The following is a 58,975-nucleotide window of genomic DNA, read 5'->3' on the forward strand; positions in this document are numbered from 1 at the left end:
CCTGAGACATAAGTTGACAATTCCCATGTGCCTGTAATTTCACCAGCACCCTTCGCAACCGGAACACGGTAATGCTCACATTATTGCTTGGCGACAGAAATAGGTAAGGTGGCAGTACTTCCCTTGACGAACCCTTTTACAAGAAGCTCTACTGCTATTGAATAGTCTTACTGTAGTTACACTCCGTTCTGAAACATATGATTAGGATTTAAGAGAGCAACACTGGAACATGCCTAATATTCTAATATGGCATAAAAGAAACTAACTATGCATTGAAAATTGTTAAAGTAACTATCAGTTAAAATAGGTACTGGCAAGACTACACAGACGCTTGTGATGTTTCAGACAATATGCTTTGTTAAACGCTTTAAACGGGCTCCAGTAACTTAAGGTTTTTTTTTTAAATTCCATCGCGATGATATCACGCGTTTATAGATAGACTACTCCGAACTCCGTCTAGTTTAAACGATACCACAGTTATGATCTCTAGTAATTTGTTGAAAAATTATAAGAAATTACTACAATCGTTAAATAATACAGCCTCGGTGGCCAAACGGTTACCACGCTGGTCTGACACGCAGGTTCGATTCCCTAATGTTTCTATGAGTGTGTGAGTCATTAAAAATATACAAATATTAAAGTAACAATGAACTAAAATTAAAATGGTTTTAAGTACTGTATCAGGAACATAACAAATTTGACACGTAAAATTTAAATTCAACTATATGTCGTTTACGATAAGAACGATACCAAGTCCAAAGCGTCAAGCTTGTTATGCCGTTCACATTACTGTAGCCTAGGGGGTAGCTCAGGTTGCGTAGCGAGAGGTACTTTATAAATATAAACTGGGATTAACTTCAAAATTAGATATTTATTGTGTTTTTCACATATTTACCTCTTGAGGCTACTTCTAGATCTGCCAAGATGTTTTAATCGACTTCAAAAAAAGGAGGAGGTTCTCAATTCGACTGTATGTTCTCTTTTCTTTTTTTTGTATGTATGTTACGCCATAACCCCGGTATTTGTGAACCGATTTTCATGATTCTTTTTTTGTTGGAAATCCACTCATCATCATCCACTTCTGGAGGTAACTGATCACGCGTGAACATTCATTTTTATAAATAGCGCCTAAATTTTACTTAAGGAGCAATTATTTTAATGGTTGGTTTGCTATTCTCCAATTCAATATACTTTGAGTAGTGAGAACCGATTTTTACTATCTCCAGTGTCAAGTCCTGTATAGTGGCGAACTAGGGGATATTTCAATAAAACTTAGCAAATAGACGTAATGCCACGTACTTTTGAGGTCGGTTTTTTTAGTACTCTGTACTCAGATTATTTACAGATATAAATTGCGTTTATTTTCAAACAAACCAACGTTTCGGGCCTTTTTCAATTACAGGTCCCGTAGTCACAGCTGACTGAAATGGCAAAATTTACAAACCAATTTTTTCACTGTTCCAAAGTTATTCATTTAAATACCACATTTTTTATTTACCAAGAACATTCCAATATACGTTACATACGTTTTGCAAAATATTTAATTTTAACAATATTATGAATTTTTACTAAAGTTTATTCATTAATTCAAAAGAAAATTGTACTGTACAAATAAATTAATAATAAATTTAACTTAATAAAAATTCATATTTCAAATATTTATTGAAATGACATTCAATTATTTTTGAGAAATTACTCCACTAGTTTATATATGTTATAATTATTAATACAAAGATCGAACACTCAGAAAAAATTCCTTCGATCCGGGCGGATTCGAACCGACGTCTTCTAGCATACCGTGCCAGACGCTATATCAACTAAGCCACGGGACGAAACCAGCGGACCTCACGAATTTTTCTATGTGCTTGTTGTTATGTCTTTGTACTTGGTTTTTCAACGACTTTTTAATCGTAGCGCCATCTATGAGAAATCTTTTAAAAAAGTTTTATCACCCAGTTAGATACCTTTACAGCTAGCAGCCCTGTCGCTATTCACTGCATTAAAATTTTTTATTTAATTTATATTCAATTATTTTTGTGAAGTTACTCCACTAGTTTGTTATAATTATTAATACAAAGATCGAACATTCAGAAAAATTTTTTCGATCGGATTCAATTTTTTTTTCAAAATTCATATTGTTACAATAAAATAATTGGTAAAACACTGTAGCGTAAATTGGAATGTTTCTTTATAAAATTAAAAATAAGGTAGTTTTGTAGCTATAGTGAAAAAATACGGTGGTTTGCATTAATATTAGACATAACTGGTTGATGACTGTACCACCTCAGTCAACCGTGACCATGGGACCTTTAAAGGGCCCGTAACGTTGGTTTCTTTGAAAAAACAAACATACGCGATTTAAATCCGGAAAAATAGTTTCATTTTCTATGTGTAAAATCGCGAAAACCTAAGAATTCGATATGTACTGCAGTGTAAACCGAAATCCGACTGGACTCCTATACAATCTAACTCGTACGAGCACACTCGATCCGAGAGCACTCGTATAGTGACAACCCGACTTAGTAACCTGCACGTCCAGGAAGGTCAACAACCCTTGACTGATGAACTTGAAGAACTTGTCGGACTATTGTCGGACCCTCTCCTTAGAGAATCTTCAGCAAAACAACTACGTTCATCTTTTCTATTATTGTGCGATCTCATGTCTTAATGCATTATTTGCATCTTTGGTAAAAACAATGCTATTCAAACTTGCACTTGGTTCGTGCCTTTGTTTTTCCAAGTTCTTTGTTCACGAGGTACTGTTTTCCAGAAAATTACGATAGATTTCACTGATGTTCTTTATTGGATAGACAATTTTACCTTACTGATTTTAAATACAGCTGATTTTAGAATCAATAATCAGATGTTTATTGTGCTTATAGGCTGTTTGCTTGAATTAATGAAACTCATTGTACAGTCAAGGCTGGTCGACTATATATCACTTTGTGTCAGAACGACTTGATCAGACTTTTTTTATTAAAGGCGATCGCAAACTTGTCCGCGCCAAAAGAATCAATTGAGCCAAAATAATTTAATTGCCTCCGTGGCGTGATGACACAGAGGTCCCGGATTCGATTCCTGGGCCGAGAGAAATATGCGTATGGTCCACATTTATTTCTCTCCTGGGTTTGGGTGTAATTTGAAGTTATCTATATGTGTGTCCATGGCACCGCGATACAGGGTCGCCCTAGCAGGGCTATGAGGGTGCGCGTTAAACAAAACTATGTTTCTAAAATAATTTGGTTTCACTTAAGATCACTAAGCAACCGATTTTGATATTGAATTCTTTTTTTTATAATCGATCGCGACGAAAAAATTGCCATCGATATATCTTAACATTGAGATGGAACTTGATGAGGTTTTTATTGTCATTTCTTTATTGATGGAATATGAAAAAGAGAGAATATATTAGGATTAATATGAAAAAAATATACCGAATCCACTATTTTATATACTCATTTATAGTAAGAATATATCTATAAATATAAATACATATAAAAAATGAAAAATTTTTTCGGACCAGATTCGCGTGTATTTTGTTTTTAAAAACATAAACGTTGATATGTTTTATAGGTCACGGCTGAATTTCTTTAAAGAAGCCTTTGACCCTCTGCTTATAGTTCCAATGACTGAAACACAATAAAAATATAATACTACATTTTTTGTACGATATAGGTAATCTAGACGTTTTATATACGCCGATAGTTCTTTTCTGTAGAGTTTTTTTTATACCAAGTACCATGACGTACGCCTGGTATTAGGCGAAACTCATATCTATAGCAGTTGCAGTGTTACTTAGACTTTTAGACTTTAAATCGCAAATATGTATTATACAATAAAATACCACTTGAGATTAAACTATTATACTTAAGTTTATTTAAAAGAAGCTACGCAAGTAAAGGAAATATTTGACAGGAAATAAGATGTAACATTTTCTCTTGGATGACCAAGAGAAATCATCAATATCATTCTTGCCAAAATTAATTTATATCTTGACATGTTTGCGACATTTTTATTAAAGTAGTATTGTAATTGACATTATGTAATTAGAATTATTTTCTCTTGTTAAGAAACAAACACTTATTATATCGATCAGAAAAAGCATTTCATGTTACATGGACATAAAAATATGAGCGAAAAAGTAATAAGCCTCGACACAAACCGGCAACGAATCTGCTTTCGAATATCCGATCGCGTGCGTACGCAGCTGAAGACGGCTGATCGTGGCTTAAACTGAAATCCAATACTGAATGACGTCCGAACAGCAACGTCGGCGGCGCCTGAACGGCCGCGCCTACGGCCAAACATCGCGATCACCTCAAGCCGATTCCACGTCGACAAGTGTTGTGGCTCCTTGAAAATTACAGACAGTGTTTGCTAACTATTAATTTTTTTTTACCCACTATATCTGCTTGCGACCTGTAAAAAATACATATCACTGAACGGTTTTACAGTATAAGCTAATATGTCCTTTTAAGCTGTAATATAAAGAACCATTTACTTAGTTTAGGCATCGCAATTACGCAGTAGGTTCTAATAATAAAATGTTTAGCTTTACTATGAAGAATGTATAATTGAGATTCCCTTTTGAATGCTTATTTTAATACTATGATAGATTTATTTACATTTGTTTTACTTGTATTGTATTAGATTATGTTACATTAATATAAATTTATCTTAACTTTAATATACAACAACAAATTTTTTACAAGTAACCTGCAAAATTCTAGGCCACCATTTCTTTCAAATTTCTTTTGGTTTGTAAATCAATTTAATTGAAGTACTAAGCTTTAAATTAATTAAAAAATAATATAATTTTATGCCAAATATCTAGAGGACGTCACAAATTTTGTTTTAGTTTTGTAAGAAAATATATTATTAATACAAAAATATCAATGTCTTCTACTTAGAATAATAACGCATAGAATGATAGTTTCATATCAAACGAACTGTCACAAGTGAGGCAAAAATCAAATTCATGTAGGCTAGTTTTAGTAGTAGGTTCATTTTCGGTTTTAGTGAATATTTGTATAAAAATTCAAGTTGAAACGCGTTACTTCCGTGGAATGTGATGTTATTATCTATTTTACGTTTGTCTGACGTATTTTTACACTCATTTACCGCACATTTCGTCATTTTTAGCTAAAATTCTGGAGCTGTTCGCGGTGCAAGTTGACCTTGAGCACTGAAGGCCCGCCCGCTCGTAGGCCCTTTGGGAGCGCTTCAATTTGCCTCACTTAGCGTGTGCGGGCTAGGTTTCTATGCGTTATTATTCTAAGGGTCGTAATTGATGCCAAGATCGACAGAAAGGAAATTAATTGAAAACATTTTATTCAAATTCTTCATAGTAGGTGCTAACAGTAGAGCTCCTTGTGAATGAGTTCGTCCAGGGAATTACTGCCACCTTACTTATTTCTGTCACCAAGCAGTAATTAGAGCATTACTGCGTTCTAGTTTTGAAGAGATAAGAGTGCTGGTGAAATCACAAGCACATGGGTCTTATCAACTTGTGTCTCAGGGTGTCGGGCGCAGTGGCAGTGTCTCTCAGATCTTTATGATTTATAGCTCTGACCGCCATTGCAACTGTCATGGATAGGCCGTAGAACCAGGTGCCACAACCAACTCGTTCGTCCCGTCACTTTGTTGGAAAAACTAGAATAACTCGTTTACAACGTACAACTGTACTTCTAAAATAAAGTAACTACTATCGCGGAACACTTACAACAGTGAAACACGGATTCGAAATAGAGTGGCGCCAGAGTCCAATACAGTAGTTATTTCAAGATTTCCGCCACGGTTTCTGTGTCACAATTAGTTATATATAAAACTGTGATATAAATTCTTTGAATTAAAGTATCATAATTTCAAACGGGCTTTACGTTATTTTGGGACATGACGAAGTTTTAGAATCTCTGAAACAATGCGGATGTACGATGTTATTTTAGATATGAATCATCTTTTCCTTCCTTCCCGATAACAGTGCAAAGATGTGAGTTCGTGTGAGTGCGTGTACGTGTGCGACACTCACGTGCGCGCGTGGCCATGGGTGTGCGAGCATTTTTTTTTATGATAAAGTGACGGGACGAACAAGGCATGCGTCTGGTGTTAAGCGACAAGCTGTCCATAGCAGTTACATCCCACTCGGAGATTTAAATCTGAGAGACACTGCCACTGCGCCTGTCATTCTGAGACAAAAGTTGAAAAGTCTCATGTACCTGCAATTTTACCAACAGCTTTATCCTTCGAAACCGAAATATAGTGATACTCACGTTATTGAGACTGGTGATGGTTTATTGTGAGAGTGGTTGGTACTCAATTAATAGGTCGAAAGTTGGAATCCGCGTCGATATACCTATCTTTCATTACAGGCTTTCATTTCTAAATTCTTCTCTTTCTAAAATCTTCAAAAATACAACTTTTCAGGAGGGAGGCTTAAAGATTCGACGAACCAAATAGGTCGATAGCTTTATCATGTTTAAATATGAGAGTTACACAATTTCACATTTCGCACAACGACTTTAACAGTGTCATAAGTCACAAATCATAATTTTTTAGGCAGAAAGTTCTCAGCTTTTCGGTATAAAAATTGAGAAGTTATGGCAATATTATAGAAGACTCCCGCGGTTGAATAGTTTACACAGCGGTTTTCATGGTCTATTCCAGCACTTTAATCTGTTGTTAATTTTATAAACCATATATTTTCATAAAGGCGTTCCTTTTAGTTCTGAATCAAAATCCTATTGTCTGTGGTAATATATAATGAGTATTATATTACTGTATACCGAACTATAATGAGTTTCAAATAAATAAATAATAAAGCACGTCGTATTTTTGCTAATTGAATAATAATAAAATCTTTATAATAAAAGAGTAGTAATATGTTGCGGTACTTTGCCAATTCTATTCTATCTCTATGGTTTTTTGTTTTGTAGCGTTTGTTAGGCTGTATGGTGGAATCTTTGCCTACTAGGGTAGGCAAAATGGGTTAATTAAAAAAAAAATGTGTTTATTATCATGGATTGTTTACAAAATACACATTAAATATTGGTTTTGTTCCATTATTTTATTTACTCATAGAAAAAATATTGCATGCAATTATTACATAATTATTATTGAGTTACATTTATTACATTTTCGCCACCTGCTACAGTTCAAATTTAAGAAAGATACATTAAAAAATATATCACAAACCTATCATTTAAACAGTGTCCACTTAACTTTTACAACAATCACGTAAACATTGCATTGAAAATAAAAATTACTAGTGAAACAGAACGGAAATGAGAGCGCTCCACTTCCCGTTGCAATCAACGCGGTCGCTTTGATGCGTACCATTTTAGCTTTGTTGAGTTTATTAACGCCCGTTTAGATTCCTGCAGAACTCTAAACAATAGACCGTGTATGAGTACAACATCGAACGAAACATTCGCGTTGTGTTAATTTATGACCACTTTGTTTTGATTACTATTTCCAGGAATAATTACAAATTAGTAATAATGTAGTTACAGATAAATAAAAAGCATTATTATTATTATCAACTCACTTATGTATCCCTAGTACCAAATGACGGGACAAACAAGCCGTGCACCTGGTGGTAAGCGACATGCCTGTCCATAATAGTTGCAGTGCAACTCAGAGCTTTAAATCGCAAAGATTTTAGAATCAGTGCCATTGCGCCCGTCACCCTGAGACATAAGTTGACAAGTCCCATTTGCCCGTAATTTAACCAGCACCCTTACCCTTCCAAACCGGAACGAAATAGGTAAAGTGGCAGTTACTTCCCTGGACGAATTCTTTCACAAGAAGCTCTACTGCTGTTTAAATTTATTTTAAATTTATTATGTGTGCTGTTCGCCTCTCAGGCGAAGGTTTAGGCCATACTGACCCAATGTGAGTTGGGACACGTTTTCCGAGGGATGTGAACCTACTTCGACGTTTTTTTTACCAAAAAGCTCATAGTGAAGTTCAAATTAAATTTCCCACATAAAAACTCAAAGGTGCGAGCCCCGGAGTCGAACGGGTCCCACATGCGGTAGATCTACCATTAGTCTGCCACGGTACATAACTTTTTTCATCACGTTTCTTGTATTGCTCGATATATACATGCAGCCGTAGACGCATACCACACCTAGAGGTGCCGGTGATGATTTTATACCGATTTATCGGATATCGAAGTTATAACAGGTAAAAGAATTAATATTTATTGCTATTTCGGTAACTACTCTAGCAAACCATAAAGTTTTTAATGCCTGGGTCTGTCATTTAAAAAAAATAAACAACTTCATAAATACGTCACGACAATCGTGTGTGTTATTGTTTGGGCTGGTGATTTCGGTGTTTATTTATTGAAAACATACCGTAAGTAGCGTTTTTTAAGTTTACCCTGAATATAAATGTTTATAAACTATACTTTAATTTCATGTCAAAAAAATAAACAACTTCAAAAATACGTCACGGCAATCGTGTGTGTTATTGTTTGGGCTGGTGATTTCGATGTTTATAATTATTAAGTTTACCCTGAATATAAATGTTTATAAACTATACTTTAAGGAGTAATTTCATGGTAAACGTTAGAACCTCTCAAACGGAATATCATCATATTTATCCAAGTACACCAAAAATTTCATTAGTGCTTTTTAAGTGCAGGATTTGCGGTGTATTACTGCATTTTATTTGAGATGTTTTTGTTGGTAGTACGGAGGGTATTTATTTATCAATGCAGAATAATACTTTGTATTTATAAAAACATGTATTTCAACTGAATGCTTTTCTAATTTGCGAAACCAAATAGGTAACCGCCATTTTGCGGTAGGAGGAGCGCATCGCGTGAGCGGTTATTACAAAGGCTATTTTTCAAGATGATGTCAAGGAACTCAGATTTTACATTGATCATTAGTATTTATCTATTAGTATTTATAGCAGCCACCGGACGTGCCAAAACGTCAAACCCTCTACCGACGTTCAGGCACGTTTTAGAGATAGCAAAAGTAACGACCATACACATTGACTTACAAATAAATGGACGACGGGTCTAATACAAAAACCACGAAAAAAATGTCCCAAGTCAACCTATTCGAAATTTAAATTGTAATGTCATCGCAGTATCGCGCTGTCCGTAGAACAAATGAAGACTAAAGCGGAGTGTCGCGCTCTGTATACGATTTTAGCGCCTTACAAGTGCGGACACTTTTTAGCGCGGACCCGACGTCCATATAATTGTAAGTCAATGACCATACATTATAAATCAGCATAAAAACGCAAATAAGTATAAATAAGTTTCTTAATCGAAATATAATCAGTCATCTACCAAGCAACGACTTAGTTATTTCTATCTTATGTCACCATGGCGCAGCGGTGACTAACAAACACCCTTTCACCTGCGTTATGGTACAGTATTATACTGCTTCTGGAATATCCCTATGTCTCCGTAGTTTCTAACCAATTTATAAATACGAGGAGGTTCTCAATTCATATGCATTTTCTTTTTTTTTTACATTTGTCGCACAGGAAAAACCACAGAATGCATTTAATAAAAGGAAAACACGAACACAAGGTACTGCTTATAGAAATTTCTTCCTGCAGACCTAAATACAGGACAACAAAGTAATTGTAATAACGGGCTTACGCACAAAATTCAAACTTATGTAATACAATATTTAACTAAAATATAAATATTTAACTAAATTTTAAAAAACTAATACAAAATAACTGCCTCCTTGGCCGAACAGTGCCGGACTGCCACGCAGAGGTCTCAAATTCAATTCCCGGGTCGGGAGAAATATTTTTAGGGCTTACATTTATTTCTCTCGTGAGTTTGGGTGTAATTTGTGGTTGTCTATGTGTGTGTCCGCGACACAGGGTTTCTCTAGAGTGGGACTATGTTGAGTGTGTGCGTTAACATTAAACTATTATAAACTAGATAAATACATATTTTAAAATATAACACCTATAAACTGGATGGAACAGTAGATAAATAATGCTCCTTAACTCTCAATTTAAAACTAGCTAATGATGTACTTTCGTGAACAGAAGTGGGAAGTACGTTCCAAAGTCTGACTGCATGAACAGTGAAGGAGTGAACATAAAAGCCGGAATTGAAGAAAGGAAAAGATAACTGGATAATAACGAGACAGCGCCGCGACAGGACTTATCCTGGGACCTGAGACAGCTGAAACGCACTTTCAGATACTCGGGAGACGAAGGGTTGCGAAGAATATTGTAAAGAACATAGACAATATGCAAATTACTGCGAAGACGAATGGGAAGGCACTTGAGTTGATTGCGATAGCGTGAGATTCGGTCAAATTTACGAAGGCCAGAGATAAATCTGATACATAGATATTGCAACAAATAGCAGGAATCAACATAGTCTAAGAAGCATAAAATAAGAGATTGGGCTAAATAGATCTTAGATTTAAAAGGTAAAAAGTTTTGGAGACGCTTAAGCGAGTGCAAGGAGAAACGGACTTTTCGACTGACTTCATTAATATGAGGTGACCAAGCCAAATTACAATCTAAAAGTAGACCAAGATTAGTTGATGTCACATTTGTGAACCGATTTCCATGGTTACTTTTTGTTGGAAAGGAAGTACCTCACCTCACCTCTAAATGGGAGATGGAACCGGTTTATTGAATTTCACCCACTTTACGTTAACCGAATTAAAAAAAATTTGGCAAGTAGATGTAATTAATTCCAATGAAAATAAAACTCAGTTAAAACGGACAAACAAACTTTGAGGTCGTTTTTTTATAAAAGCTTGTAATTATTCTTTTAAACAAATGATTGCAGTAGTACTTTGCTTCAGTCTAATATAGGCCTGAATTTGTCACAAGGTGGCAATTAAGAACATTTGAAATTAATTAAATTGAGCGCCATCTATCCCGTTACTCGATTACTTAGTAGTGTTCTGAAATTCCTTTAAGTTACCCTAAAGTGCAACGCTGCTTACTTCGAGTCGTCGTAGTTCGTAAATTCTCTAATAGGTGGCGCTGTATGTAGCGCTTGAAGAGTGGGCGTAAAATTAAGTAAGCTAGCATTATTTTAACTGTAAAATATGATTTGAAAAATATGTTTTTGAAAATCCGGGAATTTAATATTATTGTCAGCTTTAGGTACATACCTAAATGTAATTAAACAATACCTGTGGCCATACCTACCTTTGGGGCTTGATTTATTTTATTAGGTATCCGTTGGCGGTGCCTACAACGATTTATGTGTAGAAGGGTACGACATTTGCACGGTTGACCGTGACTTATTGAAATTTATTAAAATTTTACTCTTAAACTTGTGGAATTTTATTTTCTTACTTCAATATCAAAAGCAATAAACTCAAAGAAACTAAAATAAATTTTACCACTGCAGAAATTACTGAAGAAAAGATTCTTAATAAAATTTATTTTTTAACCGACTTCAAAAAAGGAAGAGGTTCTCAATTCGACTGTATGTTCTTTTTTTTGTATGTATGTTACGCGATAACTCCGGTATTTGTGAACCGATTTTCATGATTCTTTTTTTGTTGGAAAGGGGATACTTCCATAGTCCCATTTTATTTTGAAGAAATTCATCCACCTCGAAGAGTGGTATTCACGCATGAAGATTCATTTTCATAAATAGCGCCTAACTTCAATTTAGGAGCAATTACTTTAATGGTTGATTTTGCTATTTCTCTAATTCAAGGCGTTTTTCTCTCAATATACTTTGTGTAGTGTCGTAGTGAGAACCTATTTTTATTATCTCCAGTGTCAAGTCCTTTATAGTGGCGAACTAGGGGATATTTCAATAAAACTTAGCAAATAGACGTAATTCCACGTACTTTTGTAAAAATTTTTGTAAAAACATTGTAAAAACCATTTCACCTGTGAACTGGCAACCGGTACTATTTCAATTTTGACAACTTTACAGGAAGAAGACAAAATCATTTATATAGCATCTGATTTATTAATTAAAAATACGTAGTGCCCATACATACATGTGTAATAAAAATTATGAACACTACGTTTATTTAATAAACCAGGACCACGATTCAAAACTCTTCGATATCTTAACCGATTTATCTTAATCGATTGGATAAGGCGCTTTCCGAGCTTTCCTTTATAGATTATAAGAAAAATGAAATCTTTTTATATACATTTTTAAGACTTTAAAGGCCTAAAATATAGGAATGTATTAGTCTCGCATTAAATAAATTAATAAAATCCAGATTTTATTTAAAATAATAAAAGATTTCCATATTACATTCTTGCTTTGTAAACAATAGGACGTCCGGTAACTTTGATTCGATAACTATGTTCTGAAAAACGTTTGTAACCTTTTGGCAAGTAAAAGTAATCGTACGGGTGTGACGTCACTGCGGTTCGGTTTCGAATATGACAGTTTGACGTTCTATTCGGGTATTGTGAATAAAAATGAAAGAAAAGGTCGACAACTGAGTTATCGTAGGGTTCTGAATCGACCTGCCACAAATTTTCTAGTTGTCAAAATAACCGATTGCCAGTTCATAGTCGATTTGGTTTTTATAAAAAAATATTTTTTTTGTTATAAGGATTAACTAAACAATTCTTTGAGAGGAGTCATGTATAACGTTCTTAATAATAACCGTTTGAGTGTATAATAATATTTTACTGTGTTTGCTTTCTTATTATATAAATAATAAGTTGTTACAAACATTGGACGCGTTGATGTAAAATGAAAATTAAACTATATGAGAAGTCAAGAGTGCTACCATTTGTACATTCTATCCCAAAAACAATCTTATTTCGATGCAAGCTTAAAGTGAGCTTATTATAATATTACGCTTATTCGTACCATGACGAACCTGTCAACCAAGTAATTTATTATTGCTAAAGTGACTGAAATAACGAATGATTTCCCAATATTGTCTATTCCTTATTAAAAATAGGAAAGAGATAATGCTATTTGTACTATATAATGCCAACTCTTTATTTTTTGATGTTCCGAATCGTCTTATCGTAGTATAATGTTTAAGTACCTAATGTTATTTACATTCAGAGAATTTTGACTGTTAAGAAAAGAAAAGCATGTAATAATAAAATCTATTCAAATTACGTTGTTTTCAATAATTATTCCGCACTTTCATGAAGAACTAGTGTCAACCGTTAGTTTCGCCAAGGAGCTATAGATGGCGTTGTCATAATTTTACGAAACATCGCGTGTTTTTATTTAACAAGAAATTATTTCCTATGTGCTATTAAATAAAAAATAACCAAATATTGAAGAGATAAATAATTTCAATTTAACTCTTAATCATTACAAATCAATATTAAGACATTAAAACTGAAAATAATATTGTTTCTATTGCATCCGTGTAACTACTTTAAGATTGCTAAATTTGACATAAGAGCAATATTACTTTAATGTTAAAGTCGCATCATAATACGAACTGAGTGAATGAATAGTCACAGAGCTGCCAATAAAACATCATAGTTTTAACATTACAATAAGCTTACATTAAGCGCGCTATGGTACGAAAAATCAATGTAAGGTTAAAGTAACATTGTTTTAAGAGGTTGTGGTAGGCCCCCAGGGTTTTGGCTCTCTATGGGGCTCCTATATGGGCTGAAGCTCTGAATGCCCAGACCAGGACGCTGTTGCGGAGGCCGCAACGGGTCATGGCGATCAGAGTGGCGAGGGCGTATCGCACCGTGTCCTACGAGGCAGCGTGCGTCCTCGCGGGTACCCCCCCATGGGACCTAGAGGCGGAGGTCTTAAAGGCCGTATACACCCATAGGGCTGACGCCAGGAGGGAAGGGGCAGACCTGTACCCCGAAGACGTTCACAGGTGGAGACTGAACGCGAGGCGGGAGCTGTTCCAAAAATGGCAAACACGGCTGGAGGACCCGACTGCTGGCGTCCGTACAGTAGAGGCAGTGCGGCCAATACTTAAGGAATGGGTGGAGGAGCGGAAGGGGCCGCTCACCTATCGACTGGTACAGGTGCTCTCGGGGCATGGATGCTTCGGGAGATACCTGTACAAGATCGCTGGGAGAGAGCCGACCCCTATCTGCCATCAGTGTGGCTGCGCCGAAGATACGGCGCAGCACACGTTGGCGGAATGCCCAGAGTGGGCAGAGGAACGGGCGGCAATGGTCGCCGTGGTGGGACACGATCTCTCATTACCGGCAGTAGTCAAGTCTATGGTCGGAAGCGAGAGGTCGTGGGAGGCGGTGAGCTCCTTCTGTGAGGTTGTAATAACACGGAAGGAGACGGCGGAGCGGATTAGAGAGGATGACGTCCTCGCTGATCCCCGCCGGCGGAAGAGGACAGGGCGGAGGCGCCGCGCGGAAATGCGCCTTTTCCCACCGTAATGGGACTCGAGTGACGAGTCGGGGATTACTCGTCGCCCGTAACATTCAGTCCCAAGAGGGTAGGGCGACTTCCACGTGTTCCAGGAAGCCGCCCCCAGGTGCACCAGTGGCAAGGGCCACTTGAGAGGGTTCGCGCGCCAAACAAAGGCCGCGAACGTCCGCTCTTTGGGGGTCGTGGGTAATGGGTAACCGGTACCATAACCCCCACTAAGCGGCTGGTTGGAACACCCCGGAGTTTTGGTGGGTAGGCTTCCTTTCTGGAAAAGAGTCCCACATAACCCCGCACCTCCCCGGGCGCGGTGGTATGCGTAACGCATTTCTCCGGGTTAAAAAAAAAAAAAAAAAAAAAAAAGGCCCCCAGGGTTTCTTAATCTGTGGTCCATGGACCCCTAAGGGGTCCGTGTAATGAACGCCGGGGGTCCGTGGCGAGCCCATCTTACATAATGGAACAGCAACTGTCACACTAACTATTCATATGTAATTAACTAAACTTTAACCGCAAACAATATAAGCTAGTAAAAGTTAAACCTAGTTCTTTTATCTTTTCGGAAAGGGTCCGTGGGCTCTTTGACATTTTGAGAGGGGTCCATGACTAGAAAAAGGTTAAGAATCCTATAAATTGCTGCCAATAACATACGTGAAGAATGTGTAGGATTCGTTTCTTACCGAGAGTTGGAATCATACTCTATATTTCACAAAGCAGTTATGAATAATAATATATATATATATATACTTAGAATAATAACGCATAGAATGATAGTTTCATATCAAACGAACTGTCACAAGTAAGGCAAAAATCAAATTCATGTAGGCTAGTTTTAGTAGTAGGTTAATTTTCGGTTTTAGTGTTCGATGTTAGTATCTATTTTATGTTTGTCTGACGTATTTTTATACTCATTTACCGCACATTTCGTCATTTTTAGCTGAAATTCTGGAGCTGTTCGCGGTGCAAGTTGACCTTGAGCACTGAAGGCCCGCCCGCTCGTGTAGGCCCTTTGGGAGCGCTTCAATTTCCCTCACTTAGCGTGTGCGGACTAGGTTTCTATGCGTTATTATTCTAAGTATGTATATAATTTTGTTTAAGTTGGTTTACTTTTTTTTATACAAATGTACGGGCGCATTTGACCTTCATCTCACCTGAAAGAAAGTGACGATGAGGTCGACACTAGAGCATGCACATCTAAATAATGCCTATTCAATCTCGCCTTGAAAAGGTCCAAGTCATAACGTTCAGGGAACAAGTCTGCAGGCACGGAATTTCACTCCATAGCCGTTCGCCATATAAATGTGGAAGCGTGCGAATCTTTGGAATATCCACAACATAGGTAATTAATTACAAACTAATTTAAGCGTAAACTAATTTAAGTGTAATTTAAAACGTGTAGCTAGTGAAGGGCGGTTTCTCCTGACACAAGGCATGGACATAGGTGACTGGGTCTACTGTTGTTTAGTGGACAATGGTTTTGATAAAATAAAGGTTAATATTTATATTAAATGATTTCGATACGAAATTCATTTTGAATCAGCGACAAACTAGTCTAAACGTAACGCATAACATATCGCGCACACGCACACCACAGTGATAGAGATTGATATCTAATGTATGGTAACTCCATAAAAACGTAGCAGCCTGGTTTGTATGTGTGTACTAGGGTTGTTGCAAATGTCAGCATTCGCATCCGTGGATAATCTGCAAAAATTAAAATATCCGCATCTGCACTAGCATCCGCATACGTCGATGTTGATATTCATTATGGATGTTCGAGTCGTGACGTGATTTAAATACTACGCTGGAATAATTTACAGTCTGTAAGCTGACTCTGTAGCATATAATTTTGATAACATTTCGCAACGAATAGGCTAGGCAGATTGATTGATTCTTGTGTTAATAAATGTCACAAAATCATTGATATAATATTTTATTACAATACCATAGATTTTGTTTTTATAACTAAGTGACGGGACGAACATGTCGTGCGCCTGATGGAAGCGACACGCCTGTCCATAACAGTTGCAGTGCCACGCAGAGCTTTCAGCATCCACTGATGTTAAGATCAAAAAATCATTATCCGCATGAGCATCCGCTGGTGTGTAAAAACCTGCATCAATAATAACCCTAGTGTGCACGCCCGCCATAGATCGCGAGATTATGCGAATGTGTGCATCTGTACACGACACGCGGGCGCGCAAATTTACAAGCAACGGTGCTACGTTTGTTTAAAGTTACCATACTTAATCTTAATACACTATGCTGATACAGTGCATCCTTTTGTTTCAGATCAAAAGCCGAAGAAATTCCCGATTCTAGTATTCATACACGGCGATTCCTTTGAGTGGAGTTCAGGGAATCCTTACGACGGGAGGATCCTCGCGTCATATGGGAATATTATGGTTATTACAGTCAATTTCAGACTGGGGATACTGGGTAAGTTGATGTTGCGGACTATATGAATGTTGGTAGTGAAGATGAGTTAGACAAAGACAAAGATAGGGTAACAAAATAGGTCAAAAGTTAGAAGCAGTTACAATTTAGAACTTGAGTACAAAGATTAAAGACGTTAAAAGACTATAAATCCATGGTTTGCGGCGCCTGCTGCGATTCGCTACATTAAAACCATCATTTATTCTATAATACTTGTACCTATGTTTATCTGGCGTTAAATAAAGAAAACGCTCCAAATGTACAGACATAATATATCACGAATATGTTCGTATAGATGAAAATAAACCGTTTTCGGTCTCATTTTGGCATTTGGCTCCATTTTGGGATTATTTTTAGGGCCGGGTATTTCAACGCGGCGCGACCTAATGGAAATAATTATTACATTTAGCTCGCACCAGTCACAATGCGGGGTATATTCACATTTTACATTAACCGTTTTTTTTGCTTAGTTTATAACTTTTAAATTCGATTTGAAATTAAAGTATTTTTTTATTCCAAATGTATATTTTTTCTTCTAGGTCTAGAAAAGTAGGTAGGTATGCCATTAAAATTTCTAAAAACCAAGTTCGAGTCATGTTTTCTTCTGCCAAATACATAGCATTTGCCGCCTGGGGCGTGAACGGGCTATGCAAAGTTTGGTGTGTTATGCCGGTTATTTTAACCTCTCACGGTCCCTATACGTAGATGAGATGCCGATGAGCGTGAAATAAACCCCCGGTACAAAATATTGTACTTCAAAATGTTAATAAAGTCAACGTCCGTAAGGTAACGAATCGTCGTGAGCCCAAACACGGCAATTTTGGTGTAAATGGTTGAGAAGTTGTGCAATCTGCAGATTATTCCGGTTGCAGCATCAGATCAAAGTTGCCATGTCATTGTAACATTATCTGATTTCAATGGAATATCAAATTTCAAGCCGACTGAACAAGCGTGAAAGTAAAATAAATAATATTCATTTAACGACTGAAACCCCTAAACTTACGGAGATAAGAGCTAGGGATGCACGATGTTTTGCTTTGATTCGATTTTTCGTTTCTGTGCTTGACGAAATCATTAATAAGATCAGACTTTTATTGAAATTATGAATACGATCTAAACGATTCGATTTGCCTTAATTTTGAATCGATTAAAAATATCGCTAGATCGTATGCAATTCAATCGATCTTCATAAAAGTCGAATCGTAAGTCCATCCCTAAAAAGAGTTAATCATCTTTAAATAACTGAAGTTCATCAAACGTAGTTAAGAATCATCCCGATTAAATTAAACTTCGAACTAAAAAAAACCGTCTTGAGGTCAGTCCATCCAAGCCACATCAGAGCCACGATGCCACAGAAGTCTCGCAAATACAAAGGTTTCATACTTATGTTAATTTTATTTATTTATTAAAATCAAGCAACTACGACCCATACAAAAGATAACATACATGCAATATAATATAAAAAACTAAATAACTAGTTGCACTTGTCGGCGATGTGTGGCGCAATATGGTGTCTGGAAACCGACTTCAGAATCTCCGGTATACGACACCCTTTCGGTCAAAACTCCTCCTCCATGAACCCCTTTCTTTGTGTAGGGGGTTAAAAATACAAATGTCCAAAATGTCATCGAAGACCGTGTCCCCAGGAGGTTGGTAACTTTACACCTTCAGTTGGCTTTTTGGAAGGAATAGCTGTCAATTTCCTGATTACCAGAACCTACAACGAGGTGAACGGAAAGTTTCTTACCGAGGAGTTCCACGCTTTGTCCTCAGAGACTTATGCTTTCCACTCCGATAGCACTGCTTGCGTGGAGTTGGAGGACTAACCCGACTAACACTCGTGCAGTCTGCCCGGATTCATGGACTGATAGATACCGTTTTCGTTATACATCAGGTAGTGTTGTGTTCATAATCAAGGTTATATCAATAAATAATATTCCGTATTACTTAATCCGCTGGCTCAGCGACCTAAAGGTGGGTTTTGGTCTCCAATACGAGTAGACGCCAGCGCGCTGTCTTATGCGATCTCCTCCCAGTTCTCTGCGTACAGCGTGCGGCGGTTTTATGCATAAAATATCTATTGTTTAAAAATAATGGCCGTAAAATTTTATGAACAGTAAAAATTTTTATGATAAAGGTTCTAAGCTGAAATGTATGTTTTTTCATGACTACAGTCATCCTTTAATATAAGCTGGTACCGTTATTAAAATGCTACCCTCTCATTATTTATTTATAAGTTGAATTTAAATCTTTTGTCTAGCTTGACGTGCTCTTGAATCAAGTACAAGTACAAGTTTCATTTAAGTTTTGATTCGCTAATTTTGTAATTCACTAGTTCGTCCAGCTTGTCTTATTAGACAAAGTTCCATTACTTTTTCTAAGCAGCCATTGACTTAATTAATATTTGAGATCGTTTTGTTTTTTCGAGATGTTTTTGATCTATAACCAATTGTAATCTCATACTCATCGGCAACATCGCTCTCCTACTCTATGTATTGTTCATCACGACTGTCGCTCTCCAACAACGAATTGAAATATTTATTTTGAGCCGCAATTAACTCGTCATGATGCATACTCAACTTCTTGACTCTGCACAAATATTCAACTTCTCTTTTTTATTAACATTTTCTTTTAATTTATTTGCGCTAAGAGTCTTCTTTGTCTCGCTAATTTACGATCTAATAGTATTCTATCCATTTTCTTTAATCACAACGGTCGCCAGGTGTTCGGGATAATGTCAGGTATATGGACAGACGATACGGCGGGCCGCAGCATTTGCTCCCTTAATAAAACACTTACTGAATTGGGAGATAATTTCCGTATATTTTAAAGGTATTTAAAAACAAGACTCTTTTCCAACAAAAAAACTAAAACAAATATGATACAGACAAAGGTGATATACATCATTAAGGAAAATAAAAAATAAAATGTTAAACTAAGAAGGTTTCGTCGCGAAAATAGAAATAATAGAAATGGAAAATGATAAGAATTATCACAAATATTTAATTATCATAAAAATTTATTTATTATTAATTTATTTATTATATAAGAAAATTGTAATAAATGTATCTTGTAAACGGCAGGTAGACAGGTGAGTAGGTAGGTATAAGTAGTTCGTTAAAAAAGCTCTTTCAAGTTGTAAGTAATTACACTTTTTATCAAAGGAGCTCTAGTTTTTGGTAAATACATTTTTATTAAAGTATAAAACACAAAACCCTGGGCGTTGCGAAAGTTTATAGCTTATACCCATCTACTGCCTTTCTCTAGAGCCGGTCACCTTCCTCAGGTCGTACGTTTAGCCGTAGGGCATCCTACACCATGTTTGCTATGGCGGGTAGGGTAGCCACTATAGAAAAAGTCTGCTCTGGCCATCGCCTCAATTGCAGACATGACTGGCCCAGTTCCACTTCAGCTTACTGGTTTTGCGAGCTATGTCAGTGACTTTAGTTCTCTAATGTATGACTTCATTACGAATCCTGTCCATCAGAGAAACTCCAAGCATAGCTTACGCCATTTCACGTCACAGCTCCGCAAGTCATAACATGGCTTCTCGAAAGCTGTTCAGGAAAATTCATGCAAAACTAGTAACAACCTAGCAAAAATCAGACACGAGCTTATATAACCACAAACAATAAATACATATATAACAAGAACTTAACGACACTTAATTATAAAGCGGTCAGCCTACCTGTGTCATTACAGTCTGGTATTCTTCAAATAAGTAAATTATATTTTTGGTTCGAACTTTTGACTCCAGATCATAATTATTCAGCACATTGTTCAAACTGCCGGCTCTACAAAGAAAACTATAATGTCTGTAAATTAATCCATGCCAAGGGAATTACAGCGACAACCACTTGTTGTAAGAAATATCGCACAATAAGTCAGGGTCATCAATATCACCGTGTACGAGGGCGACACTGCAAGTTTTTAGAAATGGCTACTTTGAAACATTAAAATTTAATAAAATATTAAAATTTTAAAAATTTAACTTTTCGACATCCCTAACGAGTATATTTCTTTCGTTTGCTATTTGTTCTTACAAATTGGCGGCAAGTTGAAAATTATTTGTTTCACTCAACATGAATTGAACTCGAGAAAATTTTCGTGCAATGATTTTCTATGACATTCGTTGTGATTTAAGTCAATAAGAAAGTTATTATTGGCTTCGGTCGGCCTTTATTGATGAAGTTCCGTCCCGTGCCACTGTTTATAACTGGTTTAATGAGTTTAGACGTGGTCGCACCAATTTTTCTGATGCTCTGCGCGACAGACGGCCTTCAACTGTGCTGTGCAGCTCATTATACAGCCTGGCAAAAGAGTGACCTACCAGCAGATCCGGACAAGTTTAGACATTGATATAAGTCAAATACACAAAATTCTTCATGAACATTTAGCGGTCAGGAAGCTTTGTGCTCGGTGGAAACCTCTTTATTTGACCGAAATCCAAAAACTCCGTCGTGTTGATTGGTGTCGTGAAATGTTACAAAAATTTGACCGAGGTCACTCAAATGTTGTATTAGATGTAGTCACGGGTGATGAAAGCTGGATTTACTGTTACGACCCAGAAACTAAAAAGACAGTCTGCTTAGTGGGTGTTTCCTTTAGAATTGCCTACAAAAGTAAAGCGAGGACGAAGCGTGGGAAAGAAGATGGTAGCCTCATTTTTCGGACAGACAGGTCACGCGACTATTGCTGTTAAAAATGAAATTACTGCGGAATGGTAGGTACACCAACAATTTCATGCTACTCGTTTTGGAAAAGTTCGGGAGAAATGACCTCGCAGTAGGATCATGCTTCATCATGACAACGCACTATGGAAAATGATAGAACAACGGCATATCAAAAATCGTTTTACTTAAGTCGTTATTGACGCACTTTAATTTTTTTTTAAATTGTATTAGAGTGGTACTTTAATATAATGTAGTAATTTTGCGTGAATTGCATTTGGAATACATATTTTTTAATGTGAGAAATTGTAATTCGTAAGAATGTCTATTTCAGGTCTGTTCGCTTCAATACTTTAAATTTCATTTCTTTCAAAAACTTGTGGAAATATATATAAAGTGTTATGCATTTCTAAAAAGCTCATAGTATATATATTTTAAAGCAATTATAATGTTGTGGATTGTTTGATTATTTTTCTATAAAAAAAAATACAAAAGGTGAGGGAAAAAAAAGGTACGTATTTGAAATTCATCGAGACTTTTGACAGTTACCGATGTCTCCCGGTGCTTTACATTTAGTGTTGTTTTATAGCTCAGATATTCATAAATAACATTTATAAAAATCAGCTGCGGATACGTGCGGTTTTAGAAGTTATCGCGAAAACTACGATATAAGTCAAGAAACGGAAAACCGCTATATATTGTGGTTTCTTATGTTGTACTATTGATTTGATTAGTTTGCGGTATATTTCAATAAATTATAGGTATTTATTAATATCAGGGCGTTTTGTCAACATTTTGCACTTATTTTGTGGTACTACTTTAATCAACAAAATGCACACTACCCGCTTTTATGAAATTATATAAGAAGAGTGAATTAATTTAATAAAGCTATTACAAATTGATAATAATACTAAACAGATCTTTGATTGTTACGTATCATCACTGAATTTCAAAATGTCAAATTCTTTCAAGTGTTCCAAGCGTGAATTACCTATTACTCTCATACATTGAAGGAGGAAAAAAACTTGAAACCCTATCAACAGTTTTAAAAGAAAACTATCATGTTTCTGAAGACAACATGTGTTTTATTATCAGTGATGTTCAAAGGAATCTCATTCCTTCCTTTAATAAACGATGGGCAGAAGCGTCCAGGAAAAAGGATTCGTTTCTAAAAAAGAACGAAAATTGGTTGGATTCTGAATATTTGGTAACCTTACCGAGCATTGAAGAAGTAACACCTGACATCACGCCATCTACTTCTTCTTGGAAACGCGGAAGACCCTGTGTCTCTTATGGAGACTCATCAGAATCCGAAACCAAAAAACGAAAATATACCGCGCTATTTAGTGAATATGGCTTTGAACACATTTGCAATGCCTATGTTCAGGGCTTACGTTCAATAGGAGAAGAAATAGAAGCAAAACTCGTGAAAAAGCTAAGGGTTGCTGACCGTGATGATACAAAGTCTCTATATTTGAATCTCATAGAAAACGCAAGCGAGAGCAAAATGCTAATGGATCAAGAAGCATTGAGTGTTTTCATTGACTTAGATTTAACGAAAGCACAATATATATACTTAAGGAATTTAACAAACGAACGAGACTGTGTTCTATTCCCACCATTTTATAAAATACAAGAAATCAATCAGACATGTTATCCACCATCTACAGCAATAGAAATTACAAATACACATGCAAAAGTACTAAACCTTCAAGATTTATTGGACCATACTGTAGCTAGGATTTTGGCCATAGATTCGGTGTATAAGAATGGATTGTGTCATTTAGTTTTATACAGTAAATGGGGATGTGATGGTTCATGGTCAAAGTCAGTACAAACAAAAACTTCCAGAGGAGTCTGAACTTGTTTCTGATGCAAATTTGTTTATTACGTCGTTAGTGCCTATTAAATTAGTCAATAAGCTTACTGGCGACATTGTCTGGCAAAATCCAGTGCCTTCGTCAGTCCGTTTTTGTCGGCCCATATCGATAGAATTTTGTAAAGAAACTCTTGAAAAAACTAAAGCTGTTGTTGATGCAATAAAGAACCAAATAATTTCCTTGCGGCCATCATTAATTAATAAAGAAGGTGAAGGAGTGAATGTGAAGCACGAACTCTTTCTGACTATGATAGATAGATGAGAACAGATACACCATCTGAATCCACGTGTACAATCTGTGGAGCTACTCCACGGCAAATGAATGATCTGACTAAAGTCACTAGCAGGCCAGAAAATGAAAATGCATATCAATACGGACTTTCCACATTGCATGCCTGGATTCGTTGTATGGAAATGGTATTACATATCTCATATAATCTTTCTTTTCGAACATGGTCAGCCACAAGTGAAGAAAAGAAAAGACAAAAGCAAGAAAAGAAAACCCTAGTACAAAAACTTTTTCGGGAGGAGCTAGGATTGATCATCGACAAACCACGACAAGGAAGTGGTAATACCAATGACGGTAATACTGCTAGACGATATTTTCACAACGCAAATTGTTCTTCTGAAATCACCGGAGTGGATGTGAATTTGATCAAAAGGTTCTATATTATTTTGCAAGCTCTTTCATCAGGCGTAATGATAAATGCAGAAAAATTTGGCAAATATGCCATGGAAACTGCCAGGATTTATGTACGTAATTATGAATGGTACTACATGCCATCTTCAGTACACAAAATTTTGATTCATGGTGAAAGTGTCATTAAGCATTTTGGTGTAATTCCTATTGGTCAACTTTCCGAAAATGCACAAGAATCCCGTAATAAGGATTATAAAAAATGTCGCCTACATCATGCCAGGAAGTGCTCTCGATCAACTACAAATGAGGCTGTATTTCATACTCTTCTCTACACATCAGATCCGTACATTTCCAGTCTTAGAAAAACATATAGCTAAAGTGTGAAGGCACTTGATGAAGATACCCTGGATCTTTTAAAAGTGAATGAACTCATTTTGGATCCTGAAGTTCAACAAGTATAATAAAACATAATATACACATTGACATACATACATTTCTAACATTATTTTACTTTTAAATTAGTATTTTGTAACTTTTTTTAGTATACGCGTTTGTAATCTTATAACTTTTAATTTCTTAATTAAATAGATAAGAGCTTAAACACGATTGTTTTTTTAAAGAACTAATGTAATAATACATTTTTATTAATAATATAAGTAGCGTTGTCCTTAAGAAAATCAAATAAAAGCTATTTCTGAAATATATTTTTTCATTTTTTTTCAAAAATAAACATACTCTTATGAAAGTATAACATCTGAACTTTAACTAAAGCAGTATTTAATACTCTATGCTTGTGTAAAAATTCAATAGTCTATCTTAACAAATAAGAAAGTTATTGATTTTTGATCTGAAATAGACCTCGATTTTCCATAGTGCAACGCCTCAGCACACACCGCCCAACGAACAATTAACTATTTGGCAACGTCAGGGGTAGAAATACTAGGTCAACCGCTATACCATCCAGACCTCGCATCATGCGATATTTATTTATTCCTGAAAATAAAGGAAAAACTCCGGGGAAAGCGATTCACTGACGCCGAGTAAACAGTGGCTGCATTTGAAGAGGCCGTAGAAGAGACCGCCAAAGAAGAGTGGGCTAAATTCTTCTCTCAGTGGTTCCAGCGAACGCAGCGACGTGTTGTTGTCATTGGACATTACTTTCATTTTAAAAATATTAACTTGCTAGTTTGCCCCTCGTATGATTAATACACAATATAAAAAATGTTTCGCCAACTTTTAAAGGCGATAGGATCTTTACAGTCTTATAAAAAACTAAATTCACTTTTCTTTATATGTATAGTTGCCTATCCATGTAATGTTATAATGATCATTGGCAACTGCAAGAGAGATTCAAGACCTCTTTCTCGAAATTTGTTTGAATTTGAAAACTCAACCCTATTCCTTCTAAATTTGTTGAACATTGCTCAACTTAACTAAATTGACTTGTAGAGAACACTTCAGACCAAGATAAAAGCTTTATGTAATTATTTAAAAGCATGGAAAAGCTTTTTGAGTATCTTGTAATCACTAGAACATAATATCAATAAAATTTTCATTGCCATAAGGTGGAATTTAAATTAAACTTCATTCAAAATGTTTTTCGAAATATTCTAGGCGTTATTGTTTTTTTAACTCTCGACGCAAAAAGCGCGGAGGGATAAGTTGAAGGCTATTTAATGTGTCTGAATATGCGTTAGGGATGCCGCGGATGTGGGTTTTGCCGATCAAGCCAGATGATCATTGGATTATCATTAATTTAAAAAGATATAATGTTTTTATATAATTCTGTTAGAAAAGACATGGATGGAATATTTAAAGTTTATGATGGACAAATTACACTTCAAAAACAATAATTTTCCAGGTTAGTCTATTTTTAAGGAAATCGTGAATTAAGCTCGCGCTGCTAAAAAGCTGTTCACTTTGGGTTATCTTGAGTAAAAAAGTTCCAAAAAACACTTTTTAAGGGATCGTTTATAGTAAACTTTTTTACGACAATCAATTTAAATTCAAACATAATGTTCCTAACTAGTCAACGTAAACTCAATGGTTATTTATTTGTTTAGACAACAAGCTGGTCATAATTCGGCTGCCCATTTCTGACGATCTTGTCGTGATCTGCAAAACTCTGCTTTGATGCATCTCGAGACGTCTGAGGTCTACTGTGCGTCTGTGTGTGGCATCGTAGGTTCCAAATGGATGAACTGATTTCCAAGCAGTTTTTTGTTTCATTTGAAGGCTAGTTTATACAAAACAGTTGTACAGCTATTTAAAGAACATCGGCTCTTTTCCCAGTTAGTGTTGTCGGTCATTGAATGAATACTCAATTTACTTCCACTTGTCCGAACCACTTGAAATTTGTTCTTCTTCTTCATGGCATGTCGACGCTGACGTTTATATTTAGTACTTAGCGACTGAGACAGCGTTATCAATGGCGTTGTACAGGTGTAGGGGCACGCAGAAGAAGACAAAAGATGTGCCATATAAATTTGGTATAGGTACTAAGAACATCCGATGACATTAGTTAACTGTAGTATTTATTCAGCCGTGTTTAAATATTTTTAATATCGGAGTCAAATTACCATCTTTATTGTTTCGTATCTAACGCGCAATCCTTTTATTATGCATCTTTTACTGCCGAAGAATTTCATTAAACGGAATTGTACTTTGTAGTTTAAGTATTTTTTAACGAAATCTTTCTTTGCATTTATCCATTTGGACGCTCAGGCGCGAGCTTACGTTATCACCACGTTCACCGTTTTTTTTTATTGTTTATATTAGGAGCCGCGATAAGGCGCGTGTAATATAAACACTTGAAACTCGAGAACCAATTAGGCTACGGCAAAAAAAATAACATGAGCGATAAGAGCACTTAAGTAGCTTTTGCTTAGACCACAGTTATGATTGTAATATGACGACTTTATTTGCTAACTTCCGAGTACTCCGAATACTTCTGAGAAATTTTCATAGCGTTTCACGATTTAGCTCTTAAACTTTAAGAAGATCAAAGTCAATGTTAAAATCCAATAATCATTTATTCCATAGATAAAATTTTTACACTTCAAAACGTAATATTTTAAGCTATTGTTCGTTCACTGTGCCGAGTTCCCCGAGAAGAACGAGCAAGAAACTCTTGGGATTGCTCTTTTCAAATAAACTTAAATGCTATCAAATACATTTCGAATCATATTTATGTGGAATCTAGACTCATGTTGTCTTTCTATACATCTTCATCTAACACGTAGTCTGCAATTTTAATGTAAGTTTTAAACTTAGAAAATGGTACTTTTAATATATGCTCCGGAATCTTATTGTAATAACATATACAGTTCCTCATAAAATAATCCATTGGTATTTTAAATTGTAAAAAAATATTTATGATATGATCTTAATCCATTCATCCACAGGGTTCATGAAACCAAGTCTAACGGAACATGTATACGGCAACAATGGTCTTTTGGACCAGCTAGCAGCACTGCAGTGGATCAAGGACAACATTGAGGACCTGAATGGAGATCCTCGGTCAGTGACGTTGATGGGGCATGGCACTGGTGCTGCATGTGTCAATTATCTGATGATGTCACCTATTAGTAATGGTAAGGGTTGATCTTCTTTTTCGTCTTCTTAGCGTATCCAATGCTAAAAATCCATTTAGCAATCGGCGTAAGGTATTCGCCGGTTGTTGTCCAGGATGCGCCAGAGGTACAAGAAAGGAATGGTACAGTCGGTGCCCTCACTTAGATATCCACTATTTGTATACCACTTAGTACAAATAGCCGATAAATAAGTGAGGGCACCGACTGCACGCCTTGCGGGGAGGCTCCTTTTATTTTTGCACCCCTTTCTAAGAACAGAACTTTTTTTTAACGCACACACTCAACATAGCACTGCACTAAGGAAACCCTGTGTCACGGGTGCCATGGACTCAGACATAGACAACCACAAATTACACTCAAACTCACGAGAGAAATAAATGTAGGCCATTCATATATTTCTCCCGGCTCGGGAATCGAACCTCGTACCTCTGCGTGGCAGTCCGGCATGGTAACTGTTCGGCTACGGAGGCAGTTGACTGAAATGAAGAATTTATAGCAATTTTACAGACAGGAGTCATGAGAATCACTGTTAACATGTGTATCGTATGTGGAGAGCACTGCGTTAGAATGGCTTCACAGTTTTCTCGGCCTGGTGGATTAACTTATCTATATTTGCTACGTGGTGCGCACTGTAAGTTTCCGGAGTGAATAAGAAAAAAATACTATAAATAGGTAGAAATGAATTTATTGTTTCTCAAAATATTCTCCGTTAGCGTTAATGCACTTTTTCATACGAATCAACCAATTTTGAAAACATTTATGCCACTCCCCCGTGACAATCTCTGAAACATATTTTTCATACACTTCAACAGCCGTTTGTTGATACTTCTCCAATTTGCAGCATTTTAGATACTTCTGCGCTTCTTCTGCTGCTTCGTTGATACTCCATCGAAAAGCAGTAGGCGGAAACTACACAAAAAGCACTGAGAAATCGCATTGTAAAGCCCATACTTATTTGGTTTAAGATACCTTTCCAAAGAAACATTTAATGTTTTCTCCCTGAACCTATGCGACGATGTCCTTCTCTTGGTTCCTTCAAACGACGTACTAAGGAATATTTACTTAACTCCTAAGTTTTTTTATCTTTAATCTCTTCATTAGCTTCTTTATTACATCTTCCATTTTAGTGTTCACTTGAAAAATTAAAAAATATTAAAGAAACTGAAAAAGAAATATAATGAATTCGTCCAGTGCGTTCACAACTAATCTGCAGATAACTACGGAATACATGGACCTCAGTATTAGTCTACCACAACCCATAATGGTTCAGATTGACACCTGAATTAAAACGACCACAAAATTTTGTTCGAAATAGAAACTGTTGGCGATGAAAAATTCGGTACAATGTAAAGACAGTCTTTAACATACTCACATACAATACGACCACTTAACATGCCTAAGCTGTGCGACGAGCATTTTCTGCATTCCGGTTGCTTTCCGGCGTTCCCCAAGACAACTTGCGAACTATCCGAAAAAACCAAAGTTTCCGTCTTTCTATTTCAAGATCGATTTAATCCTAATTAAGTTTTACTAATGAGTTGTTTGCAAGAACTTTCTGCACCATTTAACTTTCTAATTGTTCCAAAGTTTGTTTTCAGAAGCCTCAAGTTTCTTTCGTTGGCTAATGAAAACTGAATTAAACACTGTGTCGATTTAACTATTCTTACTTTTAATTTATTTGTATTAAAAGGGACAAATTTAAAGAACAACATCTGGAACATAGTGAAAATAAATAAAAAATGTTTAAAGTAAAATAATGCCAAGTAATCACATCAATTTCCTGATCTCAAATTACGGATTACCAAAACAACAAAATTAGCTCCGGGAGTACTTCCCAAATCACCCAGACAAAAAAAACAGTTCTTTTTAAAGTATGTCATTCTTATTATCTAGTGGCCACAATACAAACTGCTAAGCGACCAGGTTTCCCCATGTATTCAAATTTTCGGTTCCAGCAATCTCATTTGAATTTAAAGGTAGAATAGAAAGATTATAATTGCTTATTTACAGAAGCTATAAAAAACTTAAATCTTAATGTTCAAGCTATGAGCTTTGGCGAGAAGCTTATAAATATTTGTGTATACCTACCTTTATTTTCTTCCAGGTCTCTTCCACCGAGCGATCCTGATGTCAGGCTCGGCGTTATCAGACTGGGCAATGACGAAAGACCCTACGCAGTTTACGATGCAAGTGGCTCAAATTTCGGGCTGCAACCCAAGTTCGAAAAACATGATGTCTTGTCTGCAGAATAAGCCGTTAGTTTTATAACCGATACTTGAGCTATAATTAGACAATCAGCGGCAATTGCCAAGTTGATCTAACCACGGAAGAAAAAACAATGGAAGTACTCGTACCTTACGCCTCGATTACAATCAGAACCGCTGTCGCCAAAACTCACACATACATAATTTTCAACACTATGAAATCTGGCTAATATTTGGTCATGGTTTCTAATTTAAAAAGAAGTAACATTCTGGACTGTTAATATAATTTAAATTTTACCCTGTTGGCATATCGTTGACAGTATAATTCCTATTATTGCAAGTTACGACATTTTCATTTTATATTGAAATTCCAATCAGTGTGCCAATGAGCCATCTGGCGGTCCTTAGCTGAACGACGACGAACACGAGTAGCGTGGAAAACTCGAGATGTTTACGTTCTCCAATAAAGAAGGGACCATATTAAAGCAGTATAAGGTTTATTTTCTTTTCTTGTAACAAAAAATATGACGATAAAGTCAGTGCCTCCGGTGAAAAAGGGAATAACTCAAAATCGACACTTTTCAGGAGACACAAAAAACCATACTTTTATTGATTGTTGGTTGTTCGCATTTGTTATTAGCATTTTTTATGATTTCTAGCTTTAGGTATACGTAAGCTTTCGTTAGATAGGTAATGGTTAAACATCCAGTCATACTTTCAATGTCCTTGTTTACGAAGAGCTTAAAAATACAACACGACTTATGTTAACAAATTTTAAGACAAAACAACTTATTCCTTTAGCTGTTCTATGGTTATAACAATACTTATGACACTCATCTTTAGCACAAACAAAGAAATAGTGCGACTTATTCAAGCAAATAAAAAATGTGTCTGGAAACAACTATGCGGTAAAAATAACGAAATTGTATAAACATATGTATTGTATTTGTATTGTATATGTATTGTACAAAAAAAAATTGAAAATGTATGTTACATTAATCTACATTTGTCGTTGAAATAATTATAATCGTTTAAATCTGAGTCTTCATCGGCTCTTACCATTTTGGTACTTGGTAGACAAAATTTATGACATTTACTGTCAATTAATGGTAGAAGAGCCAGAAGATCCTTCTTTTTCTCAACGCTTATGGGGAGGGGAGAAGTTTGTAGGATCTGTTTGTCAACAAATAACTAAGATCTTTGACTCTTCCGAATGTCGAGTATGTACTCGATCTTCAGAATCTCTGGAATGAAAGACTTTAGAAAATATTTTTACACTAGCTATTACCGGTTCTTTCGTTCACTATTTATTATTGTTGTATTATATATAGCTCGATTACCACTGATTGACTGACCCAGTGATTTAGATAGTTGTTCTCCCAGAAGGAGTAGCGGTGGGTAAAAATGATGTACGGGAGACATGGTCGGATGGCTCCGGTGAGTACCAGAAAAATCCGAAATTTTCGAAAAGTGGACTGCATCAGGTGGGACCCTGGCTGCGCGGCTAAAGTATAACACCTACCGGCAAAGTCATCGAACTAAAAATGGCCGCCACCTTGGGCAGTTTCTACCGGAAGTGAAAAAAATTCAAAATTCGAATAAACAAGATGGCCGCCATAAAAATTTCAGAGCCCTATAGCTCGGCGAGTATTGGAGATAGGTGGGGGGTCCTCGACCAAATATCATAGAGGGTAGTGGGGGTCAACTGCTGGTGAAAAATTTTTTCAAGATGGCCAACTCCAAATGGGGACCCAAAATAAAAGTGCTCAGATCCGACTGAAATTTGGCATGCGGCCGTGTATGGGAGTCCACAATAGGAAACTAGGGTCAAAATTTCGATTTCGCCATTTTCCAAGATGGCCGCCATACATGTGAATTTTCTGCCCTTTGGAGTCATTTTTCTCCCAGAAGAAGTGCGGATTGGTAAAAATGATGTAGGGGAATTATACTCGGACGGATTTGATGAATATCAGAAGGTAACGTCTTCTTCGGAAGATCTCTCGAATCTTCGGAAAGTGCTCCGCATCAGGTAGCACCCCTGCTGCCTGGCCAAAGTATGCGTCTTGGCTCAAAGTCTCCAAACAAATGTTCATCCACACCCTGAACAGTTTCTAAAGGGAGTGAAAATAATTCAAAATTCGAAAAACAAAATAGCCGCCATACAAATTTCGAGGGCCTGTACGTCGGAAACTACTAGAGATAGGTAGAACGTGTTCAAACTAATGTCGTAGAGGGCGACAGGATCGAACTGGCTGTCGAAATTATGGTTTCAAAATGGCCGATTCAAGATGGAGGCCCAACAAAAAGCTGCTCCGATCCGGCTGAAATTTTATACCCTTTCATGTTTGGGAGCTCGTAATACGAATTTGCGGTCAACTTCTAGATTTCGCCATTTTCCAATATGGCCGCCATATATTTTCCATAGTCCACTATGTTCCGAGGCCTACATCTCGGCGAGTATTGGAGATAGATGAGAGGCAAAAAAGCAAATGTCATACAGAATAGCACGAGCCGACTGCAGGTAAAAAAAAATTTTCTAGATGGCGGACTCAAAATGGCGGCCCGAAATAAAAATGCTACGATCCAACTGAAATTTGAAAACCGATCGTGTATGGAGGTTCATAGTATGTATCTGCGAGCGAAATTTGGATCCCGCCATTTTCCAAGATGGCCATATAAGTGAATTTTCGGTTTTTTGACCAGCATTTTTCTCCCAGAAGAAGAGCGGGTATATAAGAGTAATGTATGCGAATAATGGTTGGGTTGATTTAGTAAGTATCAGAAAGTACCGAAACCTTCGGAAAATATGAAAGAGTGATCAACGGTCAGCAAAAACTATAATATATGGAGGGAATATTTGTACACTTTTATGAGGTACAGGGTGTACCTCATAAAAGTGTACAATTGGTGGTCTATTTCCGCCGGAAGTAAAAAATATTCGAAATTCAAGTAAATAAGATGGCCGCTATACAAATTTCAAAGCCTCCTATCACGGAAACTATTAGAGATAGGTAGGAGGTGCTCGAAGGAATGTCATAGAGATTAATAGTGGTCAACTGCGTGGGTTAAAAAAAACAAGATGGCGAATTCAAAATGGCGGCCGAAGAAAAACTTGCTTCGATCCGGCTGAAAATTGGTCCTAGGAGTCCTTAACCATAATTTGGGGTCAAAAGTTTCTTTACGCCATTTTTAATAAGGCTGTCATATAAGCGTTTTTTTCTTTAAAAGTGGCTGCCGAAACGGACTTGCTCTGATTTGGCTGAAAATTGGCATGGGGAGGCCTCTAGAAGTGCCGCATAATAATTTGTGGTCAAAATTGGTTTTTCGCAATTTTCAAATATGGCCGCTATAGAAGTGTTCGTTGGCGGCAGAAAAAAAATTGCTCTGATCCGTTTGAAAATTGACATGTGTGGGTTTCTATAAAATTGTTTCAAAGGTTGATAATAATTTGTGATCAAAAATGGTTTTACGCCATTTTTTAATATGGCCGCCATTCAACAACTAATCAAAAATAGCTCTAATTCAACTGAAAATCAATATGTGAGGATCGCTATAGGTGTTTGATAATAATTTGCGGTCGAAATTTATTTTTCGCCTTTTTTCAATATGGCTGCCATACAAACTTTTGTGGCGGTAGATAAAAAATTCTTCTAATTCGACTGAAAATGGCGTGGCTTCAATCACAATTTGGGGTAAAATTTTGTTTCTGCCGTTTTTCGATATAGCCGTAATTTTTTTATGTAAATGGCTATTAAAAAAACTTGCTTTGCTCGGATTGAAAATTGCCACGAAAAGATTTCTAAAATTGTTATCAAACAATCTTAGAAATCTTTTCCATGGCAATAATTAGTGGTCAAAATACATTTTTGCAATTTTTAAATATGGCCGTTATTAATTGCTATTTCAATTTTTTAAAAACATAGCCATAAGTCCGAAGCGTCCGCACGTCATCAAATGGAGATAAAGGAAATATACGGAGACGTAATAGATTACGAGTACAAGATCTCACAATTGTAAAAATGTAAAGCATGCTTCCCGATATAGTGGAAATGAGATACTTATTATAGCGTTGTTGTATCTCAACCGTCTCTATGTTAGATTTCATTTTCTTGAAAGCTATGCCAAAGAGAAGTATTTAGGGGGAAAAATGCTAAACTACTGCCGAATTTCCTGTACTATGTAGTTACTACGAATACCAAATCAACTATAACCCAGAATACTCAGACCAAAACCAACTTAGAAAAGTTCGTTTCTTAAATTGGCATAAATCGGGAACCGACCTCCTCATCAAGCGCCCATAGTACTAACTGCTGTGCCACCGAAGAGCATGAGCACACCTCGTAAACTGAAACCGACCACGCGCCGTAGGCCGAGCCCGAGTACGAGCCCTGTTGGTGAGGTACAGGTCTCGTGTGTATATATATATATATATATATATATATTGCTATTGTAAAAGTAGCAAACTTACGTCACAAATATTACTTCTTGGTTCAATAATTCCAAGTTCTTGATCCGTAATTAACTCCATCTGCAATGAAAGCAAAGAAAAAGTAAACAACTGTATACATGACTACTAAAATAATAACAAAAGATTGACTAAAAATAGGAAAAACGTATAGGTACATATAAATTATACCTAAAAGTTGTTATTGTAGGGACTATAGGTTACTTACACTAATCTACTTAGTCATAAGTTTGTAATTAAATATTATATGTAAGTATTGATATAAGTGGTGTATTCATTATTGATTACCTCTCGATCGCGATGTTGTTCAATATCACTGTAGCTATGATCAAACGATTGGCATGGATTTCTAATAAAAAAGGACCAAACATTACTCTCAGAATAAAGTACATAATTAGGGTGATATTTATCATCAAATAAAAATATATAATAGGGCAAACAACGGTACCTATCTTTTAAATTAAAGATGTCTCGAATTATAACGGCAAGGAAGTAGGGATTCGCCCAACGGTTGGCAAAATTACATATTTATTATATTAGGGGTTAAAGTATGAAATTGCCGTTTTATTGCAATAGGTTCTTTGAATTTTCATAGAATCTTCATGGTTTGAGGTTTTCGAATGAAACTTTTTTCAAATGGTTTCTGTGATTTTTTTTTTAAATTTGAAACATTTGAATATCGACTTTCAATTGTTTTTGTTATTCAATTTAGACAAGAAAGATGGATACTGCGAAAATTCGAGTGATTTTTGAATACGAGTTCCGACGCGGAACTAACGCGGCAGAAACAGCCCGCAATATCAATGCTGCGTTTGGAGAGGGGTCTACTAATGAACGCACCGTGCGATTTTGGTTTAAACGCTTTCGTGATGGAAATTTCGACTTAAAGAACGAGCCACGAGGAAGACCGCCCACACAGGTGAATAACGATGAATTAAGAGAGATAGTGGAAGCCGATCCTAGTCAAACTACCCAGGAATTAGCGGCATGGTTTAACGTTACCTTACCCACAATATTGACTCCTTGCGTCAAATCAATAAAATAAAAAAATACGAAAAATGGGTGCCTCATGATTTGACTGATCTGCAGAAAGAAACGCGTGTTGAAACTTGTGTTGCCTTGTTGAACCGGTACAGAAATGAAGGAATATTGGATCGAATTGTAACATGTGATGAAAAGTGGATTCTTTATGATAACCGGAAAAGAAAAATGCAATGGCTGACCCCAGGTCAAATGCCACAACAGTGTCCTAAAGCAAAACTTACCAATAAAAAGGTAATGGTAACTGTTTGGTGGTCTCAGCATGGTGTTATTCACTATAGTTTTCTCCGATCTGGTCAAGCAATAACGGCAGATGTCTATTGTGCCGAACTCCGAACCATGTTGACAAAACTAGCAGTAAAACAGCCCCGAGTCATGAAATCTTCACCATTATTGCTCCACGACAACGCGAGACCTCACACAGCACGAGAAACCATTTTGACCCTTCAGGAACTGCAGTTGGAAACCATTCGTCATCCTCCGTATTCACCAGACCTTGCTCCAACGGACTACCATTATATCGTGATTTGGACAATTACCTACGTGACAATAAGTTTTCTTCCCAGGAGGCAGTACAAAATGCTTTCACACAGTTTGTGCAGTCTAGATCGTCGGAGTTCTATCGCAAAGGCATTAATAACCTTCCCATTAGATGGCAGCAATGTATAGATAATAATGGCAACTATTTTGATTAAATAAATTTGTTAAAAATTTAAAAAATAAACAATTTAGATTTTCAGTACAAATCGGCAATTTCATACTTTAACCCCTATTATGTAAGAATACAATTTTATTCTAATACTTACCATTTTAGGAAGATTATTGATTATTTTTTGCCCTCTATACATTTTTGCACCAAAATTATAATTATAACACGAATAAGCACTCACACTGTTCTCAGACGCTATCAAGTTGTTGTAACAAACATCATGCTCCGGATTCAAAGTTAGTCCTGGTTTAAATTATTTTCAACCCGATTATTTGTTGTCGTTTTGATAAAACATCAACTTAGCCAATCGAAACTAATATTATAAATACGAAAGTAACTATGTTGAGTGAGTTATGCCTTTATGTACACTATGGAATAAGGGAATAGTCCCTTTAATCCTACCTTTCCCCGTCATTATGGAACAACACGAAAAGTGTCTTTATGTAAAAGTATATTTGTAGTTATTCGTTAAACTTGAATGCATTTTTTGAATTGAGAGCACTTGTACCTTTAAACTCATAAAAAACGCCCGACAACTATTATTATACCATTAGAAACAATGAGCTATGCCCTATATAAAGAACGAGGTTAGGAGACTGCTAGAGACATGTCCTTTTGATATCTTATGTAATCGGACACGCTGAAGCCAATGGTGCAATGAAAACAAAAGGGCGTAAACTCGTCTTATTCCGTTTTTCACTGGAGGCACTGAACTATTAAAATTAAATTAAATAATACTTAACGATGGTACGAAACACTATCATAGACATGTGCGACTATCACTATTATATTCCAAAGTAGCAAAATATCATTGACTTACAAATAAATGGACGACGGGTCTAATACAAAAACCACGAAAAAAATGTCCCAAGTCAACCTATTTAAACGTAGTGACATGTCAAGGAATATGAAAACGCTAAAACGTTGAATTTAAATTGTAATGTCATCGCAGTACTGTCTAATTTTGCTTGCTTCGCTGTCAGTCGAACAAACGAAGACTAAAGCGTGAATGAAGCTCTGTATACGATTTTAACGCCCTATAAGTTCGGACACTTTTTAGCGCGGACTCGACGTCCATATAATTGTAAGTCTATGCAAAATATGGAATTTGTGTACGATTTTCTAGGTCTTGCGCGAGATGTTGACACGATCATAACGTACAAAGCGAAAATGGCAGACTGAGCTTAAATATGTGGCACTTCGCGTACTGTTGGCACACGTACCACGCAAACTAAGCACTTCTACTGTATTTTTTGTTCTGTGCTTGGCTCCTTGATAAGAGATCCTTTGTTGAAAAACGATCGGGGCGTATACTGCTGAATATTTTGGAATTATTAATTACTAGCTGGTGCCCGTTATTTCGTCTGCGTGGAATAAAAACTTCGAGTAGTCTTCTGTACTTAACTAATTTTCAAAGTTTTTGTGGTTTTTCATACAAACTGTCATCCCCTATTTTACCCCTTTAAGATTTATTTTTGTGACAAAATGTAGCCTATGTCTTATATATCTTCATACCAAAATTTATGAACATTGGTTCACTTGTTATCTAATATAGATCCCTAATATAGATCTTAGCTCTGAAAAAGATCAAAATTCCGTCTTGTATTTACATTGTGGTTTACGTTATGCAAACGGCAGTGGATATCAATTAATTACTTTTTAATATGAAATATAAGAAGTCAGTTTTTTTTCTGTATCATTATTTAAATATTGATCATGAGCTATAGTTATTTTCTGAACTTTGACAAATATGCGCTGTCATTAGATGGCATTATGTGTTTGTAACTAATTTATAAATTAACGCTTCCTAATATGGATAGATGGCGCTAATCTTAAACAGAATAAAAGAAGAGCAGGCAGTATCCATAAAAATCTGTGCAATAAGCGCAATCACCATGATTCGTTTGTTATCACTAGAAATTAGAATAGCTTTGACAAATTGGAGCTAGTCAATATAACAGAAATTAATTACAATAATCTCAGTACAGAGTACTAAAAAACCGACCTCAAAAGTCATTCGTCCCCTAATTTACAACCCTTAAAGCTGAAATATGTTTTTGAAATTTAAATGGGACCAGTACAGAGGTACCATCTTTCCAACAATAAAAGAGTTATCAAAATCAGTTCACAAATACAAAACATGTAATGACAGAACAAAACATGTAACAAACTTACAAAAAAAATATACAGTCGAATTAATAACCATCTCCTTGTTTTGAAGCCAGTTAAAAATAGCTATTTAGTACTCGTCGCGACATCTGGTATACTAATGGGGACTAAATACCCGTCTTGTATCGCGATTAGTTGTCCCCTTGAGTTAATAGTCCATCGTATAGATTTAGTTTTTGAAATCATCCCTTTATAAGGTTAGAAAAGTCGCTGAAGTTTCTAAGACTTTTCAGAAACGTATAAAGAGCTCAATATGCATTCGACTGATATAGTGGACTTTTTCTTTAACCTCCTTCTTATAGATCGTATAAGAAATGATGGTGATAATATAATGGACTTCAAAATTACATGCCCATTCAAACAAAGGTCAGTTTACACAGTTTCGGGTCAGAGCCCTTCGGGTACCCGGGTTGGGTTCAGTATCCCGTAAAAAAGAATTGCGTGCATAGATTTTATATGAAATCGTTCACACTTGTCCAAAAAGCCGTGACCCGGAACTATGTGGACGAACGTTAAAAATTATCTTCAAATTTAATACTCTGAGACATTAATTTTTATTTTTATCTCATCCACATGTGAACCGAGTGTTTAGATTAAACAATTTTGCTGTCCGACGTATTGTACGGTCTTGTAATTTATTTAAATATTTCAGGTTATCAGAAATTAAGAGAGTGCAAATTCTTGCAAGAGATTTTGAAACTCCTCTAGCACCGATTGTTGCTGGTTCTTTTATTCCGAACGAGCCTGCTAAGATTATGGAATCGTTTCCGAATTTGTTAAGCAAGTAAGACACGTTTTTTTTACATTTTTCATATTAATAACTGTCCGTTACCGAACGGTTATTATGCTGGGCTGCCATGCAGAGGTCCCAGGTTCGATTCCCGGGGCGGGAGAAATGTTTGTATGGCCTTATTTATTTCTCTAGTGAGTTTGGGTGTAATTTTGGTTGTCTATGTGTGTATCCATGGCAGCCGCGCGATACAAGGTCTTCCTAATGCGGGACTTGCAGGATTGTTTATTCAAAAGAAAAATAATATCATCATTCGAGGCCGCATGCGTGGTCCCGGGTTTGAGCCCCGGCCGGGTCAATGTTCTTCGATGTTGACTCGGGTCTAGGTGTTTGTGGTACAGTCGTTATTTTGCGATTTCTATTACACATGTGCTTTAGTTACTTAGTTTGGGATCGGACCAACAAATGTTGTCTAATGTTTATTTATATTTATTTATTATTTATCATGATATTATTATTTATTCACCAGATGTCAAAGAAGAAAAAAGAAAGGATAACATGTTTCGATTTTAAAATATTATTCAGGATGAATAGAATGTTAAGGAGTCTTGGTTAAAAAGTCGATCATGTCCTTGGCTGCTGCCTGGAACTTGGCTTATGTACTCCATAAATCACGATAAAATTTTAACTAACTCCATTACAAACTGGACTACCACGGGGTCGTCCCGGGCTCGATTCCCGCGATAGGAGAAATATTTATATGCCCTACATTTATTTCTCTCGCGAGCTATGGTGTAATTTGTGGTTATCTATGTTATATGTCCAAGGCATTTTCTTTTAAGATAAATTAATGTACCATCAATAACATCAATTCAATATTACCAATGAATGAAGTCATTCTACATTTTCTCACCAAAGTTAGAAAATCTCTCCTAGAAAATCTTCCAATATCTCAATCTGCAAGTACATTCAACTTAACTGCAGCAGCCAACAAGTTTTGTCGCCAACTGTTACTCGTGCAATAAAGTTCCGATCGCCGTAGAACTGAGATTAAAACCAAAGTAAGGTGAATTTATCTTTTGAGTGCTTACTTACGCTCCTTTACGGTTTTCGATTGAGTGTCATTACCTTCTATGCACAATCGTTGGAGTGAACTTGGTCCGAGATATCCGAGAAAAATAGCTTAATTTCCTTTTTATTAAAATTTCTCTTAGAAAAAGTTCTATTAGAAACTTTCAGTTGGCTCTTGAAGCCTCCAGTGACCAGTGGGCTGGTAGCTACTTCCGCCAAAGAATAAGCTTAGCTATCCAAAAGGGAAATGCCATCCCGCTGGACATGTTTCCGCAGGACTCTGCCTCGATGGCATTTTCTACCTTTTACTAGAAAAGACTTTCTTTTTTTCTACTGAGCATATTTAATAAACGATTTCCTGTATTTGATATATTATCGATTAGTATTAAAATTAGAAAAGTTGCCTACAGATTTCATCGACATTGTCGATCGTTACTGTTGATCGACATGATGTTTTGGGACAGAAATTTTGCCGCATCTTTACTTGTAAAGTTGCAAGTACATGTACAAGTACAGCTTTACAAGTAAACATGCGGTAAAGTTTCTGTCTCAATGCTGCACTTGGTAGATATTTTTCAGTTAGTTACCTAGCCGTTTAGTTTTCCAGATAGTTTTGTTTTATTTTAACTCTAAAACATTGAATAGAAGACAGATTGCGCAGGGGAGGGGGGATATTGTTCTATATTTTAGCGGCGACATTTTGAAAGTAACCTTATAGGCAGATGTATTATGAAGCGGGACTATGAGAACAATATTACGAGTAGGGCGAGATAATTTTTTGTTTTCTAGAGGACCAGGTAAACTTATTGTACAGTTAAGAGGGTTTGCCGACCCGATCGCCTAGATTACATTCAGCAGTTTGGGATGATTGTTGAGTGGTGCAATTATGTACTTCAATTAAATTCTCGCATATTACATACACATAGATTATGTGTATGGACGTCAAATGTGTTTCATAACCTAACCTATCATGACTTGGTTTGTAAAATACGTTACTTCCAACATTTTAGGACCGTGCCTTTTTTGAAGTTTTAAAAAAATATATATTATAAAGCAATTTGCATAATTATTATCTTATGCAAATGAAATCAGCCATAAGATCCAGAATCTTTAATAAAGTTGTAAGTAATTTTTTCCAGATATCAGGTCCTCAGCGGAGTAACAGAATATGAAAGATACCATGACTTTGGAGTAATAGAGCTTGACCACGGTGTATTAGAAAACCAAAGAGATGAGTTCATTAAAAATTATGCCAAAGTCGTTTTTGGTGTTATCGATGACGTGATTTTAAAGGAGATTTTAAAACAGTAAGTTTATCATTTAATTTATACCAACTTCTGCTGTTTCGGTTTTTTTTTTGCTTCTTATTTTATTTTTATCTCTGAGTGGCACTGCAACTGTTATGGACAGGCGTGTAGCTTAACATCAGGCGCACAACTTGTTCGTCCCGTCACTTGATATTATAAAAAAAAGGTACGGTTAACGTAAATGATGTACAGTATTTTTTGTGAATATGGTACTATTAGTTTAAAAGAAAAATAACCAATGGCGTTTACTATGGAGGATTCTTTGTAGCCACGCCAGGTATTATTAATGAATGAATTAATTAATGAAATATTCTTGATTGTACATTAATATTACAATATAATTATTAATACTAGTTTCTGCCGCCAAGCAGTAATGTGACATTACTGTGTTCCGGTTTTGAAGGGTAAGGGTGATGGTAAAATTACAGACACATGGGCCTTGTCAATTTATGTCTCAGAGTAACGGGCGCGGTTGCAGTGCCCCATATACTTTTTTCTTTTAGTTTTATTTATTGTCCGGAATATCCAGTTTATATATATTAAGAGTACAATTCTCCAAACCTTTACTGCCAGTCAAGTAATTTTACTGTGACCAAAAATTTTGTATACACAAATCTTTTTAAATTGTTTTTGAAATCTGTTATTATATAGGATTTATTCCCGTTTAGCTTATTGAATTAATTTAATTTACAGATACGCACCATCAAAACTAGATCCTCAACGTTGGTCGGTAGAAGCCAATCGTGACGTCATCCTAAACGTGTTCAGTGACTCCAGGACTTTAGCGCCTATGATCCGGTTTGCCAACTATCAATCAAAATCCAATAGGCAATCGTATTTCTATGTGTTTGGACACAATTCTATCAGCACTGATTATGCTGGGGTTAGTACTTTTTGTTATTCATAGAAAACTGACATCTGTAGCGTTTCGTTTTCATTCCGAATCCGAGACTACAAATCTCGAAAAGAAAACTGGGACACGCTTCGGATGTCACTTGTGCACTAAGTCCGACTCGAATCCGAGAAAATTCGAATATCTCTTGTACATCTAGAGATAAAATATTCCCTGTGACATTTCGGACCGTTATTTCTTAGATTCAGAACTGGGGGTCTACTCACGATCTCCGTCCGACATCCGTCCGAAACAATTACTGTCAAATAAGTAATATTCGACAAAATTAAAAGACAAGTATCAAGAATGAAGCTTCATTCGCATCACGCGTCTTTTCATTTGGTCAAGTAGTGCTTATTTGGCAGTAATTGTTTCGGACGGAGAGTAGATCCCCTGATACGAATTGGAGGTAGTGTGTAAACGTTCTTACTATGTAAAATTCTTCAATACAACGAAATGTTGGTATCTGCTAGTACTTACATTTAATAGGTACTAGCGGGCACTGACATACCCGGTGCTGCAAGATCTCTAACTGACGTTGCAAAGTTTACAATGTATCAAAAGACTCAAAAGTCATTTATAAATCAAGTTGCTTGTATGTACCGTACATTATCGTAATTACAATCTCCTGGTGCTTCGAGATCGCGTTTTTTATCACTGTTAAAAACGTAATTTAAACAAACTTTCTTCCGTTTTGCAACGACTTAAGAAACCAATTTTCATTTGAATGCGTTTGATTAAATTCTTTTTCGTAACACAAAATGGTATTCATACAGTTTATACAATTAAAAAATTCCCAACCTGTTGATTGAATTTAAGCACCCGTAACAAATTCTTACAACGTTTCGTTACAATTCGTTGATTTTTTGCTGTTCCGTTCTTTTATTCCAGAAATTTACAAAAAATACTCGACGAAAAGTATTTTCAATGTAACTTTTCAGCATTTTTTGTCATTTGTTAAGTCTATCATTGACGAGCACCTGTTGAAAACGGGAGTTTTAAAAGAGCTTCAGAAATTCGTCGTTACCGACAGTTTCTGTATTTTCTTTTTTACTCGTTTTGGTTTAAATAGCGACACCGAGCCACGTTTGTGATTTGCAGTTTTTATCTTCGGTTTTATAAGTTTGCTTATGAACATCTTTCTATTACATATTTTGTATTCATCATCTTCAGCAACGAGCGCAGAGTCATCTCGAAAGTTTTGTCTATAGTTTCTTACTCATTCTTCTCATGGGAATCTGCCTTACCAATAAGTAGTAGAGTTCAAGCAATGTGACTATTTCAACTGTAATTTCCTCTCAAATCTGTCAACTATTGCTTAGTGAAGAAGTACTGTTTGACAGTTGAAGTAGTTTAGATGTTAGCCCCTTGTGCTTTTAAACAGATACGCTATATGGTTAGTAATACAAAGATCGAACACATAGAAAAACTTACTCGACCCGATGAGACTTGAACCCACGACCATACTGCATCGTAGTATTGCTCTTACCAACTGAGCTACGAATGAAGTTATCAAGTTGTCGAAATTCTTCATGTGTTTTTGTTAAAGATGTTTGTACCAAGTACTGGCAATCTGCGTCATGGTTCAAATCCCATCGTGTTCAAAAAGCTTTTCTATGTGTTAATAATCATAATAATAAAAACTAGTGGAGTTATTTCACATAAAAAATATCACAACAATACAAGATACGCTATAATGATTGTTTATTATTTTCAGCTAAACAAAAGCGTGAATGGAGAAGAGCTACCTTACGTCTTTGGCGTCCCACTAGGAGGTGCCTACACCCACTTTCATTCTGATTATACGCAGAAAGAGAAGCTATTGAGTGAAGTCATTATGAGACTGTGGACAAATTTTATTAAAATGGGGTAGGTGTATACTGAAAGTGCTTGTCTTAATACAAAACAAATAATAAAAATACCAGAAAATGATCATTTCAAACTAAGAAATTCCATTTACTCAGAAGTACAAGAATAATGAAATAAACTGAAAACTTTTTGAAATCCGATTATTGTATAAGCTTACGACTGATCTAATTTACTTCAGATAAATATTTTGGTTCCTTAGCTGAAGATCAATAATAATTGAGATTATTTTAACAAATTTGATGAGAGCAAGAATATTTAACTACGTAAGACTCTTCAATAAACTTTATTTTCGGAATCGAATTACACAGGCTGATTTTTTATCACTAGCCAAATTTTAATATTATGATATTAAAATATTATATTACGATTAATATTAATATTACGATCGTTGATGAAAATATAACGTAACGTAACGTAAAGGAGTAGTGCTTGGCATTGTAAAACCACACAGGTATAACGTTCGTTCCGTAGTTCGCCTATTAACCTATGATGCCCTTATCCTGAGTTGTTTACCCTTCGCCTCAGCTGACATTGCAGACTCAGCTATATTTTCATTCATTCATGTGTTGTATTGACTAGGCAACAAAACATTGTCGATTATTATTTTGGAGTCTTTGAATGATACCTATTGCGTAGAAAAAATTTGGCTACTGATTAATAAGCCAGTATATAGACAATGCGTCAAACGTAGAAGATATGGATCATTACGTGCTTGTGCAGATTTACTTTTTTAAATAAATCTATGTTTGGATTCATAAAAACAGCAACTTAATGTGATACAGAACGGATCTTAATGGTACCCTATTCGATCCATTATCTATCAAAGCGTAACGAAGGTTCAATTAACCAATAGTATTCTATTATTTCGGTACGCTACTTAGATAACTAATTACTATGCCCAGCTTTTCTAGGTCTATATTCATGCAGACCATGTCACTGACAGTCGTCCCTATAAACTCACGAATTCACTTAAGCGCTTATGTATATTCTTCTATAACAAGATTCCGATTCATATTTTTAACCGACTTCAAAAAGTGCAGGAGGTTCTCAATTATTGGTACCTCAATATTGATTCCACTTAAATTTGAAGAAAATATTGCACCTCTAAAAGTGACAAACTATTGGATGAATCCGGTTTCGTGCACTTTTCGGTAACCGTATTTGATTCCACGAACCTTTGAGGTCGGTTTTTTAAAGTTATAATTATTGTAAACTTATTATACTTTAATCTGTCAATTATAATTTCATAAACCATATCACAAAGATGCTCTTTTTGGTTCTGAAACAAAATTATTTTGGTCTATGGTACTCGCGACTGCACTGAAAACCGGATTAATTGCGCAACACACACGCAAAAGAAATACAGTCGAATTGAGTACCTCGTCCTTTTTTTGAAGTCGGTACAAATATATGGTAGTGACTCATTTATCTCTGCCAGGTTGTTTCTATGAAATTTGAAATAAATATGGTGAATGCGAAACATGAACAAATTTGTATTTACAAAAAGTAACCCCTACAATTTCTTACTCATTCTTCACAGTGGAATATGCTTTACGAATGAGTGGTAGATTTTAAATAAAATTCGTATAAATAGACATAATATCAGAAATAATTTTATTTTTGAAATAATTTTGCAGAACTCCAAACACCCAAAGCGTGAACGAATATTACACGTTAGACGAGAAACAATGGAAAGCCTACAACGTCGACTGGCCAGAATACGACGTCAATCATCAATCCTATTTGAGACTTGGTAAGACCAATAAACAGGTTTTTTGAGTAAACTTATTTTTATCTTAAACAGAAATCAGGCATTATTATCCGCTCACGCGATGCGCTCATCCTACCCAAAATGGCGGCTATTTGATTTCGCAAATTAGAAAAGGATTCAGTTTAAATACAAGTTTTTATAAATAAAAATTTTTATTCTGCATTGCTAAATAAATACCCTCCGTACGACCAACAAAAACATCTCAAATAAAATGCAGTAATACACCGCAAATCCTGCACTTAAAAAGCACCAATGAAATTTTTGGTGTACTTGGGTAAATATGATAATATTCCGTTTGAGTGGTTCTAACGTTTACCATGAAATTACTCCTTAAAGTATAATTTATAAACATTTATATTCAGGGTAAACTTAAAAAACGCTACTTATGGTATGTTTTCTATAAATAAACACCGAAATCACCAGCCCAAACAATAACACACACGATTGTCGTAACGTATTTTTGATGTTGTTTATTTTTTTTTAATGACAGACCCAGGCGTTAAAAACTTTGTAGTTTGCTAGAGTAGTTACCGAAATAGCAATTAGTATTAGTTCTTTTACCTGTTATAACTTCGATATCCGATATATCGGTATAAAATCATCACCGGCACCTCTAGGTGTGGTATGTGTCTACGGCTGCATGTATCGCGTGAGCGGTTATTTATAAAACAAACAACCTTTTGTCCGCCACTTGCAAAATTACAATTACATTCTTCCATTGTACCCCTATTGCATCTCCTTACTATCAAGTGACGAGACGAATAAGTCACGTGCTTGGTGGTGAACATCGCACCTACCTATACGAGTTTCAATTCCACTCAGAGCTTTAAATAGCAAAGATCTGAAAGGCACTACCACTGCACCCGTCTCCCTGAGATATACAGTTGACAAGTCTCACGTGTCTGTAGTTTCACTTTTTTCAATAATACTCAAATTACCGCTTGGCGGCAGAAACAGGTACAGTGGCAGTAGTTCAGTGGTTTCATAAAGAGCTGTACTGCTAGAGCTCCTTGTGATAGAGTTCGTCCATACTACTGCTACCTTTCCTATTTCTGTCGCCAAGCAGTAACAGAGACATGTAACAGATCTTTGCGATTTAAAGCTCTGAGTGGCACTGCAACTGTTATGGACAGGCTTACCATCAGGCGCACGTCTTGTTCATCCCGTTACTTGGTATTATAAAAGAACATTCTTGTAGCAACCGCTACCCTTACAAGACGAATTATTTCATTATACTTATGTTCCTGTTTGTGAGGTTGTTAAAATTATTATTAATGGGCAATAAGGACTATTATATATTAGAGTAAAAATGTTGATGGTATCATGGACTAATAACCCAAGAAGATTGTTAATAGCGATTCAAAACAACGTAGTCGGGTATTTAGCACCTATTGGTGCACCAGATGTCGCGACGAGTACCAAATTGCTATTTTTGTAACTAATTTGTTTTACATTGACGAGCTGAAATTTGTCAAAGCTACTCTAATTTCTAGTGGTAACAAACAAATGAACTAGATGGCCTAAACATTTTTATGGACGATGCCGGCAACTCATTTGTTTTGTTTAGGATTAGCGCCAATTAGAAAGCGTTATTTTATAAATGTTTTATAAGTGTTTGTAACACACAATGCCACCTATACACAAGCATATTTGATTTAATTCAGAAAGCAATTTTATATCATACTCGAATAATATATTAAGGAATTATAACTTTTTCATTGAAAAATAAAACCAATCTCTAAAGTTTCCTTATAGGCTTTTTTCGATTTCTATGAGATTCCCTCATCAGATTTCGACTTCTTGGTGACAATGGAACTGTTACGGACTTTGTACATGTATATTCTTTGTATCTTCTTTTCTGGTTGTCATGGTGACGTTGTTATTTGCAAATTACATGTATTGTGTCACGTAAAAAGTCGATTTTTATTTGCGGAAAATAATTAGTAATTTGTAATAACCGAAACGAACCCGGAACAGGGACCACCTCGAGAGCAAACAAAAATAGAATTATCAAAATCAGTGCACAATTGATGGAGAAATTGGTGAAGACATGGAGATGCCTGTAAAATATGAGGATTTCTGATTTGGTGACAATGGGACCACCACGAGAGTGCACTGTTTTTAAACAAGAAATTTTTTTTTCTTTCAAACAAAAAAAGAAGGAATTTTCAAAATCGGTGCACAATTGACGGAGATTTCTGAAAACATACGTAAAACATACAACTGAACGTATGACCTCTTCTTTTTTTGTTGAAGTCTTAAAAATAAACTGACTACATGTATACTACACAGCTATTTAGATGATATAAACTACTGCCAGTCTATTGATCAGCGCCATCTCGATATAAGACGGAATTTTGACCTTTTTCAGAGTTACGATTAGTAGTATGGATCTCTATACTACAAATGATAGTTTTCTTGAGTTTTCATTTATTTATTTGCATTTCATATGCATGATTTATGATTGATGAGATGAGATATGAGTTATTGGTTCATGATGTGCTTAAAATTCATTATATTAAATTTTACTTTCCAGACATACCGCCCCTCATCAGCAGTTTATACCGGTCGAATTACACCAAATTTTGGATAGAGGAACTGCCAACTACTATGAAGAAATACGTCATCGATCCGTTGTATGATTATACTCCAACATCGCTTCGATCAAAAATAACACATGGTTCAACTAGTCGTCCAGGTAATAAATAACGCATTACAATACGTAAATACGAAGAACTATCATTTAAATAGAATTACTGAATTAAAAATTTTGATATTAAGAATTCACTTGAAATATTCATCAGTTAAGTTTTAAATTATTGTCACAATCATGCATAGTAATACAATACTATTCATTTTAAAAAAATTGGAAAATTACGTATATATTACAGAATCACCGAGAAAACCTTATCAATCCAGAGGCTCAAGCTCAAGTTTCAACCAGCCATATCAGCCACGTTACGTTCCGTCAGTGTCGTCCTATGGTAGCGTGAATTCCTATCCTTCGTCTGTACGAAGATTAGATACCGACAAAATATACAGAGAAATAAGTCAAATAGACAAGCCATCAGCTAGGCCGCCTGCTCCAAATGGGTTAATGGAAAATTCACGTACTACCACTACAACACACCGACCTTCACCTGTGGTGAAAACATCAGGAGCGACAATAACGCTAGTTATTTCACTCGGAATTCTTTTCTTAGCAGTGAATGTAGCAATATGTGCCATTTTGTACTTCAAGAAACGAAATCTGCGCTTACGTGAGCAAGCTTTTGTGGGCGCTCGACATTCACGAGCTGAAATCGGTGAGGTCGATGTAATTGGTCAAAAGCTTTCAAAGGACGACAAAAGTGCTTTAAAAACATTTAAAAACGGCTATAGCGCTATTAAAACTATGAGTATCAGTAAAATACGGGGAAATAGTAAAAAAGGTTCAAGTAAGTCTAAAAAAAAATTAGAACCTTGTAAGACTCCTAAATCTGATGACTCCGGCGGATTCAGAGAACGGTTCCAGTTGAGACGGCATTTGTCAACAAGTACTTTAGATGCTAATACAAAAGTGAAGGATTGGATTACAAACGAATTAATGCATCGATGCTCTCCGAATATTTTAATGAAATCTAACACTGATTTACAAACAGAGAAACGTTTGACAATTGCAAAACCTTTCACGAGATCAGAAGAGCTATTATCAGATACAACAAAGTCCAACAAAGGTATTAAGGATACATTGGTAGTTGGAGATGCCCGTGCGACAACTTTGCCTTCAAAAGCAAGCAATAAACCCAAAACGTCTGAAAAAACTACATCTACTTCTGCTCTTGGTTCTCATTCTTCAATAGCAAGCAACAAACAGTCAGTAGTTAGTAAGCAAACAGGAAAATCCAATGAGTCATTGAAAAGCAAAGGAACTGACAGTACGAAATCACAAAAAGTATCAGTTGCTATAGACGCTACACCAGCTGCGAGAACTAACTCAATATTGAGTCAAGTACCAATTGAAATTTCCAAATCATTTGACTGCAATGAACCGAAACATTCCAATGAAGATAAATTGCAAAAGTCAAAAACTGAAAGTGATACTAATGTCGCAATAGAAATGAAACCTGATAATCATGAGAAACAAAAATTTACAAATGAAGTAACTTTATCTTTAGGGACTACTACAGGATTAAAAATATCTCACAAGCATTCCACATCAGATCCAGTAACTGATATTAATTACGAGAAAATTATACAAGAAAAAATTGAAAATGGAGAATCTATAATTAATATTCTCCCTCCGGTTACATTTAGAAATGATATAAATGTGACTTCACGGGACGAAAAGCGAGATAAGCTGCTGACTGCAGCTGAGGCTTTGCTTACTATTCAAAGGCGGAACTACCCTAAAGTACTTCCGGATTTACCAAAAGCGCAAAAGAGACTGTCTTTACAACCTACTGCATTTCAAACTTTTCGTAACTACGTCGGCGGCGGCGAGTGTCAAGTTGAACGCTCAAAAGTTCCACCGCAGCCTCCGCCTAGAACTACTACTTTAGAGCGACGTTTAGCTTACAAGAATACAAAGACTTTATCTTCGTTTGATACAGCAAACGTTAAGAAAATTTCTAAAGCAGACACAACTCCAAGAAACTATGAAAATGTTGACACACTCTCACCACCGACTGAATTTTATCGTTCAATTAACAAATGTTTAGAAAGAAGTCCAAGCATAAATAATCAAGTTGACCCAGTTATAGTTATCCCAAAGGAAAGAGAATATCCCAAAGTGATCATCGCTTCAAGTAACATTCCTTCAATTAGAACTCCAGAACCAAAACTCGTTATTCAATCTTCGCCAAGTCAAGTTGAAATTCCTTCTAATGCGCCAAGGGTAAGACTTCCTGATGACTTTCATTCACACTCACAAACAGGTTCATTAACTTCATTCTCCTCATTCTGTTCTGAGGATGATGATGATGATGATGATGATGACATAGATGATGAATTTCTCGATGAAGTAGCTGAAAACCAACTTATAAAAGAATTAGTAGGTGGAGTTGAATCACCAACAGGTATAGATCAACTAGATTCCAAAGGTCCAGAGACAATATTTGAGAAGAAATTAGAAATAGTACCTGTTAAAATAAATCCTGGCTACCTAGCGCCGAAAAACAAAGAAGACTATGTTTGTATATCTAACTTGCATTTACCAGATGTGAGCGATTTTGAGAAGACTGCTCAAATAAAGCCTACTTTTGGTTTAAATAAGTTACAACAAAGGAGTGAGAGTATCCACAGCCCTATGGAAATGGCGGTAAAAGTTAAACAGAAAAGAAAAAAACCTTCGACAATTCTTAACAATAGTTTGAAAGGCAAAAGAAAAAGTGATAAATGCAAAAGTGATTCAAGTAAATTAGAACATTCTACTTCTGGTTCTTCTAATGATACAGAAACTAGCACTGGGACTGTTAGACAAGTTTTAGTAAAAAAATAAAAAATATTACAATGTAATATAATACAATCATTAGGTATTTTTATACATAAGCATGACGCACCGTTTTATAGTACTTAAAGATTATGTAAAATAAACGTAGAACTGAAAATTATAATCTATAACTTTATATAAATATAATAATATAGCCTGAATCGTTATGTAAATGAACGTGTTTAAATGTAAATGTGTACAAATACTTAGGTACTTAATTTTTATTGTATGTACCAAAACCTCACGATCAGTTTGCATTTGGTAAAATAAATAGTATTCCCAAAACGAACTTGAACAATTATTTCAATGCTTTTATATTTCAAAAGGTAATGCTCGAGATCATTCTTTACCTCAAGATCACTATAATAACCCTGCTTTCTTGACCTGCCAGATCCCGTGAAATGTTTCCAGTGCCTATTAACTGTAAGATGCGAAGTGATAACACTTTCGGTGATACATACTAATTTACATAATAATTATTCTACTTACAACCGAGGAAACTGATGTTTTTTGAGAACTTATAATTAGAGATCATTGACTTACAATTATATGGACGTCGGGTCCGCGCTAAAAAGTGTCCGAACTTATAGGGCGTTAAAATCGTATACAGAGCGTCATTCACGCTTTAGTCTTCGTTTGTTCGACTGACAGCGAAGCAAGCAAAATTAGACAGTACTGCGATGATATTACAATTTAAATTCAACGTGTTAGCTTTTTCATATTCCTTTACATGTCACTACGTTTAAATAGGTTGACTTGGGACATTTTTTTCGTGGTTTTTGTGTTAGACCCGTCGTCCATTTATTTGTAAGTCAATGTCTTATACCTATTTTTATTGAATAGTTACAAAGCAAATAAAACTTTTTTACGCAAAACATTCGTGGTAAACTAACAATCATGCGACGAGGCTGACCACAAAAACCCGTAGCCTATTTATTCTGTACATAGACCATTGATGTCAATCAAACACGAGAGCTGAGTTCAGACTGGTCTGTATTTCGAAACTATTTCTACCCCCCAATACATGACATAAGATAATAAATGAGAATACCTACAACTTCCTTTTTTTTTTTTTTTTTTTTACAAAAATTAGAAGAAGTCATAATAATTATGTAATATTACAATTTCAAATAGTAATAAGAACATAACTAATTCTATTCTTAAACATACAACACATTAAATAATAATGGTAAATGTAAAATTAGCGCGATATTAAATTTTGCATATAGCATTTAAAACGCTATGCGAATATAACAGTTATTCTAACCTTTGCTTATAATACTTACTTATTTCTGAAACGGCAAACAGATGCCCATGTCCAACTTTCGAGTTCACCTAAGAAGTATCATGAAAACGAACAACTGTTCTATCTTTTGCATCATAAACGATTATTATACTAAAACGCGACACGGCTGCATTCAGTTTTATGATAACGTTGTTGGTATAACAGCGCACATTATATGCTGGAATGGGTTAAAGCTGGCAGCTAACCGAGTTACGGGTAGGTTTATTGCATTATATTTACCTTAAGAAGTGTTATGGTACGAGGAAGGATTACGGAAAAGTGTTTTTGATTATGTTTTGGAGTACGATTTTGGGAACGATTTTAAGGAGTTGATTTGAAACATATACAGACATAAAAAGGATCACAATGGACTTATTTTTCGATTTGTACACAATATGATAGAGGTTTAACCATTAAGCAATTGAAGCCTGTGTTGGAAAACCGCTTCTCTGCTTCCTTGAACTGGTAATTCAGAATGTAGTACCCGATCCTGCAAGCATAGCGTATTCGTATTTTTTTACAACATCAAGCGACATACGCCTGTCCATAACCGTTACAGTGCCACTCAGAGCTTTAAATTCCAAAGATTTGAGGGGCACTACCACTGCGCCTGTCACCCTGTGGCATAAATTGACAAGTCCCATGTGCCTGTAATTTCACCAGCAAGCTTAACCTTCAAAACCGGAACATAGTAATGCCGACATTTCTACTTGGCGACAGAAATAGGTAAGGTACACACTCACACTCAACACACACACTCAACATAGCCCCGCACTAGGGAAACCCTGTGTCGCGGGTGCCATGGACACACACATAGACAACCACAAATTACACCCAAACTCACGAGAGAAATAAATGTAAGCCATACAAACATTTCTCCAGACCCGGGAATCGAACCTGGGACCTCTGCGTGGCAGTCCGGCATGGTAACCGTTCGGCCACTGAGGCAGTTAAAGGTAAAAGGCAGTTAAAGGTAGTACTATACCGGACGAATCCTTTCTCAAGGAAATCTACTCCTACTAAACTGTATTTGGCTCGCCTACGCACCACCAATTACCCCCAGGCTATCGTGTCAGTCGAACGCTCACTGCGATGTGCGACTTTAAAACTTACTAATAGTAATCATTCGAAATCAATCATTCGCCTAAGTCGAGTCGAGTTGAATGATTATTATGTCGGAACTACTTGGGTTCATTCAATTGATATGGATCTCATAGATGGTAACTTTATTAAGTTTTTGGAGTAGGCACATTGTTTTGTAAAGTGTTTTTTTTTTAATTATAGTGTTATATTATTTTTTATATTTATTTACTCACGCCCATAGATTCTCTTTGGATAGATTGGAGTAGGTTGATACTATCGATCGTCACTTAGCACGATCCCTATAAACCACCCTTGCTTCACTTACATTCATCACTCTTTTCATACATGCCCATTTTATTCTTCTCACAACGCACTCCAGTCTTTTTAAAAACACTCTTAATTTAATCAAGTTGAATTGTTGAATGTTCTTAGTGGCCGTCCTCTTCCAATGGTTCCTTCCATGTTAATTCTTTATATTTCTTTCGTTAATCTACTTTCATTCATCCGCTCCATGTGCCCAAACCTCTACTGCTACTAAATTGTATTTGGTTCACCTACGCACCACTACATGTCTCCGGGCTGTCATGTCCGTCGAACGCGCACGGGGATACGCGACTTTGAAATTTACTAATACTAATCATTCGAATAGGCAAATTCATTCGCCTAAGCCGAATTTCTGTCGGAAGTACTCGGAACTCCAGATCATTTACAATGTCCATAATAAATATCCTTGTTCTCGTTACTTTTACGGTATCTACCATACGTCAGAGAGAGCTAGGCAGAAATGCTCTATGGAATCTATGATTTAGTAATACTAACTAGTAATGAATTATCATTCAGATCATTCGAACACTAAAATTAGTTGGTTACTAAGTTGTCATTCGTATGACAGGATTAGTAATTACTAACGAACCGAATATCGAAATCATTCTTTTCTTCATATTCATTCATTGCCATCATGGCCGAACGGTTACCATGCTACGCAGAGCTCCTGGGTTCGATTCTCGGGCCGAGAGAAATATTTGTATGGTCCACAATTATTTCTCTCGTGAGTTTGGATGTAATTTGTGGTTGTCTATGTGTGTGTCCATGTCACCCACGACACAGGGTTTCCCTAGTGCGAGCCTATGTTGAGTGTGTGCGTTATTATTATTATTCGCAACCGCGTATCGCTATTGACCCCTCTCCTTCCGTACCTTGCAACATGTGCGCTCCAGACAAATATATACCTATCCTTTTCTAGTTAGTTAAAATGAAAATAAAACAAAAGAGTTATATAATATGTCGAGTTATCATAGGTGGTCACGATTGCTATATACGGGAAATGAAATGATTTGTCCCAAAAAGTTCGTTTGTTTGAAAAAAAAAACAAATAAAAGCGATTTCAGATCCAGAAAAAAGAATTGCATTATTTGCAAAACTTATTTAACTCACAGAACTGACAAACGAAGGAAAGGAATAACAACAAGAAAACGAAGATTCTCGACTAACGAACACGACATCTAGAAGACGATACATAAAATTGAAAAGCACATTTTCATGTGCAATGATGACATAATAAAACTAGTTATTATGACCAAAATACGGCTATAAAGCATAAATGGAATCTTCATCTGAAATCTGCGAAATTGTTTGAAGTTACAAAACTTCAAAACAGTTTCACTTACTGTTGAGATCTCTCGGGAGTTTATTAAGTTATGAGATTTAGCGGGACAGTTAATTTTAAAAACCTCATTGTTACTGTAACATTCTATGAATATTGACCCTATTTTATACTGCTCATTTGTAAGGCAGATTCATTTGAGAAGAATGAGACATCCAAGTACGCAGAAGCTGTAAATAACCTTTACTATAAAGTTTTTGTTTCACTGTAGTTTCGAATGGCAAATTTTGAATAGCGTATACACAGTATACAGACTACCCAACACCTCAACTACTACAATAGAACTTCCGTGTTTGGGTTCATTCAATTGATGTGGATACATGGTGAGTTTATTAACTTTTTGGAGTAAGTAGACTGTTTCGTAAAGTGGCTATTTTTAAGCTTTAATTAAAGTGTTCTCCTAAAAAATTCAATTTTTTTATTTATATTTTTAAACGCCCTTAGATTCCCATTGGAATTGGCCGAGACTATCGATCACTACTTAGCACGATCAATCTTTTCATACATGCATCCATATTCTTATTCTTCTCACTACGCACTCCAGCATTTTCAAGACCACTCTCAATTTGATCTGATAATGTTATTAGAGGCCGTCCCATTCCAATAATTTCTTCCACGTTAGCTCTATATATTTCTTTCGTTAATCTACATTCATCCGCTCCATGTGCCCAAACCTCAATATACCCTTTTCTATTTTTGTCACTACGTCTTCTTTCAGACCACATTGTTCACACCACATATTCGTGTGAGGGATGTCATTTCAACTGCATTTGCTCTACTCTCATGCGTCTTCTGCCATTCCCTACACTTACTCAAAACTAAAGTGTTGTTAGTTCTTTACTTCGTAAATGCCACGGAATCTCTTATAACTTGTACCACAATCAAGACAAAAGTTTTAAAGGCTGCGATAAACCCTGTTATCAGAGGCCGAGAGTTTGTGATTGTTACTTCACTTCGATTTCCATGGAAAGCTCGACGGCCCACGTCACTGAAACTCGTAACTGTGATACCCGTTATCTATCAAAGGTCAAAAAGAAAGAGTAGTGTTTTTGGTACATATATACATACAGTTAGTAATAAACACATTTGTAAATATTTAGTTGTAATATCTCCCAATAACGGCGATTAACAGTAGAGTACCTTATAAAAAGTTCGTTCAGGGAAGTACACCTATTTCTGCTGCCAAGCAGTAATGGGAACATTACGGCGTTCCGGTTGTAAAGGGTAGGGGTGCTAGTGAAATTACAGGCACAAGGGACTTTATGAATTTATGTCTCAGGATGATGGGTGCAGTGGCAGTACCCCTCAGACCTTTGCGATTTAAAGCTCTGAGTAGCACTGCAACTGTAATGAACAGGCGTGTTGCTTATTACCAGTTGCACAACTTGTTCGTCCTGTCACTTGATATTGCAAAATAAATCTATCAGTCAATGTATGGATCTCAGTCATAAAATAAATATTTATTTTACTTCCACTTGCCCGTCCGACTTCAAATATGATATAACATGGAAATTTGATAATCTTGATGACTTTGAGCTGATGCTGTAACCAAGATAGTCTGCAGACTATCCAACTCCTCAAGTAGATACAGTGGAACTATCGTTCTGGACTCGTTAAATTTGTCCAGACAAGATGGTGACTTTATTAATGTTTTGAAGTACATTGTTTTGTAGCGGGTTTTTTCAAATTTTCATTTAAGTTTTATGAACTTAAGTTTGTATTTAATGTCAGGATGTTTCATGATATTCAATTGTTTTTATGAAATTACTCCACTAGTTTGCTATAATTTATTAATAGGAAGATCGAACACGCTAGTAGTGCCAGACGCTTAACCAATTAAGTCTTGGACTTCACGACTTTTTGCCGTGGCACCATCTGTGAGAAATCTATGAAAATATTTCTTCACCTAGTTAGTTTTTATAAGAACACCTCTTGTATAAAATCATAAATGTAAAGTATACAGAGTTTAGTAGAGTGCTACTCATCACCGAGGGACTAGATGTAGGCTTGGGTTCCACACCTATGGAGTGAAATTTCCTACCTGCAGACTTATTCCCTGAACGTTTATAACTTGGGATTTTTCAAGGCGAGGCTGAATTAGGCATTATTTACATGGTACATCGTCGACCTAATCGTTACTTTCCACCAGGTGAGATGAAAGTCAAATGCGCATGTAAATATTTTATATATTTAAAAAAAACCATATTGAAAAAGTGGCATTTAAAGTAATATTGCAGAAAAAAATTAAATATGGGTTATGGTGTGACTCACATTTAATTTTTACGCTGATAGCCTCAATTTATTACTCAATTACAAATTACAATAATAAATCACTTCATTTCCTTAGTAAAGTTGTCACATTGTCACATAGCAAACATAGCCCCGCACTATTCTTTTCTAGTAGTTTAGTAGCACTTCTGCTATAGAAATAGCGAACAGAGAATTTGAGTTCCCATACGCTGTTCGGAATTTACGTTAATAGTTTAACATTTTTCCAAAACTACGACGTTCAGAATGAGCTCCTTGTGGTTTGCTAACGTTTAAGAGCGCTTTATAATACACGTTTCGATTTTAAACTAATATCCTTTTGGAATTCTATTTAAAAAAATATTTAGATATTATTGAACATCATGATGTTTTTACTATCATAAAAATATCATGATATTCAATACCATCAACATTATCGTACAGCAAGTAGTTGTAAAGGTATTGGCTGAGTGAGAAGCTTTATAAGTCTCTCACATGTGTCGCCGTAACAACTCGATGCAAACATCTGTTATAAACACATAGAGAAATTGTAAAAATCTGCTGACTAGATTTGTAGCTCAGTTGATTGAGCGGTCTCTCTGGTTTGACACATTTTTGTATCAAAATTACGTCGAAGGATATTTGTCTTCGATTCTTGTATTAATAATTCTATATATCATACTTTAATCATACAATTCAGTGTAGCAATTCTCAGAAGGGAAGCAAATTATACTGAACATCGTTCAATTGATTAAGTGGTAACCAAACCTTGTGGTGGGATTTATGAGTTGAGTTGAGATCTATGAGTTGGGCATTACACTCCACCCGTCATTGTAAGACAACAAGTTCCATGTGCCCGTAATGCTAACATTACTGCTTGTCGTTGTCGTGGTGAAAGGACTTGCCCAATCGATTTATGGTACTCGCCGATTATAACAATAACAATAATAATTAATTTATTGAAGCCTTTTACATATTATTATATGGTTATTACATTACTAAGGCTAGGCTAACCTGTGTTAAGAAAGTCAGTCAGTCGGTTGTTCAATAACTGTACAAGCAAAAGAGAATATTACAGAAAAATACTTATGGTTAATACTTATAATATAATGAAAGTGATGTGGTTAGGGTGTAAGAGTGACTGCATGTGTGTGTATGTGTGAGTGTGTGTGTGTTTGTGTGTGTTTGTGTGTATGTGTGTGTGCGTTAATAGCCAAGTACTTATTTTTTTTTACATTCGAATTTATTGAGTCTGTGAATTTGAAGAGTGTTGTTTATGCTGTTGTAAAGTCTGGAACTTACTTAAAGAAGCAAATTGTAATGAAAGTGATATGGTTAGGGTGTAAGAGTGACTGTGTGTGTGTATGTGTGAGTGTATGTGTATGTGTGTGTTTGTGTGCGTGCGTATGTGTGTCTTTGTGTATGTGTGTGTGTGTGTGTGTGTGTGTGTGTGTGTGTGTGTGTGTGTGT

General features: G+C 35.9%; 1 protein-coding gene across 1 annotated transcript; it reads left to right on the plus strand.

Moving 5' to 3' along the window:
• The first annotated feature begins 14,506 nt into the window (after positions 1 to 14,506).
• On the plus strand, positions 14,507 to 51,236 carry LOC113240206. The gene is made up of 11 exons (XM_026477457.1): positions 14,507 to 14,510; positions 16,604 to 16,750; positions 27,341 to 27,529; positions 29,634 to 29,784; positions 38,770 to 38,901; positions 41,058 to 41,225; positions 41,919 to 42,108; positions 43,835 to 43,986; positions 45,624 to 45,739; positions 48,294 to 48,455; positions 48,649 to 51,236. The coding sequence occupies exons 1-11, from the start codon at positions 14,507 to 14,509 to the stop codon at positions 51,234 to 51,236; spliced, it is 3,999 nt and encodes a 1,332-aa protein (XP_026333242.1).
• The last annotated feature ends 7,739 nt before the right edge of the window (positions 51,237 to 58,975 follow it).

The sequence above is a fragment of the Hyposmocoma kahamanoa genome, unplaced genomic scaffold, assembly GCF_003589595.1.
Source record: "Hyposmocoma kahamanoa isolate Upper Pololo Valley unplaced genomic scaffold, ASM358959v1 122, whole genome shotgun sequence".
Taxonomy (NCBI): domain Eukaryota; kingdom Metazoa; phylum Arthropoda; class Insecta; order Lepidoptera; family Cosmopterigidae; genus Hyposmocoma; species Hyposmocoma kahamanoa.

Coding starts and splice junctions, on each gene's coding strand:
- LOC113240206 (XM_026477457.1), top strand. Junction 41,226..41,918: donor TTAAAGGAGATTTTAAAACA/GTAAGTTTATCA, acceptor TTTAATTTACAG/ATACGCACCATCAAAACTAG. Junction 45,740..48,293: donor TCAATCCTATTTGAGACTTG/GTAAGACCAATA, acceptor TTTACTTTCCAG/ACATACCGCCCCTCATCAGC.